At 39.0% G+C, this 70334-nt stretch overlaps 10 protein-coding genes and 3 long non-coding RNA genes across 13 annotated transcripts in view; 3 read left to right on the plus strand and 10 right to left on the minus strand.

Moving 5' to 3' along the window:
* The window catches only part of LOC145219648 (uncharacterized), a 1851-nt gene extending 1793 nt beyond the window's left edge, over positions 1-58 (minus strand). The window contains exon 1 of the mRNA XM_080086980.1: positions 1-58. This exon is cut by the window's left edge and continues 1793 nt beyond it. Within this exon, the coding sequence (XP_079943106.1) occupies positions 1-58 (58 nt within the window).
* Positions 59-3401: 3343 nt separating this feature from the next.
* LOC145219649 (protein FAM200A-like) lies at positions 3402-3875 on the minus strand. The gene has a single exon (XM_080086982.1). It carries the CDS (start codon positions 3873-3875, stop codon positions 3402-3404), a length of 474 nt encoding a protein of 157 aa, XP_079943108.1.
* Positions 3876-4091: 216 nt separating this feature from the next.
* LOC145219651 (protein FAM200C-like) lies at positions 4092-5165 on the minus strand. Its single transcript, XM_080086983.1, has one exon. It carries the CDS (start codon positions 5163-5165, stop codon positions 4092-4094), a length of 1074 nt encoding a protein of 357 aa, XP_079943109.1.
* A 7885-nt stretch (positions 5166-13050) lies between these two features.
* Positions 13051-16428, minus strand: LOC145220343 (uncharacterized). Its single transcript, XM_080087577.1, has one exon. It carries the CDS (start codon positions 16405-16407, stop codon positions 14566-14568), a length of 1842 nt encoding a protein of 613 aa, XP_079943703.1. The 5' UTR covers positions 16408-16428; the 3' UTR covers positions 13051-14565.
* LOC145219652 (uncharacterized) lies at positions 16424-20444 on the minus strand. Its single transcript, XM_080086984.1, has 6 exons — positions 20312-20444; positions 19622-20262; positions 18510-19322; positions 18226-18347; positions 17997-18168; positions 16424-17167 (listed from the first exon to the last, which is right to left on the minus strand). The coding sequence occupies exons 1-6, from the start codon at positions 20442-20444 to the stop codon at positions 16424-16426; spliced, it is 2625 nt and encodes an 874-aa protein (XP_079943110.1).
* A 16-nt stretch (positions 20445-20460) lies between these two features.
* Positions 20461-21645, minus strand: LOC145220351 (uncharacterized). The gene has a single exon (XM_080087587.1). The coding sequence runs from the start codon at positions 21643-21645 to the stop codon at positions 20464-20466; it is 1182 nt and encodes a 393-aa protein (XP_079943713.1). The 3' UTR covers positions 20461-20463.
* A 927-nt stretch (positions 21646-22572) lies between these two features.
* LOC145220443 (uncharacterized) lies at positions 22573-24456 on the plus strand. Its single transcript, XR_013858184.1, has 2 exons — positions 22573-22625; positions 22804-24456. It is a non-coding gene; the product is annotated as an uncharacterized LOC145220443 (long non-coding RNA).
* A 5453-nt stretch (positions 24457-29909) lies between these two features.
* LOC145219653 (zinc finger BED domain-containing protein 5-like) lies at positions 29910-30728 on the minus strand. Its single transcript, XM_080086985.1, has one exon. It carries the CDS (start codon positions 30726-30728, stop codon positions 29910-29912), a length of 819 nt encoding a protein of 272 aa, XP_079943111.1.
* Positions 30729-32347: 1619 nt separating this feature from the next.
* Positions 32348-33943, plus strand: LOC145219654 (general transcription factor II-I repeat domain-containing protein 2A-like). Its single transcript, XM_080086987.1, has one exon. The coding sequence runs from the start codon at positions 32348-32350 to the stop codon at positions 33941-33943; it is 1596 nt and encodes a 531-aa protein (XP_079943113.1).
* Positions 33944-40725: 6782 nt separating this feature from the next.
* LOC145219655 (uncharacterized) lies at positions 40726-41247 on the minus strand. The gene has a single exon (XM_080086988.1). It carries the CDS (start codon positions 41245-41247, stop codon positions 40726-40728), a length of 522 nt encoding a protein of 173 aa, XP_079943114.1.
* A 14964-nt stretch (positions 41248-56211) lies between these two features.
* LOC145220388 (uncharacterized) lies at positions 56212-57408 on the minus strand. The gene is made up of 4 exons (XM_080087624.1): positions 57210-57408; positions 56844-56987; positions 56673-56778; positions 56212-56527 (listed from the first exon to the last, which is right to left on the minus strand). Exons 1-4 carry the CDS (start codon positions 57249-57251, stop codon positions 56409-56411), a joined length of 411 nt encoding a protein of 136 aa, XP_079943750.1. The 5' UTR covers positions 57252-57408; the 3' UTR covers positions 56212-56408.
* A 150-nt stretch (positions 57409-57558) lies between these two features.
* LOC145220403 (uncharacterized) lies at positions 57559-58286 on the minus strand. Its single transcript, XR_013858128.1, has 2 exons — positions 58008-58286; positions 57559-57736 (listed from the first exon to the last, which is right to left on the minus strand). It is a non-coding gene; the product is annotated as an uncharacterized LOC145220403 (long non-coding RNA).
* A 3550-nt stretch (positions 58287-61836) lies between these two features.
* Positions 61837-66170, plus strand: LOC145220437 (uncharacterized). The gene is made up of 2 exons (XR_013858178.1): positions 61837-61919; positions 62487-66170. It is a non-coding gene; the product is annotated as an uncharacterized LOC145220437 (long non-coding RNA).
* The last annotated feature ends 4164 nt before the right edge of the window (positions 66171-70334 follow it).

The following is a 70334-nucleotide window of genomic DNA, read 5'->3' on the forward strand; positions in this document are numbered from 1 at the left end:
TGATCCCTTTAAATTCTTTCTCATAGTCGTCACGAAAAACGTTTTTGCGCTTGCTCATTTTTAATTATGCTAAGTTCAACTTAAATAACCTTATTACAATTTAATAATATGTGCGAGCACTCCTGCTCTCATAAACTCACTCCCTCTCTGAAACAATGATTTACATACAGATCAATGCAGTGGTTTAGACTCTGTTAAACCTTGACCTGTTTGAATTCCTAGCTTATGCTTCAATTGATTTTCGTTTATCACTCTTGAACACAAATGAGTGTGCAAGGGAGCGTCAGACATATACAATCATTGTATTGTGATGTTTTAATTATGTTTATGACATCACAGATTAATCTGTTTGCTTCAGTATTTTGACTGAACGTTATGAGAGATTTTTCTGCGCTTTGGGCTCATATCAACTGTCGATAAAAGTGGTACAGAATGTCCACTATGTGTTCTGTATTCAAAAATAAGACAAAATAAGGACACAAGTCAAAAATAAGGACATTTCTTAGAAATAAGGACAATGCACTTTTCTAAGACACTGCCCTCCAAAATAAGGACAAATCTTAGAAATAAGGACGGTATGGCAACCCTGGCCATAATTGTACTCATAGGCGCCGAGTAGGCGGTGGCGGGGTGGCACCGCCACCTTGGGTTTGTAAAGCACGGTGGCGGCCACCGTGAAAATTTTTGGGTTGTTGGTAGCGGTATCGTACGAAACATCGTATAATCTGAAGAAAATCAGGAACGATTTTGTTTTTAAACAAGTGTGCTGGCGATATAACAACAAATAAAAGCGTCAAAAGTTGTTGTTTATGACGTAAAACACACAATTGTTTGCTAGTGAATAGAATGCTTTGCGATTATACTGTATTAAATGGTCATTTTGGGCAAAGAGATTATAAACCATGAGATGAAACTCGGGCCAGTCACGTGACTTTTTGCATTGTTAAGCTGAATTTAGTTTCGTACGCCGTTCCGCTTCAGTGCATAGAAGTTTTGCAAGTTTTTCGCTGAAATTGTATCTACTTGATAGCAGACTGCAAGTTAATAATAAGTGCAATAATCGGTCGTCAGGAGTTAGGATTTAATTGTTGGCCGAAGAATGATGTTATATTTGTCTTATAATTGTAGAATTTTTATAAAATCTATAAAAACTGCGATATAATGTGAAACGAGAGACAAAGTTTCACTGGGTCGTTTTTCTACAATAAATCATATTATGACAAAGTTTTTCAGTTGAGACATTTATATGGAGTGGTTTATTACGCATATAAAGTGACAAGAATGTGGCAAAATTCACATGTGGTAGTTTCAAATTAGAGAAAATGAGTTGCCTTGCAATGCAATTTGTACATTATGAAAACAAAAAAAGTGACAAGAGTGCATGATAACTGGTTGTTTTTTTTATTTAGCATCTTGTATCAAATTTATACTACGGTAATACTGTGTTATTTTTTATCATTTTACAGATACTTCTGTCTTCTGTTGTTGTCAAATCAGATCTAAATATGAACAGTTGGAACATTGTGTGAAGCCTGTCACACAAATGAAATTAAAAGCCATGAACTGTATGATACATACAATATAAGCAAGGCATGTTTAAAATGTTTATGTAAAACAGAACACTGAACTTTTTACCAGTTTGCATTCATTTCCACACAGAATATCAAGCTTGCACTCAGTGGCTCACTCATGTCGAAAACTGTGCTTCATGGACTAAGTGCCTCATGGTGATATCCCAGGCATGCAACTTCTCAATATGGCTGTCTTTTCCTCTAAACTGCCACTCACTCCAAGTTCAGAATAAACAACAAACAAACAGTTGTTGAACTTGGTCATCTTTCAAGTACAAATTAACTTTGACGTACTGTTATACTCCTTTAAGGCTGTTAAACACTTTTAAAATGCAAGTTTGAATCACTTTATTTTGTGCTGGTTGTTGCCTAAAACTTTCTTAACATTGTTTACTGTTAATGGGTTTCCATTCTTTGGGTTTTGTTGCTGTCTTCCAAGAAATAAAGCAAAAATCTTAAACAATTAAATGGTTAAAAAAACAAATACAAACTTCAGTGTCTGACAGCTGTGAGATTCACGAATCCACTCTTTTGTGAATCTGTTGGTTCAGCCTATATGTACATTATTTTTTTGTTTAGAAACTGAGATAATTTTTTATCTTTTGCAAACATTAAATAGGCTAATTTGACATAATGTGGCATACAACAGAGTTTAGGCACGTTTAATGAAAAATTAAAGTAATTGAACTTTTTCGCCCTGTTAGAGCCCCTCAAACTGCCTGGCAGGCAATGAAAGTTCAAGAATGCTAAAAAACTTACCTTTGCGGGTTGCAGAATTGCAGAAAGATTATGAAATTATTTATGAAAGTCATTTTGCACGAAAGTTATATTTAACACGAAATTTTGCTTTTTTTTCGAAAAAACCTTAAGCATGTAAATACAAAACTTGAGCAAAGACCTAATTCGCTTTATGTTCACAAAGTATTTTTTTCATAGTTTCGTAATACGGATTGAGTCTTTTTGCTTTATTGTATGCAAGCGTGTATGCACTGAAATCAGCAGTGGCTGTCTAAGTGAAATCAAGGTTTTTCGCCACCTCGTCCGTAAAAGAGTGCCAATTAGAAACTAAACTACATTTAGTACCACCATACTGCCATTGGCAATTTTTTTCTGCCTCTCGCACTAAATTCGAAACATGCGATGATAATTACAAACACATATGGCTCGTTTTGCGCACTTAACTATAGCAAACTACAAACAAAATGTTGAACAAACTTCTATGCACTGAACCGCGACGCAGGACGAAGGAAAACCCAAAAAAATCCATTGTTACGTCAGAGGCTCCAATCATGTTTTCTATACTCTTTGTTTTGGGTAATACAAAGCAACAACTTGGCCAAACATCTTTTGAACATTGCAAAACGAATGAACAACGTTACAACAAAGTGTGCTACGTAAATATTATTTCCAAAATTCTCTTTTATTATCATTTTGACGAACTTTGTATTCTATTGGAAGTTTGAGCTCTTGCGCGCATTAATGACGTCATATTTTACGTCCGCCACCTTGCATTTTTATAAAACTCGACGCCTATGATTGTCTATTCGTAATTCTGTTTTTACAGATCAGATGACTTTTGGAAAACCATTGTTCCCATTTACAGATTCCCAATGGATTTCAAATTTTCGGGGCACAAGAGAAACGTTTTATAACATAGTTGATCTAATTAGCAATGAAATGAAACCAGGTATGTTTTATAGACAATTAGATTAAACCAGTGGTTCCCAACCTTTTTTGTTACATTCCTCCCTTTGCCATTTTTCGAACTATTCATTCCTCCCCATCAGACAAAAAACAAATATAACACAAAAAATACAGCAATTTGAAAGATCAATTTATTTCACAATACAACTCAATGCGAAATTTGCTCTTGTTTACGCTCTGAGAGTAGTTGTATTCGCGGGGCAGTTCGTGACAGTGCACAACGCATGTCATCCTCAACATCAAGTTTATTTCTTGTTTTGCTCTTAATCTGCAACAAAGCAGAAAATCCTGACTCGCATAGGTCGACACAAAAGGAATTAAAATGCGAAAAGCTGTTCCTGTTGTTTTGGGGTAAGAATCTTTCATTCCGATCCAGAACTGCTGAAGAAGTTTATCTTGATACACTTGCTTTGCTGAAGAGTCATTCACCAGCTCTAAAAATTCGTCCTGACATTCATCTGAAAGCTTTTCCACTGGAAATGTAAACGGATTTCTCACAAAATCTAAGTCTTCGTCAGATGTCTCTGGGAAATATCTTTCGAATTCCTTCTCAAGTGTTGACAAATGCTTTAAAATTCCTTCTTCAATTAGCTCTGGCATTTTTCCTCTCTGCTATCCAGAAGCGTATCCAGTTTCTCAAACATTGCACAATTTTGAATTTGGATTTTTCTTTTCCAATTTGTCAACTTAGATTTGAAAGCCTTCAGTGCATCAACAAACTTAATGATATTGGTATTTCTACCTTTCATCTGTAGGTTGAGTTTGTTGAGTTGTTCAAATATATCACACAAATAAGCAAGAGAGAGTATCCATTGTTCATCTGTTTTTAAGTTTACAAAATTCCTTCAATTCCCTTCTAAGTTCAAAGACTCTTCGCGTAACGTTTCCTTTGGATAGCCATCGAGTTTGAGTGTGATAGAGAAGCACCTGGTAGTCAGAATCCATATCTTCGCAGAATGTCTTAAAAAGCCGGGAAGTCAAGGCTCCCGCTTTGATGAAATTAACGATTAGAATCATCTGATGCAGAACCTTTCCAAGTGATTCGGGTAATGTTTTGGAAGCTAGGGCTTGCCTATGCAGCATGCAGTGAACAACTTTGATTCTGCGAGCTTGTTTTTTTACAGAAGCCTGAAAGCCCGAATAGCACCCCAACATTGCTGGCGCACCATCAGTACAGCAGCCAGCAAGATTTTTCCATTCCAAATTCTCAGACGCAAAAAAGGTTGAAACTTTCTCCAGAACATCTGCTGCTTTTGTAGTGGTTTCAAGAGGAGAGCAAAAAAGAAACTCTTCCTTAAATGCATCATCGCAAACATATTTTGCAAACACCATCAACTGTGCACATGAAGATATGTCAGTCGATTCATCCAGTTGGAATGCAAAAAGACCAAACGGAGCAGTTTTGATTTGCTGCACTACCTGACTTTTTATATCATCAGATAAATCTTTGATTCGTCTTTGAATCGTGTTATTGGATAGCGAAACTGCCCCTAACTTTTTTTTGCCAAGCACAACATCAGCCATTTCCAGAGCACAAGGCTTGATCAATGTTTCCCCAATAGTGTGTGGCTTTTTCTGCTTTGCTATTTCCAGTGCCACTAAAAACGACGCTTCTACAAGTTTGTTATTTCTTTTGAAAGATTCACCAAAAACATCCAGTCTCATCATTGTCAGAGCTTTATTCCGACGTTCGAAAAAGCTTTTGTCCTTATCTTTGTTTTGCGGATGTACATTTTGTAGGTGTTGCTTAAGTTTCGTTGGTCTCATCGAGTCGTTGGAGAGTACTTTGTTACAAAGTACGCACTGTGGCTTTTCCTCACCGCTTTCAGTGATCACTGTAAACCCATACTGCATATATATCTCATTATATTTTCGTTTTTTACTACTCATGTCTCTCAGATACAGCTAAAATCTGCACAGGACAATGATATGTAACTAAGAATCTAGTTTCATTACACATACTGTTTACTAACTGTTAACTGTTCAGTTTTTAAGCAACTAAGCAACAGATTGTCAAAAAACAATAACGTTAAAACAATGGACTTTGTTACGACAATAATCGAATAATTTAAGCTCCTGAAACGTAGTATGTGGCCGTGTTTACAAGCAGACTTTATAATTAGGTATATACAAACATATTCTGTAACATTTCCAATGTAAAGTTTTTTTACAGTTTTTATGAAATTCCTCCCCTGAAATCATAAAATTCCTCCCTAGGGAGGAATTCCTCCCCGGTTGGGAACCACTGGATTAAACATTTAACTACCTCTCTGTGCTGATAACACTGCTGTTGCAAATAAAATTTTTGTTAAGTATGACCTTCAAAATATAGATGATATACAAAAATTTGCCACAAAATAGCATCACACAAATGTAGCACTATATACAATCTTGTTTTGCAGAAGGAGTATAAAATAAGCAACATAATTTCCATGTTAATGAACATTTGTTTTTATCAGATGAAAGCAGTGTCAGAGAAGCTATACCTACAGACAAAAGGTGTGCCACAGCCATATATAAATTGACATCTGCCTCAAACTTACGCACAGTTGGTAATTCGGGGTCAGTTCAGCAACTGTTCACAAATACATGAAACAGTATAAACCATGAATGTAAAATGGTTAAAATTAAATACACTTTTACAACTTAACTTTGTTTCTTTTTCCAAGATTTTGTCTACTTATGTGCTCGATACTAACAAAATTTATTAAACTCAGAAGCAATTAACCGGACCAATCAGAAGCAATTAAAATTGCAAAAAGAATAAAAACAAGCATCATTTTCCTGAGATATTTTGTGGTTTTAAATTTGTTGACTTTTCTTAAAGCATTCAAGAATTTAGGTATTTGGTTGCATCGATGGCAGTCGTATTGCTGTAACACCACCAAGAATTATTATACTAACCGAAAAGGGTGGGATTCCCTCGTGCTACAAGGAGTGGTGGATGACCAGTTGTAGTAAGATCATTGTATGATAAAAACATTCCAGCAGTTTATGTTAAAAAACATGTGAATAAAAACTTATGATCTCAAGTTTTGTCTGGTGAATTTTCTAGCTTTCGTAATGTCAACATTAAGAAGCCAGGAAGCTGTCATGATGCAACAGTGTTTAAAAATTCTCCACTCTTCCAAAACTCTGACAGGCTTCCTAAAGTTAGTTTTTATAAAACAGCCTGCTTTATAGCAGAAGTCAAATATAGTATGTTACTTAGGCACCATCACAAATAGAAGGTGTTGAAGTACCGTTGATGCTTCTCGGTGACCCAGCCTATCCACTTTTGCCATGGCTGTACAAACCCTTCACAGGAAGTAATTTGCGAGAAAAAGAAATCTTTTAATTTTTAGTTCCGTAAGAATAATGGTAGAAATTGCATTTGGCAGACTAAAAGCTCGCTGGAGAATTTTAGGAAAAAAATAATAATTCTGGAATAGATTTAGCCCACTGATCTCTATAAACACTGGATTGCGCTACTCCGTTGAACGGTTGGGTGATTTTTGAAGCAAATTGAAGCGTAATGGCGGCTGAAAAGGAAGCCCCAAAAATGCATTGCTGGCAATGGGGAGAGAGTAGAAAAATGACGATAATTTTTATTTTAGGCATTTGTGTAGCGATTTTTTAAGATATGATTTGTAGATTAATAGGACGCATGTATTCGAGTGTGTAATAACCAATAAATATGCGTAGATTGATTGTGATGTGTATTAGTGTATGTGTACTGGGAATACATTATTCAGTTAATGTTGAAATAAATCATTATTAAGTGGTAATAAATGTTTTATTGTGCAATATAAGTAGTTTACATGCATTTATTAATATTTAAGACACAAATCCAACAAGGATGGCTATTTTCTTCACACAAGACGATGTGATACTTTATTTAGCATCACCTTGTGCTGATCCAAACTGCTGTTTTTGATTGTCAGCAAAATCTTGTAGCTAAAATATGGCTATTTAAAAGTTTTTTTATAGTAGGTTCAACATTATTTTGCTTTTATGTTACAAACCATAAATCTAGTAAGCTCACAATTAGCTCATTTAATCTAGCCTTTTCAGTTTGCAACCAACATGTGTTGAATAAATTTTTTCTAATGTTGTGAATTCTCAAACAACAAACTCTTAATTCTAATATCTCAAAGGGATACATGTGCATATAAATGCATTTAAGACATCATAGCAGTTAGGGTGGACAAGTTTAACTACCCAAATGAATTGCCTATTTATGTACTATTTCAGTCAGAATCATGAAATATTGTTTTTATTCTTTTTAATAAGCAATTTTCTGCAAAAACCCACCTGTACACCAGTTATCACTTAAATTCTTGCTAAACAGGACTGAAGGCAACAAATACACCAGCCAAGTTCATACAGATATCCTGTATTTTTTGTCAGATGATCACCCTTATAACAGATGGTGCATTCACAAAATAAAAAAAAACCTCAAAGATGTTTAAGTTTAAAATGTGCAGCATATCATGTTACAGGCAGTGTCAGATATGAGATTACAAAACATACACAGTGGAAGTAGAACACAACAAATATTTAATCTGATTTCAATCCCTCTGTAGTGTATTTGTCTTCGAAACAGGCTGGATTGTAATCTTGCAGTGTCATAAAGCTTGAGGGTTTGGGAGGAGACTGAAACATTCCAGTGGAATTTTACCAGAGACAATGAAGGTTGCTTTTTGGAGAAATATAAACCCTATTATGTCTGAAATGTTTGGAAACAAATTTATCATAAATGTAAAATGGAATTGCAAAATTTCATAATATCACCATGGCAAGATAATAAAGACCCAAACTCAATCGAGAAAAAAAAGTCAAATAGCTGAAATATTATTTTAGTTTTTTGTGATTTTAATTAAAACATTATTCCACATGTGGTCAAAATTTCCTGAACTTTGATAACAGTCAAAAACAGCAGTTTGGATTAGCACAAGGTAATGTCACACAAAGAATTACATCATTTTGTGTGAAGGAAGTAGCCATCTTGTTGGATTCATGTCTAAAATACTTTAAAAAGCACGCAAACCACTTATATTGCATAATAAAACATTTATTTCCACTTAGTAATGATTTATTTCAACACTAACTTAATAACGTATATCCAGTACACCCACACTTATACACATCACAGTCAATCTACGCATACTTATTGGTTATTACACACTCGAATACATGCGTCCTATTAATCTACAAATCATATCTGCAAAAATCGCTATACAAATGCCTAAAACAAATATTATCGTCATTTTTCCACTCTCTCCCCATTGCCCGCAATGCATTTTTGGGGCTTCCTTTTCAGCCGCCATTACGCTTCAATTTGCTTCAACCGTGACGACCAGTAGCGCAATCCAGGGTTTATAGAGATCAGTGATTTAGCCCCAAGTATAATTGCCACTTGTTGTGCCCTGTTGTGGAAGAAAGCGTACTTGTAGCTGAGGAATTGGTTGCTAACAACGCTGCAACATCTAGCGAAGGTGCACTATGTCGTCAAGCACTTTTAAATTATTGTTCAAACAACTTGCCTTTACGTCGTTCAAGTTTTTCCTAATAATTTACATTAGCCTACTTTTCAATTCAATTCTTTTATTTGTCACGCATTAGACGAAAGTACACAATAATAATAGGAAAATTTGCAATTGCGTAACGGGATCATTGAAAGGCCAAACGTTGGCCATCGAGTCAGTGACCCGTTATTATCAAACTAGGAACTAAGGAAAAGCTGCAGTATTAAATGTCGATGTTGAAGGAGCAGAACAACAAAACGCGAAAATTACAGTAGCAACAATGAACGTAGATAACACCGGAAACGAGAGAAATAAATTACTGAAAAACTAGAACAATGATTTGCCTGAATCGTTGTCAATAGTGATTGCAAGGCTTGAGGGCAAATTGAAAAGAACACGCATAATTGCCTAATTGCTAGATTGGGGCAACACACGAGATTAATCAGTTCAAAACAACGCGAGGCATTTTTAAGTAAGCACGTGGGTAAGGGCCGTATGTCAACACAAATTTTACATTTCGTATCTGGCAGCAAGAAAGTTTCTGACGTTCTTTTTGAAGGCGTGCAAACCCACATGTTTAATACTATCCGGCAGAGTGTCCCACATTTTAGGTCCTGCATGAAATATGGTATTTTGTGCTCTTGTGGTGGAGACACGGTGGCGGAAATACTGGTCTCTTGATGCCTTTTAGTTAATTATTTTAATTTTCTTGTTGTTTCGACTGTTGCTTTTTGCACAGTTAATTGCTTGTTACAAATATGCTTTATAGTTTTTGTTTAACCATTGTGATTTTCCTATTTATCCAACTTTGTCATTTTTATTTATTTAACTTTACTGTTACATCTTTTTTAAGTTGCAAGAACGTATGTGTTTATTAAAATAAACTAACAAATAAAAATAAACAATTAACAAAAAACTTTAAAACCAGTAAATGTAGCAAACCAGTTTTTTTTTTTTTTTTAAACTTTTTATTATAGCATAATTTTCGACTTAGATCCTGAAACGCAAATGTAGCAAGGCAATTCCTGCAGTTAGAAGGCTACGCTTCGTTGTCACCGAAGTAGTAAATTTCTCACCACACCAAAAACCCCGACTAAAGTACTAAACTTTGCTCTTTACAGTCTAACTGGATTTTTAAATTTTGCTTTAAAACCACATGTTTTTCGACTCTCATAAGCATTTCGTGTGTACAGCGTATCAGGCGACCTACTACTTTGTTTACAACGATACGGGTGTGTAGTTTGAAAAATAAACATTGCATTAGTGTATTTGTTACGTCATAGTGACTAGAAACGATTAGTGTTACATGTTTTTTTCTATTTTAATGTAAGGTATCAATCCGCACGAATACTTTGTTCTTTCCTCGTTACCTTCAGAAATTGTTTCGTTCTTCCCCAATTTTTCAAAATTTACCCACCAAATTTACTCGGGTAAATAAAATTTAGTAATTTACTCCAGTTGCTTTTTTTCTTTTTCTCTTTTCTGATAAATCGGGGTAAATTTACGTCATTTACCCGGGTAAATTTGTGCATGTAAACAGGCTTAGTGTGTTTGGTTGGACATTGTAGTAGTTTTTTAAGACCAAGAGTTGTTGGTTTCGGGCTAAAGGTGTTAAAATTTTAGTTTATTTTAAGAAATAAAATACGGTAATTTTAACAGGTTGTCTTCAACAAACATATTTACACTAAAATGCAATCTGTACTAAAACATTTTGACAAAATCAAAGTTGTATACATTCGAGTATCGTTTTAAAAAAACCTTTCTAGAAGCATGTTCTATATTTGCCAAATTTCAATAAATGATTGATGAAATGGGAGTGTGCCAAAGAAGAATTAGGAAGTTGAGATGCAAGAAGCGACATATAACAGTGGAAGTGATAACGGCAGCGACACGGTAGCCTACTGTTGCGGAGAGAAAGATACCATTATCCCATTACGTGAAGAACCATTGCAGGATGAAGATGCAACAAAAGAGGAAAATTTGTAAGTTGAAATTAGCCGTAAGTTTATAGGTGTTGTTTTTAAAACTTTGTTCGTTATCAGATGGAAGTGGACCGAAAATTTGAATTTTGCTTATCAAAGTGCAATGATGCCTAGTTGCATTTTAGCGTGCAGCTGTTCATCAGAAGGAGCGGTGGAAGGGTCACGAGGGCAAATATTATTGAATAACTGCAGCGTTCAATGATTTCAAGAAGCGGAAAGGTGTTGCTGACACCTTTGTAACAAGTTTAGATGAAGATTAGGACCCATCATGTTCAAACGTTGGTGCAAAAGTGGATTCAATGCAATTCGCTGTTAAAATGCGTAAAAAAAATTGAGAACGCGTCACGGGCAACTGATTTGGATATTTCCAAAGTTTGTTCAACAAGTGTTCAAAAGACAGTGCTGAATCAGCACCACCATTTCAGTAATTCTATAGTTAACTAACCAATTTCATCGGTGTTTAACAAATTTGTCGTATGCAACCTGGTGGCGAAACGCCTGTTCAGTATTTTCAATGATCAGAAAAGATTATAATGAAGCGAGTCTACTAGCGGCCAGAAAGTATGTCAAGGCAATCGGTACCATCGAAAAAGAATATGGCCATATCACGTTGAAGCACGCCTGCAAAGCGGCAGATATTTGACCAAAAGCCTTCGCCTGTGTCCTCCAGACGAATCCAGATCCTCTTCTTTTTATAGTTTGCAAGTGTGGCTGCCACTGCTCAAAAACAGAATAACCATTTCAGATAAAAAAATCGGACAACTCAAACTTCTCTGCAAAGATTTAAATTACAACTTACAAAGGTTTTGGCACCCACCGCAATGTATGGATATGTGGAGCACAGATGGTTTCAATGTAAAGAAGATGCAGAGAAATCAATTCTGCATTTCCAAACTATGTTTGCTTTAAATGGGGTTTTGCCACAAACTATGACATACACGGTAGGCCAGTAATTAAGACATATTTGTTGGCATAAGTCAACAATAGTTCTGTAAATGTTTTATATAATACATACATGTATAAAAATACATTTATGTGTATTGCAGATAAAACAAAAGCAAGTGTGCTGGAACAATGACACTCCGTACATTATATTCACAGTGAATGCTGGAATAATTTCCGGCAGATGAAAGAGGTGGCCTCTCAGCATTCGTACATGATAACCATGTTTGAAGTAATTATGTTTCCAGCCTACAAGTCAACAGAGTGATTCTTTTAAAACTGTTCAAACTATATGATGTTTATAACCCAATAAATTCGTGGATTACAAAATTGTTAGTTTTTTTGTAAATGAAGTTGCTTTATTGACTTACATTCAACAATTTGACCAAGAGCAATTCTTTCTTGATGTAGAGTAATTTACAATTCAGGCGTAAGATAGCAAGCAAACACAAAGTGACTATTCGACTATGTTGTATAGACAACTTCAGCAGCTTTAAAAAAGCTTAGTGAAAATTATGGAATAACAGGAAGTGTAGATGATACGAATAATCAGCTCCACGACCTCATTTAGTTTTCATTTAGGAAGTGTAGATATAATTCCAAAAGTTTATAGAAGCATCAAAACTTGTGCATTGATTTTTGCATTTCTTACAAGCCTTGTTTCATTGTGTCTGATGTAGCTTCACAGGTTTTTTCAGTATTGTATATTATAATTGCAATGTTTGCGTTTTCAAAAAAAAAAGTCAAGTCAAATTTATTTGCATTGTCACTAAATCAATTGTCATTGATGAACAGTTTAATAAAAACAGCAAGGACAACGAAAAAAAACCATTGGTTATCGAGTCAAGTGTCCCGTCATTTGATTGATGCTTGAAGTATTGTGGGTGTGTTCTGCCGTAGGATCAAAGAACAGATAACACGGTCATTTAAGGAATAAATGTGTGTTTGGACCAAACAAGTGTATGCTATGAGTGGAATTCCGAAAACCTTTCAAAAGAAAAAAGGAATACAATGAAAATACCTAGCCTAGCCTTTCAGGTGCCTTTTTATGTGAAACACACATGGATCCAAATCGCAGTTTTAGAAATATTCGAAACAGTACAATATCGATTAATTCAAATGTGTGTGAATAAAAAAAATCTGAGATGACAAAAGACAGGTATATATTTCTTTACACATGTTAATGTTTTTTCGTCGCAAATAATTTAGATATTCTGTTTGTGGGAGGAATATGACCAATTTCATATTCACTTCAAGATTGGCCGCACATGTGCGAAATGATGATATTGCAGCGAATGCAAAGCTGACTCCGGTTAATAACTGAGCATAGCACAGACTTAAGTATCTACTTCACGAGTTTTATTACAAGCAACATAACAAACAGACGAACACAGATAACTTACTTTTACAAGTTCAACGTAACATCAAGTTGACGAGCGATTCGTACATTAAGCGAATAATGACAGAATATAATATTCGCACTTTGACCAGAATTTTAACGGTTGAAAGATAGAATCAGAATTGGAATGAATCTCAATGTTTTTGGCGTGGTATTTATAAGTCCGGTATTTTACTTAATCAAGATTAGAATCGATACGACTTTAGATTGGACAACAGATGATGAAACCCGAGAGATAAGAAATTGGACACACGGGGATTAGAAATCAATGTACCAAAGTCATTACGCTTGATTAACTCAAGGTTAATAAGGTCGTCCAAAAAGGGAAAAATATAAATTACAAAAAGCAATCTCGAGAAAAGAACAGATGTTTGCTGATTAATCCGGAGAGACCACGTGATTTGAACACGTGATTTGAACACGTGATTTGATGCAGAACTTCCCTCGTCGAATAATGTTTTCCGTTAATTTGCCGGATGTGTTTTACGCTGTTTCAATTCCCGGACGAATCTCCGTTGTTCACCTTGTTTTGTCTGAAAAATCTTACAAACCGCTTTGTTGAAGGCCCTAACTAAGCCCTAACAAAAACATCTAACATTTAAGGGATATGATGACATTTAATATAAGCGGGACATAAAAACGTATTGGACATGTTTTTACGACCCTTAATCCCACATGACACAACATCTAGGATTTATATAACAATGATAATTGATTTGCATTTCGTCTCGTGTCTCTAGTTTCGAATTCTGTAAAAGAAAATCAAACGAGTCTTAGTACTTTGCAGATTTAAGGTTTTTTTACGTTTTTTTTAGGCGTGGGCTCTTGTGATTGGCTTGTAAAAATTGGCAAATGGCTTGGCCACTGCTTTGGACACGCGACGCTATTATAAGTGGTTGTGCATGCGTTTCGCGGTCAAGTCGCTTTTTGTGTGTCACCAATGCGAAAAGAACTCGGTAGGTAAACTCTTGACAAGTTTCTTTGGGGATATTTTGCGCCTACCGTTCAAATGCTAGGTGTTTTATTTACAGCCTGCGATAGGACTGTTTTGCATTGAGGCGTTCGTAGCGCCTAGCGACTTATTGTTTGTTGGAACACGAGATGAAAACTCGTCCGCTCAAGGAGCGTGGTTGCGTTATTAGAACGCGTCCGCAATAAAATGCGGTGCCCAAAAGCGTCTGCTATCACCTGTTTTACCGTTTTTTAAACTTCTGCTTTATTTCCGTTCGACACGTTGATTAATTAATCAATAAAAAGTGTATTATCGTTTTGGGACGGTGGACAATAAGCAAATCTACAATCATTTTTATAGTCTGTCCTTAATATTACGACATATAACATCAAAGGTGCATTGCCATGTCCGATAAATTTTCATGTCAATTTTTTAGCCATATCCGTATAATTCAGGACATATCCGATATAATTCATATCAGTTTAGGATATTTCATGTCAGTTATAATTCAAGTCAGTTTAGGGTACAGAGGAGCTATTTGTTCGTTTTCACGAATTCCTTCGTTACCCTTATCCACAACCGGACGTTGTTCTCTGGACTCCTTGAACTCCTTCACCATGTCCCATCCGATGCGACCGTATACCTTTATAACCCATCCGGTTAAGATTATCGCCCATATTCCGGCGAGTACATAAATTACTACAAAGATGAAACATAAGAATGGTGAGGTTATGTTACTAATTAATTGTAGGAGTGCGTTTTTAGATGCAGCCTCTAAAGTTGAAGATAAATATGATACATCAGCCTCAGTCGTAGGATCAGTGTTACTGTCTATAAATTTATACAGTTTATCGTTGGTGAGTCGTGATTGACTTAGAAGTGCTAACATAGAGGTTAAATCTTCGAATCCATTACTAGGTCTAGGTAAATTATCTTCGTATGTTTGAAAATCTAGTGTCTCTGCATGATATTTAACAGGAGCCAAAGTCGGAGTTATAAAATCTACTTTAGAATCTACATGAGTCAAAGTATAATTATCATAAACGTAAAAAGTATCTTTAATCCTAAACGACATCACTCTACCAGGTGCATAATTCTCTACGAATTTTACTGTAGGATAAATAAAGCCATCTCTAAAAAGTTGTCCTATTGACATGTTACCATTAGAATCTATGTATTTAATTAATGGACGTGTAGCAAATAAGTTTTTGTATCGTAAATCTTCTACTATAGAGCCGTTGACGAGTTCACAAGAGATCTCAGTAACGAGGTCTCCAACGGTGATCGCAGCTCGCCTTCCTCCGAGTAGCTTGCTCAATATTTCACCTGGATATTGTCGGGCCAATAAGGAATAAATGGTTGATAAAAGTGACTGGGTCTGACATTCGAGAAAGTGTATGTTGGCTGTCAAATCGCCAATAGAATTCGACACGGTGTCCATCGCTTCGTTGATATAAAGACCTACAACGTCTCGCCTACTTCCAGAACGTGAAAAGTTTGCCCTTGGAACTACTGGAGGCAATTTAAAAGATGCATTGCACGATGATGGTACGATTATCATACCTCCAGTGCAGATGGCGTTTTGACCATAACACGAGCGTGTAGACTTAGAACAAACTGTTTGGTGGTGAATACTAAGCCCCAAATCTTCGATTTCCAAACGGTAAATATTATTATCAGGCCTGTAGTGCATTATTAATTGGTGGACACCAAGTGGAGTGACGTAAGGACAATCGTTCTTAGCCGGTACCTTCCAAGTAAACATACGTGTGCCAACTTTACAACTTCCACGACGGATATTACACTTAGCCATTATGCCTAAAGCCCCTTTCATACTTTTAGAAATAGGGTCATATAAAACGGTAGACTTAGTTAAAACTCCATTATGAATAGTTCCCTTAGAAGATGTTGGCCATTTATAGGTTACTTTTAAATCATTCGAAGAAGACCAAATATTATCAGAGGTTTGCTTTAAGTTCCCTATCAAGGGTGCAATTTTATTTCTTTGCCAATCCTCACACGCACCAACAGACGGTGGTTCTATTGCCATAGATTTCTTAGTATGAAACTTGCCCCCAAAGAAGTAAAAGTGTGACTCATATGTAGACTGAAAAATTTGACAAGTGTATACTTCTATTTTTATGAAATCTGTTGTCGGATTGTAAACAAGACCAGGGCATTTACGAAAGCTTGGCACGGGTTCCTTTCTACAAATGGTCGGTTGTGGTATTGCATACTCGCCCTTGTACAATCCCTCGTGACAAAGCCTAAATGGTTGCAACCCACAGGAAACGGCATTAAAGTAACAAATCGTCATTAAAGTTGTAAAAACAATCTTTAAATTTGCCATTTTATTGGTAATATACCTAATCTCGGAATCGGAGAGGTTTTCTTATCACTCTTCCCCTTCTAGTAATGTGTGTGTCTTGTGTAGTAGCGATAGGTGTTCTGAGTGGTGAAGTGTCTGATGTGTCAGGTGGTGTCGTGGCGTCTGTTGTGTGACCTGTTAACATATGTGTAACATTATAATCAGGTGTACCAGTGTTAAGTGTTGGTGTGTCAGTTATGTCTTGTAACTGTGGTAAATTAGCTACTTTTAATCGATTAACAGTTACTGTGTTCCTACGCCCGTTCATGGCCAAAGTGAAGAACTTGGGCTGTTTATCTAATACCTTATAAGGTCCGTCATATGCTGGATACAATGTCCCCTTTTTTGCATGAACTCTCACAAAGACATGCGTGCAGCTAGCCAAAGCAGGATCAATATAAACACTGTCCTGTCTCTGAGTTTTCCGTTTGGCAAAGTTCAAATGAGACATGAACGTGGTCAACTGCTTCGAGTAATCAGATATAGAAACTTCCGGCACAATTTCTTCAAAAAACTCTCCAGGTAAACGTAAAGTCTGACCATAAACCATTTCAGCGGAACAAGCGTCAATGTCAGGCTTATAAACACTTCGTAAACCCAAAAGAACAAGTCCCAAATTACCATGCCAATTGTTAGTATGACTATGAGCTTTAAGAGCAGACTTCAAATATTTATGCTGGACTTCAATAAAACCATTACTTTCCGGCCGATAAGCGGTGGTTTGTTGCAACTTTATACCAAACTGTACACAAAAATCATTAAATAGTTCAGAGGTGAATTGGGTTCCTCTATCACTTGATACGTAGAGTGGCGCACCAAATCTAGCTATCCAGTGTAACAAAAATGCATTTGTACAAGTGGCAGCTGAGATATTAGGCAGCGGAATGGCCTCAAACCAGCGTGAAAACCGGCAACAAACGGTCAATAGATAGGAATAGCCATCACATACAGCAGGGGCGGGCAACTTCTCCAGTCGGCGGGCCTGATATGGGAAAATGAAGTACTTGGCGGGCCGGATTCCTGAATCGATACATTAATCGCGTGTTTATCCAATGATTTAAAACGGATTTTTGACCACCTAAACCAAATACATTCAAGAACATCACAAATACAATACAGTCCAAACAATCAAAAATGATATAACATAAAATTATCCACCACAGTAAAATTAATGCATACACCACATACTTGCTGAAACACTAACTAGGCTACACGTGTTGAAACAAAGGAAACCGTGAAAGCAGGCCACACACAAGGTTGGCAGTTTTGTCGTAACAATGGACGTATGGTTCAATGGTAACAACGCCGGAAACGTTTTTTACTATTGGGGAGCGTTACTGTCCGTTACAACTATAATTTGACGCAGTAAGGGGGAATTGCGGCAGACTGTGGCCACGGGCCACATTATCATGTAAGACCTGAAACTGTCTGCGGGCCGCTCAAAATCCCGTCGCGGGCCGGATCAGTCCCTGACATACAGGAAGCGGACCAACTATATCAAGGTTAACATGCTGAAATCTAGCAGTAGGTTCAACGTATTTACCCAAAGGTGCTCGAATATGCCTTCTTACCTTGCAACGCTGACATTCCAAGCAAGTTTGACACCAATCATTAATGTCGCGATTCATGCCGTGCCAGACAAAGCGGCTAGATATTAAACGTTGAGTCGCCTTCATTCCAGGATGCGACAAACCATGCAACGTATCAAAAGCGCGCCTTTTTAATGAAAATGGAACAATAGGTCTGAAAGTGCCAGTAGAAATATCACCAATTAACTTAAGTTCACTATTAGGAACTGACCTTTCCGCAAGTTCCAAAGAACAATACAAATCATCCAAATTACTATGGAATTCGGTCGCCTGCTGTTCCTGCGCTAGATCGTTTAACGACAACAAATTATCAATCAAAGAAACAGCATTAACCTAAATTCGGGAAAGACAATCAGCTACCACGTTTTGAAAACCACTTAGAAAGTCTAAGTTACTTGTGTATTGAGCAATATAGTCCATATGACGCTGCTGTCGTGGAGTGAAATTATTAGACCTTGAACGAAAAGCTTTAACCAAAGGCATGTGATCACTCACCACATTAAAATTCCTTCCTTGCAAAATATCCTTGAAATGCTTAATAGACAAATAAATCGCCAACAATTCCCTGTCAAAAGTACTGTAATTCTTTTGAGCATTATTCAAAACCTTAGAGAAAAATGCTATAGGTTCCCAAACACCTTTATTGTATTGATTAAGAGACGCGCCAACAGCATAGTTACTAGCATCACAAACCAATGAAAAGCGACCATTCATCAGCGGATAATGCAACAAAACTTGATCACTAAACTTCGTTTTAATGTCCTCAAAAGCTTTAATAGCTTCAGGACCCCATTCAAGCGTTCTTTTACAACTCTTAGGTTCGTTGCTAAGCATTACATTAAGATGACGAAGAGTGTCAGAAGCATGAGGAATAAACCGACGGTAAAAATTAAAAACTCCCAGAAAAGAACGCAACTGAGTAACAGTCTCCGGTCGAGGGAAATTCCTAATAACCTCCACTCTGCTCTTAAGAGGTTTAAGACCTTCCTGGGTAACATTATGACCCAAGAAATCAATCTCATTATTGCCCAAATGCGTTTTCTTTTCATTAATTACAATTCCATAATCGGATAACCTTTGAAACAACATTTTTAAATGCATTTCATGCTCCTCAGCGTCAACACTAGCAACCAAAAGATCGTCCACATAAGCAAAACAAAATTCTTCAAATCCACTAATCACCTGGTTAATATACCTTTGAAAGGTTTGACTTGCGCACTTTAAACCAAAACTGAGACGCAAAAACTCAAAAGATCCAAATGGTGTAGTGATAGCGGTTTTAGGAACCGAATCAGGGTGAACTGGCACCTGATAATAAGCGCTCAACAAATCGATAGAGCTAAAAATCGTTTTCCCATACAAATTATTAGTGAAATCACGCAAATATGGAAGCGGATATGAATCATTCTCAGTTAATAGGTTTAAATTTCTGTAATCGCCGACATAGCGTAAAGTTTTATCACGTTTAGGCACTACATGTAGAGGTGACTATTAGATGGCCGAACAATACCTTGCTCCTCAAGTTTAGCAAAGTGTTCCCTAGCGAGTTTTAAAGTTTCCGGCGACAACCTTCTAGGCCTACAAGACACGGGCCTGCCTGAAGTTACAATATGATGCACAACGTTATGCTTAACAGGCTTATTAGCAGATAGCGGTTGCGTCAACTCAGGAAACTGCGACAAAACTCGCTGAAATCGATCAACACTCGACTCTTTACCACACTCTAGTGGAGAAACGACCAGATTTACAATCTTTGCGTCGTTATGTGCAGACATTTCTGGAACGTTAATTTCCTGCCTTTGGGCATCGACCGACTTATCAATAGAGCTAACGGGCTTTTGCCCTTGACCCTGACCTTTGGGCCTTTCCTCTGTCACAACATTGCGCAACAAACGCTTGCGGTTAACATCAACCAACAACTTAAAATTGTTCAAGAAATCAGCACCTAGTATACAAGAATCTACATCACAAACGAGAAACTTCCACTTAAAACGACCAACACCAAAATTTACAAACAACTCAACTTCACCATAAGACTGAAATTCATTGCCCAAAGCGCATTTCATTTTCACTGGAACACTGGGACAAAACTCACGAGCTAATTTATGAGGTACAAGACTAACAGCGCTTCCAGTGTCCACAAGAAAGGGCAACTTATGATTCTTATCAAAAACGGTGAAAGTTCTCGAATACACTTCGCCCCCAACATTGCTCACCTTTAATGCAAGGGACGCACCCCGTTTTTTTGCTGACCATATGAACAAGGCTTTTCACATTTATAAGCTTGAGAGCCATACCTGCTATGATAGTAACACAGGTCTGACGGTCGAGCCGTAGAAAATCGATTAGCCTGTCCGCCTTGGAAAGAAGGCTGCCCTGGGCGTGGTCCCGAATTAAAATCCCGGCGAAAAGGAGGTCGATAATTATCATAGCGCCCATTGAAATTACTTCACCTGAAATTTCTGCCATTTTGCCTTCTCGGACCCTGATACCGTGCATTGACCGGAACAACCTTATGAGCAGACTTAATCGCGCTTAATTCCTCTGTCACAGCGCGAAGACGACGTTCCATAGCATCGTTAATTAACATCTGCGTGCTAGTGAAACGATCGTGCGAACCAGAAACCTCTACATTCGTTTTAGAAGGTTTTTCAACCTGAAACTTACTCGGCTCCCCAATCAACATGATGAAATCAGCCTTTTGCGCCAACTCGTCAACAGACAAACCATAATCTGGCGCCAAAATCATGCGAATATGCGCTGGCAATCTATCATAGAAAAGTTTCTTTAACAACTTCTCAGCATCAGCGCTTATTTCCTCATGATTAACCAACAAAACCTTCATGCGATTTAACATTGCGCTGGGTTTACTATCATCGAGCGACAGCTCATGAAACAATTCATGCACCTCAGTGATCGGATTACTGTCGTAGGCCTTTAAAAGCGCTCGCTTCAAACGATCATAAGAATGCGGACCAGCCTTACCCAGAATTATATGACCAACACGTTGCGCCTGTTCCTGATTAAGAGCCGTTATCATAAGATTAAACTTGTCGACATCAGTCGTTATATTATTGTTCTGAAAAATAATGTCGACACTAGCCAACCACAACTTAATCGAATCCTGCCACACCGGCGGCAACACGATCTTATTGCGCACGGAAACAACATGCTGAACACCTCTGGACAATTCACGTATTGGGAGCGTGGCACAGCGAGCCGTGCTAGAATAAACGGTTCCAACGTGCGAATACGTCGGCTCAAAGCTGGAAACAACAGCGGGTTCCGTAGAACGACTTGGACCTGGTTTAGGAGAACAATAAGAATCGCTCCCACTCGAAGCTGTTGTATAGGAATAGGCTCGATCGGGCGACTGCGCAAAAGTTACCGAACAATGAGTCGTTACACCCAATGGATCAGAAAAACCAGTAAATTTAAAAACGTCATCTGGCAATTCGCCGTAATTATCGCCTTCATAAAAGGAAGGGGCTGGAAGACCTGTTTTACGTGCCTTACTCGGTGAAACAAATTCGCCAGGCGTTATTAATAACTGTTCGGACGGTTCTAAACCCTTTTGCTTACCTGCAAATTTCATAAATTTTGGCAAAATGCCGGACACCTTATGAGCCATGGTAAAAGTAAGTTAGAAGATAATGGTTAGTGAACATGCATTAATCTAGTAATGATTAGAGTTAATTTTAGTTTGGCTATGCGCAGTTACTTTTTCAGAAGGTTAAAAGTTGCGTGTTCGTTATTATCACGAGAGGGCGAACCAATTTGCAGCGAATGCAAAGCTGACTCCGGTTAATAACTGAGCATAGCACAGACTTAAGTATCTACTTCACGAGTTTTATTACAAGCAACATAACAAACAGACGAACACAGATAACTTACTTTTACAAGTTCAACGTAACATCAAGTTGACGAGCGATTCGTACATTAAGCGAATAATGACAGAATATAATATTCGCACTTTGACCAGAATTTTAACGGTTGAAAGATAGAATCAGAATTGGAATGAATCTCAATGTTTTTGGCGTGGTATTTATAAGTCCGGTATTTTACTTAATCAAGATTAGAATTGATACGACTTTAGATTGGACAACAGATGATGAAACCCGAGAGATAAGAAATTGGACACACGGGGATTAGAAATCAATGTACCAAAGTCATTACGCTTGATTAACTCAAGGTTAATAAGGTCGTCCAAAAAGGGAAAAATATAAATTACAAAAAGCAATCTCGAGAAAAGAACAGATGTTTGCTGATTAATCCGGAGAGACCACGTGATTTGATGCAATATAAACAGAAAATTTAAAGAAAAAAATGATTAAAAGATTTCAAAATGTGGCATTGACAAATGCATTTTGGTCCCTATTCTAGAATGTATTGTTCACTGTTATGTGACAGAGGATGTTATGTGCAACCCCTCAACCAGCATTATCTGTACAAGTTTATAACTTTCGAAAAATGTCCCTTTGTGGTGATTTCTTAGAAAATGGAAAAGCTATTGCGTGGGCTCGGACCCACGGTATACTTTCCAACCGCAAAGTTTGCAAATATGGAGGTAATATGATCGAGCAACAGCCATGGTGGCGTTGCCCTGATCAGGTAAACTGTGCCCTTATGGAAAAAGCTAGCTATTTGGAAATAATCGATGTTTAACCAGCAACAAACTTATTGTAACGTAACTGTTATAGTTATTTTGGGTTTTAAAGGTAATGTAAAAGTTGCTGCAAACGTCGAATTATCATATATCACAGCTTTTTTACCATAGTATTTTTTGCAGGACTGCAGAAAAAAAAATGCCGCTCTGCAGCTAACCTTGTGTATCATTGGGCAGAAGAGCGAAATCTGCAAGGAAGCAGAAGTACGCAAGGTTGCTTGGGTTTTAAGTTTAGTACAGAAGAACTGCTCCGACGTTTCACCATCATGGGCGGGCCAGAGCATGGTGTGGCCATCCACGAATCGTTGGTGGCCACGAGAAAGTCAAGCGCAAATGCCCACGCGCGACCGATCCGTCGACAGTGGGTTTTTGGTGGAATCGACACCGAAACTAAGTATAATATACACTCAAAAGAAGATCGTAAATGTAATTTCTGAAACAATCGTTTTAGGGAATGCTGTTGTTGGTTCGGTGTTACACGGGACTTCATTCCAACATATTTGGATGAGTACCTAAGACCAAAAAACGGGTATTTTACGGATATCATAAAATCCATCGCAGAAAACCAAAAATACAGTTTTAAAAACACGAAAGCGGCCTTGTGCACACGAGGTACGTCGCACTGTCGGCTCGCTAAACGAAAAGTGCTAACGCGTTTCCGCTGACACCCTCCTGAACCGAATTGGCTGGTTTTTGCAACTCCCCCAGTTGATTGCAAGGTTGCTTGTGCTAGTTTTTGCAACTTCCCCAGTTGAAAAGTAATGTATTTCTGTTGCAGATCCAACGAAGCACGATAAAGCTCATCTAATAATGACACTGGAACTAAAAATCAAAGTCTTGCCATTTCCTTAGCCCTAGCAGTTAATGGCCTATATCTTTCCAAATGTAGTCCTTTCAAAAAAAGACTACATTTAAAATTTTATGTACCTTTGAGATTTAAGGAATATGTGTATTGCCTGGTTGGCAACAAGGCCAATGCAGATAAAAAAAATAATAACCAGAGACGCCGATTTTTCAGATGATTGTGGCAGCTGGGGGAAAAAAACTCGAAACTTTACTACCACGTAAAAGGCATTAAAACATACAATATATTTAATTTCAAAATGAATTCTGTAAACTCAAAACTGGAAGAACACCATACAGAAGAATAATCAGTTGGTTACAAAACTTACTTTCTTTCGTTGCAGTTTATATCAGGGATTATTTTCTGGTCACAGTGCCCATGTAGACAGCACCACAAGAATTCTTCCATTTACATCAGGACCAAACCAGAGGCACTGACAGACAAGAATAACATATTGAGACATCTTCCACCGAAAAATGTTTACACTCATTTTACTTACGGAGCAAAATTCAGGGTTTACTGCAGCAAAATAATATTTCTAAAGCTGTATTTAACCTATTTTAATATCAGTTATGCTTTTCTGCCTGAGAGAATTCCGAATCATGTAGTTTAGTTTTATCAAATGGTGATTACAATCGTTGAAATTTGGCATTGTTTTTGGAAAACGACTTCGCGCCGAAATCAACTTCCTCGATTATTTTTTCTTATCCACTTAAATCATCCATTTGTGACTCCGGACAACGCTGATGCAAAAACGTATATCTTGTTAAACTGATAAGGGGATTTACAACCAAGTGCGAGGTTTTATATCTGTTCGTTCTTAATAATAGTTGTTAACCTGCTAAAATCTTTTCACAGTCAATTAGCGACTTTTTATAATTTGAAAAAAACTTCTGCATGCAAATATAGACACGTTTGATTGTCGAACTGGATTTTTTTGTCAAGATATATCAGTTGATGGGTCATTGTAGTTTGTGTAGAATATTGTGTAGGCGAGAAACAAAAACTGCTTTAGGATTAATTTGAGCGACTGGTGTCAATAAGGCCAATGAAATTTAAAATTCCTGATATAGTTAAAAGTATATGTCGTGTTTACAAATAATAAGATAACAAAGCTTGTGTATTAGCACTTATGGTCTGCCAAACGCAAGAGTTGTCACAGTAACACTAACTAATATAGGTCACTCCTAATCATTCAGAAAATTAGTAAATTTGCTACTCAAAGTAGCTATGTAAGATGCAACTATTTTTGTGTAGCTGCAAATCTATGCATACTGGATGGGTTGCACTAAACGAAAATAAGGACAATCGAAAATTTATATTTCATACAAAACACACGTTTTCGTACAAATCTTTGCATTTATACGAGCCATGACATATAATGCCATATATTTTGCCAGAAACAATCTTTTCCAGTAACTCTTGGTTCGTACAAAATACTTCGTACATCTCACGACAATTCAGGTCTAGGTTTAACGGTCATTTCACTAAGTTGGTTCCTTGTAATTGTAAAAAATCAGACAAAAAAAGAATCTGGTAAAAACAAAGACATTTCTCACAAATAAGAAAAATACATTTTACTGTGAGAATGCTCTTCAAAAATAGGACAAATCTTAAACAATAACTAAGATGGCAACCCTGCATAATAGTCATTATGACAAAGTGAGGAGCCAGCATGGTTTGAAGCAAACTTAAAGACAGCCATTTTCGGTCGCTATTGGACCAAAATATGATCCAGGCCAGTTTATTGTAATCTTAGACTATACACCAGTTCCAGTTGGATGTGGCATTCTATTGGCGTTTGAAAGGTTTTTGCCTCATTTTGGGCTTTTATTGTTCATTATTTTCCCAAATTGACCACATTTTACAACTTTTCGCCCAGATATGAAAGCCAAGGGTGCAGTCCTTTCTTTTAGTGCTGTAATGTAACAAATATGTTGGTGTGTTTATTTGTGCCCAGGAAAATAAACCAGTGAACATATCGTGATGTTTTAAATGTGTATTTTGCTTGAAAGGTGACCAAAATAATAACCAAACACACAGCACCTGTTGTCGTTCAAAAGTTCAAACTAACGAGTGAAGTAAAGACCAAAAACCATGTAAATTTAGTAGTTTATTCACTCAAACCAGTGAGTGAAGTTGTTTCGTTTCACATGTTTCGTCGTTTTTTTTGGGGTGTATTTATTATCTTACCCGCAGTCACCACTCAGTCAGCCGCTTAGTTTCTTAGCCGGTTTTGTAAGGAAACGTGCGTTTGCGTTGCGCCCAACAGAAATAATTTATCTCGAGAAATGAATTTTTAATTTCTAGTTGCAATTAAAAAGGATGGGGAAAACGAGTACAACCAGAGGAAAAGAATTGTCAGTGTGGAAAATCATCCAGTGTCGCTTGCCAACATAACCTTCCACTTTGTTGCCGAAAAGCCCGCTGCAACGTTACAGAAAGCCTAGAGATTTAAGCGGTATGATATTTTAAGGATTTCATTTGGCCAGAAGAACAACTGTCGTCAAGACAGCGGTGTACGAGGCGTTCTTTAAAGTTGGGACTCAAACTTACTTTTAGGGAATTTTTCAATGAGGATGAGAGTGGTCGCATTGAACTTTTGGATCATTGCTGTGCAAGTTTGAATAACTCACATTTTATAACACAAGACCATGTTAAGAAAACATCCAAGAACCGCTGTTTTTGCATAGAATGTCGCATCACCCCAGGTACATTTTCGTTGAATTGTGAAAAACAAAACACGGACCAACCCAGAATAGCCTGGGGTACATCTTTTCCACGTCTCCTAAGATCGTTTACAAAAAAAGCTTTAACCATCGGTGACCCATGGACATATCAAACAAGTTGCCATCGGGTTCTTGCAAAAAGTACGCTTTGTGTGGGAAACATGGTGTACATATGGCGATGGTGCATGAGCACTGTCATTTTGCCACACAGGGCAAAGATATAAAGTTAATACCAGTTAAGGATTGGTCATTTACCTTTATTTCAACGTTTGGTCTTTTTACCTTAGCTGCTATAAACACTTTTTGCCTGAGTGCTACTATCTTTACTGACTTCGGTATCAATCACATCAAACACACACATACAGAGATTTTGCATTGAAATTTGCGTGTTTTATTACTTGTCTGTGGAACTGTGCATTACATAGGAACATAAAACATATAGTAGGCCGGCCAAATACAGTTTGATTGAATGTATTTAAACCACTTGTCAAACCGTAACATACCTGTGTATTTTTGGATTCACCAACCGAAGCATATATATCTAACTCGCAAATCAAGAAAAAGCAAGCAAGAAAATTTCTATTTGAGCAAAAAATGTTGCAGCAGTATAGTGCTGCAATCATTTTGAGCTTGAAATCCTGATTTACTTCCTAACATAGCTGTGGCTCCGTCCGTGCAACACCCACATAAGTTTTACCGCAAAATATCTTCGGATTCAAAGAAAGAAGAAACGTTTTCGTATATGTCAACAGCTTTTGTAGTTGTTTCGAGACAGGAAAAAAGAAGGTCCTCTTTAAATGCGTTTACATGGGCATACTTAACAAATACCATTAACTGGGAACACGGTGCCACATCAGTAGGTTCATCCAGTTGAATCGAAAATACATTCTCCTGTATAGCTTGATCTTTTATATCTAAAGTCATGTCTTCTATCCTTCTCTGGACTGTATTTTTTGATAATGAATCGGCAGCAATTTTTTCCTATCTTCATTTCCAAGCACATGTTCAACTATTTTTAAATCACAAGGTTTTGTAGGAAACTGTATTAAGTGTTCTTCTGCGACTTAAACTTCCTTATTGCGCTAACAGTAATAGTCCAGCCGTTGGTTAGTTTGTTTTGTTATAACACCAACAGTACTGCAAATTAAACGTCGCTTGACGTAGCGTGATTCTACGTTCCACCGAAATCGAACAAAAGAAAATTGTCTTGGCCAGAAGCCGAGTCAAGACCGTCTGACTCCTTGACTTCTGTCCAACGAGAACTGGAAAGATACGGTATATAAACACATACCAAAACAACGTCATTAAACTACGCACGTGGGATCTGTGATTGGCCTGAAGGCACAGAACGTTACCATCCTGTTTCAACACATCAATTAGCAATTATATGGGATTTACCTCTGCGGTCTCACGCCATCAAACATTTGAGGTATATAAATCACATAATGGGAAAACTTACAAGTCACGTCCGCTCTTACTCATGACGTCAGTGCGAACATTAGGTCATTTACGTTACAGTTTTATCAAATCTTCACCAATCGTATGTGTTTTTTATGCTTCGCTATTTCCAAAGCAACATAGTAAGAAGCTTCAACTGCATTGGTGTTTGTTTCATAGTAGGTCCCACTTCAATCTAGTCTCATATTTTTCAAAGCACAAGCGTGACGCTCAAGAAAGCTTCTGATGCATGTGAATCTATGTTCAAGATATGAATTGTTGTATTTTTTAAATGAGAGCCCCATGGGTATGGTTGGAATTCTCATGATAGTTTTTTCACCAAATTTCAGCTACACCACATTGCTTACTTTGCGTTTCGAGATATTTTGTTCTGTCTGTGAAATATATATAAGACATTAATAAGACATTGCATTGAAATGATTGTGCACATTTCACTTACTGGGGTAGAGCGTGAAATTGTCGGTAAGGCATGAACCTGTAGAAATAAACATATATATAGCAAATAACTAAATGTTTTTAGAAATTTGAATTAATTTGTGTTAAATCATCTGGCAAACAGATTTCCTAATTAACAATCAACGTTATTACCTTTTGTCCGATTTTCTTTCGTTAGCATCTTGCTAAATTTTTTAACGACTACTTTACGATTTAAAACAACTCACTTTGCTGCACCTTTATTTCTTTAACGTTGCATTTAATAAACTTTTCAAGTTTATTGTCCACTTAATAAACAAATACAACAAAATTAAAATACAAACCACACACCACGACCAATCAAACTAAGTACACTTTTAAAAATGCGTCCTATGGCGCGGAATGCTCTATCGTGGCACCTACCGGAAATTAGGTTCAGATTTTTGTTATGATGTTAGTAGCTCTACCATGTGGCCCAGGGGAGGGGCCGGCCTTTTTATCCGACCCGCGACCGAATGTCATGATTTGCCAAATCGTACTGATAACTTTGGAACATTCAAAACTAGTCTTTGTGAAGTTTGGTGACCCCTGGCTTAAACCAAGTGGTAACTACAACACAATGCCGGCGAAAGAAAGTTTTTGCATGTACCAGCGAATCCGTTACGATGAAATTCAGCAAACATAACTACGAATCGCACAGTAAAGTTCTGTTGTTGTTGTTGTTGTTTGTTGAAGCCAACTGAACAGGTTATCTGGTGGAAATTATGTTTTTTGTTGTTTTTGTACCGAGTGAAGTCACGTCTTTTCACAAGTCTTTGAAAATAGGGACTTATACTGCAATAAATGTTACTATGACATTGCTAATCCTTACTAAACAATGGACACAACTGTGGCACAAAAAATATGAACATCGAAAAGAGGTCTCGCCAAAGTTCGCACATGTACCGACGTAACAATTATTAAACTGGTTGCATCGGATCATTAAGGGCCCCTGTGCGGTGCACCTTGTGAGGCCTGGATATAATGGACATGTAACTGTCTAAACAGTAGCTGCTAAATTGCTTCACAGGAAGTGTTTCTTAAGAATGAACAGTCTACAGACAAGATAGTAGTAACCACCAAGCACATCCTATTGTTGACAAAAAAATCTAGTTACTGAAATGAAAATGTTTCTGTAGATCTGATGTTCATGATTACTTATCTATATGATGTTTTGACAAGTGAAATTACTACGAAGAAAAATCCTTTTTGCTGTTTCCATCAGTCCTTTAAAGGCAAAACAGTTCCAGCACCAATGTTTTCCCAGTCAAAAAAATATGTTTTAATTTTAATCGATCGCTGTGTTGAACGCCACGACACTAATCTTTTTTATTTGATTTTTTCACAAAATGCTTTATATATAGATTTTTCTGTTGCAAACTGACAACACATTACCAAAAAATGGCATCAAATATGAGAAACAACGATATGACACAAAAAATAAATAAACGTGCGTGCAATTTAACTGTAAAAAACAAACAAAATGTTATGCAATACAAGATCTAAAACATTTCCATATTGATTATGTCTATCGCCTAAGTCAGTGGTTCTCAACTCGTTTCAAGTCATGGACCACTTGCCCAATTAAAATAAACTCATGGACCACTTTACTTTTGAGAAAGAATATACAGTATATATACACAAGCATTTCGGCTTTACACACAAGAACAGAATTTCGAGTATACGATACAAAAAATTAGCGACTTACATTTCGCTGTAACATGATTGTTTTTTGCACGAAAACTTTACTTGAAAACAGACTTTTGGATTCTCTTCTCACCAACAAGTTTCTCAATGTTAGGAGCGGTGCTTGATAATGCACAACAAATATCACTTTCCACTGCTAGCCGATTCCTCTGTTTCGACTTGGAGTGCAATAAACATGAAAATCCACTCTCACACATGTATGTTGATGCAAAAGGCAAAAGACATTTGGCTGCATGTGAAGACAAGTTTGGATAACTCTCGATCATACTTGCCCACAACTTTTCCATAGTAGACCGCTGGTACACGTCTTGTGCCGCCAAATCATTCTTGAGCTTCAAGAACTCCTCCTGCAGATCTTCTGGTACACCCTTAACATCTGCTGTAAATGGAATTCTCATGAAAGATAAATCGTCCCTTATCATGTCTATCTCTGGAAAGTATCGCTGAAATTCGTCCTGTAGCTTTCGTAGATGAATTACAATTTGCATTTGAATGTGTTTCTTTTCTCCTCGTATCGCATCCACAGCTGGAAATTGAACTAGGTTGTTAACTTGAACTTGCATAATCCATATTTCCAATTTTTCAACAAAAGCCTTGATAATGCCTTGGTGTGAAAACAGATTTGCACCTTTACACTGCAACTGAAGATTCAATTTGTTTAAGATTCCAAAAATATCAACGAGGTATGCAAGTTCTAATTCTGACTGTGCCAGCACATTTCGTAAATCGCCTTTTCCTCGATCCTGGAGAAATAAAGTTAATTCTTCTCGGAGATCAAATATTCTTTTCAGCATGTTTCCTGCTGACAACCACCTTACAGAAGTGTAAAACAGAAATAACTCAAAGTCGGAACCCATGTCCTGACACAGTTTTTTTTGAACAGCCTAGTGTTCATTGCTGATGATTTGATATAATTAACCACTTTTTAAAGAGAACCACTGCAGTGACAACGGAGCCAAAGGAGGACAAACAAGCTGCCGCTGATACAAAACCGTTGTTTAGTTTCAGTACATCTGTCCTTTTATCACCTCGTTGTTGATAAATCGAAGAACATGAACAAATATGGAGATGCGAGTAGCAGAGGTAGAATCATGATTCTCTCGTAAAGACGGTGGCCAAACTTATTAGAAGTGATGTTAACCTCGTCTGTGGAAAGGACATTGACATATGTGATAAAGTTGTCATCCATCCTAAGAACGCTTAAAGCGTTTTCAGAACACTTGTTTTTTTTACAGGCTATAACCTAAGAATATTCGACTCATTGTCGAATAACTTAAGTAAACCCGGAACAGACAACACTGAACTACAGGCCGGTTCACACGCTGCGTGATTGGTGGAGCTGCGCGAGCCGCAGCACCCTGTCGCCTATTTCGCCCGGCTTGTAGCTTTTCCAACTGCGCATGCGCACAAGTGCAAAACGTCACGATTAGTCATGAAACTGGAGCTGCAGTTCCACCATAGATAACATATTAATGCCATAATTTATTTACATGAAAAAAATGCCGATCACGGCGGAAATTATACTTATAAAAATTAAACTTTGGAATAAAGAAATAAGTATCATGAAAGTTATCTGTATTGTTGTGGTAGGAATACTAGGTATAATATCTAGGGGGTGTGCCGCCCCTGCATTTAAGTAGTTGGTATCGTAGGAATGTTCTGGGTCGCCCTTTTTTTAACAAACTGAACAAGATTGTTTCTTGGAAAAAAGGGTATTGCAGTATGTGCCTATTTTTTAACTGTGCACATAATCATTATTTACTTAAGTTCTAACGAATTTGGGTTTCTGTTTTGTGTGACAATTTGATATGACAAAAGTGCAATGGAAATGGTGGGAAGCACTATACCAGGGGTGTGCAACCCGCAGCCCGCGGGCCACAATCCGGCCCGCCAAGCCATTTAGTGTGGCCCGCAACAACATTCTAAATTCAGAGCAAGTAAAAATGCACATTTTAGCAAAAAATCCTGGCTAGTTTTCGGTAAATCTCCTAAGTTGCTATACGTAACAAGAATAAGCTAAACCAGCGCATTGAACTTAATTCACCCAGACCTTTAGTCTTCTATTTGCATTAGTTGCTTGTTGCGTATCTAAACCGAATGTGACGTAATATTCCTCTTTGTGTAGTAAACAATTACTTTGTTGTGAAAGGCAGTGTTGGGACGAAACTTACTTGCACCTCACATTTTAAAGTTGACTTGGCAAGCTTGGTGCGGAATGTTTTCTTAAGTTATATATCTGCGACAGCAGACTGAAAGGGTATTTTAGGAGTGTCAGGGCTTGCGAAATGTTAACAGCTAGGAAACGAAAAATTGATGGCGAAGGAAGGTTATTCAACAGCGAATGGTGCACAAAATATCTTGTTGAGCCACTTAACGAAGGTGTTGTCTGTGTCGTCTGCCAAAATACAATTGCTGTCATGAAAGAGTATAATATTAAACGACATTATTAAGTAAGCACTCTTCCCAGTATGATGGAATGGTTGGTCAGGTACGAGTGGACAAAATAGAACATTTGAAAAATTCTTTGAAACAACAACAACATGTTTTCACCACTTACAAGAAAGACACAGAACTGGTGACAAAACTCAGTTTTAAGATTTGTGAAAGTATGGCCGAAAAAGGAAAGCCTTTCAGTGACGGAGAATTTATTAAACATTGTTTGACAATATTCGCAGAATATGCATGTCCAGAGAAAACCCAGTTGGTAAAACAAACTAGCCTTTCTCGCTTTACTGTCTCGCGCAGAACAAATTGTCTTTCAAATGATATTAAAGAGACTTTAAAAGAGAGACTAAAATCATGTGAAGCTTTCAGTCTGGCTTTAGATGAGAGCACTGACATTAGTGACACAGCCCAACTCGTCATTTTCATCAGAGCTGTTACTGCTGACTTTGATATTGTCGAAGAATTTTTAGATATGGGAAGTCTATATTCGACAACCACAGGACAGGATATCTGTGAACAGGTGCTTAAGGTAGTGAAAAAGTTCGAACTGGATCCTGCTAACTTGTGTGGTATTACAACAGATGGTGCTCCTTCCATGAAAGGTAAAACAAATGGATTCACCACAAAATTTCTCAATGCAGTTGAAGCACAGGACGTAGTTGTGAGCCACTGCATTATTCACCAAGAGAACTTGTGTACCAAAGTTCTTGATTTTGTAGACGTCATGAAAAGTGTTGTCCAGTGTGTAAATTACGTTCGAGCACGAGGTTTAAACCATCGGCAATTTAAAGCTTTTCTGCATGACATGGACAGTGAGTATGCTGATGTTGTGTACTTCTCTGCAATACGTTGGCTTAGTAGAGCTGCCACTCTAAAGAGGTTCTGGAATCTACGAGAGGAGATTAAGTTTTTCATGGAAAGCAAACATCAGAATGTGGCGTTTTTGAGTGATGACAACTGGTTGAATGATTTAGCCTTCCTCACAGATCTAACACAGCATCTCTCTGACCTGAACTTGAAATTACAAGGAAAAAGTCAGCTTGTGAATAAGCTGTTTGAGCATATCAGTGCTTTTGAGAAGAAATTAAAACTTGTCCAATTTCAGTTGAGTAGAGCTACGTTGATCCATTTCACGTGTCTTGCAACCAGGAAACGAGAATTTCCTGATCTGGATTGCGCTAACTATGTAGCAAGTGTACAGAAGCTGCGTGATGAGTTTGGAAACAGATTTCCAGATTTTAGACAAAATGAAATGAAATTGTTTGCTCAACCTTTTGATTTCCTAGTGGAAGACAGTCCTGACGATTACCAAATGGAACTCATTGAACTGCAGGCTGACATGGACACAAAGAGAAAATATTCTGAAAAAAGTTTGGTAGACTTTTACAAACTATACATGTGTGAAAAGTTTCCCAATTTGTCCCGACATGCAAGACGAATGACTTCCCTTTTTGGTAGCACCTATTGCTGTGAGCAATTTTTCTCTAAAATGAAGCTCACCAAAACAAGATGTAGAAGTCAGCTGACTGATGAAAATTTAGTTAGTCAGTTAAGGGTAGCTACCACTTCTGTCAAAGCCCGCATTGACAAGCTGTGTAAGGACTCTCAACTTCAAGTGTCCCACTAAAATTGTGTGTCATAAGAATATTCAAATTTATTGCGTATCGTACTTACACGATTGCAAGCCCTATACAACAATGTTAGATACTGTTGTATAATAAAACTTCGTTTTTTTGCTACAGAGTGCACCTATTTGTCAACAGCTGTTTAGTCACACAAATAGCTCTACGCGATGGAGTGTTTGTTGACGTGTAAAAGCCAACATGAAAGAAAATTAAAACGCAAAATAAAACAAAGCGCAGGCGTGGGGAAATAATATCAACATGATATTACAATGCAAGCCGCACCAATAGTGGGGTAAAAAACGTGTAAATACGATATAGGAAAAAAGAGTGGCCCGCGCTTGATGTCCGAAATTGTTTATATGGCCCACCGACGAAAAAGGTTGCACACCCCTGCACTATACTGTAGTGACGACACGCATTACGTTTGCAAGAAACGCCTTTTTTCTCGTTTTGCCTTTTTCCTGCGTTTTGTTTTCGTCTCTCGTTTTGGCGTGTCCAGGCTCATTCTTAACAGGACACACTCAATAAAAGCAACTTCGCTACATATTGGTGACCGCCGACTACAAGATACGTTTTATCTTGCTTCAAAGATGACAAATGAAGAAAACGCTGTGTAAACTGCCTACTTTTTGGGCAGAACAGCCAAGGATTTGGTTTCAACAAACCGAAGCACAATTCGCCCTAAAGAAAATTACCTGCGACCAAACCAAGTACTATTATGTGGTCGCATCACTTGATCAACAAACAGCAAGTAGGTTGATTGACTTATTAGAAGAACCACCAGAAGAAGAAAAATACACCACGATTAAGCAGCGACTTCTGAGTGTATTCAGTCTTTCCGAATATGAAAGAGCCGCAAACTTATTCCGTATAAACGATCTCGGAGATAAGAAGCCGTCGCAACTTATGGATGAGATGCTGTCTCTGATGTGTGGTCATGTTAACTGCTTTTTGTTTCGATTTATATTCTTGCTTTGCCAGAAGATATACGTTTGATTCTGGCAAAAGAAAGCTTAGATGATCCTCGGAAACTTGCTCTACGAGCTGATATGCTTTGGCAGGCGAAAGGGCATGAGTTGCAAATATCAAAAATCAACGAACGGGATGTAGAAGTGCCCAGAAACTACACGTTCCGGTCTAAAAAGCAGTCTGGACTATGCTTTTATCACGAGCGTTTTGGTGAAAAAGCTATAAAGTGTCAGAAACCTTGCAGTTGGCAGGGAAACTTACCAGCCGGTCGCTCCTAACATCTTCAGCGACCGGCCAAATCAACAATTTGTTTTATGTGTGGGATAAAAATACCTGTCAACGCTTTTTAGTTGACACAGGGGCGGAGATTAGTGTTTATCCTGCGTCTGCGTTTCAGCCCAGGAATTGCCCTCGTGGTAAAGAATTTCAAGCTGCCAATGGCACCCGCATCTTAACATACGGCAAGAAGCAACTTCAGTTGGATTTAACAATTGGAAGGTTTTCCTGGAATTTCACGTTGGCGCAAGTTTCTAGACCACTCCTTGGTGCTGATTTTTTGCTCGCGCATTCCTTGATTGTCGACCTCAAGCACAATTGCCTGTTGAATGCTAAATTGTTCTCGAGCATTCCTTTGCATGCCGCCAAGCAAGCTGCCCCCAAGCTGAACAACATTGCTTTAAACACAGACGCATACGCGAAGCTTCTTTCTAAATTTCCGGTGATTACAGCACCCACTTTACCATCCACGCCGCCCAAACACAACGTCAAACATTACATCGTGACAACAGGACCACCGGTGCATTCAAGGGCTCGCCGATTGTCTCCTGAAAAACTGGCTATAGCCAAGCAAGAATTCAAAAAAATGCTTGACATGGGAATAATTCGAAGATCAGCTAGTCCCTGGGCTTCGCCCCTACATCTGGTTCCCAAAGATGGTACAGGCTTATCGCAGGTTAAATGCAATAACAGAACCAGACCGATACACACTGCCACACATTCAAGAATTTTCAGCAGGTCTGGCTGGCGCAAAGATATTTTTAAAAATAGACTTGGTCAAGGGTTACCACCAAGATCCAGTAGCACAAAAAGATATTCCAAAGACGGCAGTTATAACGCCTTTTGGTTTGTTCGAGTTTCTGCGAATGTCATTCGGTATGAAGAATTCCGCGCAGGTTTTTCAACGATTAATGGACAGCATTTGCCAGTCGCTCAATTTTGCATTTGTTTACTGAGACGACATTCTGATAGCAAGTAAATCCAAGAAGCAACATCTTTCTCATCTTGAGGAGATTTTTCAGCATTTATCTGCAAATGGACTGGTAGTCAATTTAAATAAATGCTTATTTGGGAAAACTCACATTGAGTTTCTTGGTCATCACATTGATGCAAACGGAGCTAAACCTCTGACAAGCAAGGTAGCAGCTATTCAACGCTTTCAACGCCCACACACAATTAAAGGTCTGCAGCAATTTGCAGGAATGGTAAATTTCTACCACCGCTTTTTTCCTTCGGCCGCAAGCATTATGCTACCAATTTATAAAGCTCTATCAAAAAAGGCTAAACAGTTGGTTTGGACAAAATAACTGCAGTCCAGTTTTGATGAGGCGAAAACTGCTTTAGCTAAAGCAGTTACACTTGTTCACCCGCAGCCACAAGCACCTGTATCATTAACCATGGACGCATCGGATCATGCTATAGGCGGGGTTCTAGAACAAAGGGTTAATGGCACCTGGGAGCCTCTTGCGTTTTTCAGTCGTCAATTAAGACAAGCTGAGAAGAAATACAGCACGTTTGACCGAGAACTACTCGCTTTGCATCTAGCAATTCGACACTTTCGCTATTTTCTGGAAGGAAGAGCATTTACTGCATACACCGACCACAAACCACTAACTTTTGCTTTTAAAAAGGTCGCAGAACCTTGGTCAGCTCGACAGCAAAGGCATTTGACTAATATTTCTGAATATACAACTGATGTGCAGCACATAAAAGGCAAGAACAATGTTGTAGCAGATGCTCTTTCTCGGTCATACATGGCATCAGTCCGACAACAAACACAGAAGATTATGTCCGACAAACTTGCATGGCATGGAATTAATAAGGAAGTTCGCTTATGGGCGCAGCAATGCATCGAATGTCAGAGGGCGAAAATTCATCGTCACGTGAAGGCGCCACTGGAAGAGTTTGCTGTTCCAAACATACGATTCAGTCACATACACGTGGACATTGTCGGACCTTTGCCTGAATCAAGAGGTGCAAAGTATCTTTTTACAATAATAGATCGTTATACCCGATGGCCGGAGGCAATTCCGATAGCAGAAGCCACAACCGTTAGTTGTGCAAGGGCAATAGCTTTTCACTGGATAGCAAGATTTGGAGTTCCGAGTCTTATCACATCAGACAGAGGACCACAATTTACGTCCAATCTGTGGAAGGAAGTCTGCCAAATGTTGGGCACCAAACATCAATGCACTACCGCATTTCACCCACAGTCGAATGGCCTGGTTGAACGCTTCCACAGGCACCTCAAGACTGCATTAGTTGCACGACTTACAGACGTAAATTGGTGCGACGAGTTACCGTGGGTGCTTTTGGGTATACGCACTTTACCCAAAGAAGATCTGAAGACCTCCAGTGCAGAATTGGTGTACGGCTCAACCATACCAATTCCAGGAGATTTCATTCCACCTACACAGCAAGAACCCCTGCCCAACGAATATGTGCGAACGTTGCGCAAGGCACTGTCGAGATTGCTACCGGTGCCAACATCACGCCATTGTAACCCTAAACATTCTGTACCGCAATTGTTATTACGTTGTCAATTTGTTTTCGTTCGTAGGGATTCTTACAAACCCCCACTTAATCCTCCTTACGAAGGCCCTTTTAAGGTTCAACAGCGCCATGAAAAATATTTTGTTTTAGATGTCGGGGGTAAGCAACAAACTGTGTCTATTGATCGTTTGAAGCCAGCAATAGTTGATGTTTCGCAGCCGTTGCCAACCCCAAATATAAAAAAACGGGGACGTCCTCGCAAAATTTAAAAGTAGTTTCTGGGGGGAGCTGTGTAGTGACGACACGCATTACGTTTGCAAGAAACGCCTTTTTTCTCGTTTTGCCTTTTTCCAGCGTTTTGTTTTCGTCTCTCGTTTTGGCGTGTCCAGGCTCATTCTTAACAGAACACGCTCAATAAAAGCAACTTCGCTACAATACAAAACTTTCCGAACTTTGTGCCAAAGCTGTTTAAAGATACTCAAGATATCAATACAATTCGTGCAGATTTAACTAGTTTTCCTGGGTTTGTAATGTCATAAAATTGATCCTAAACTCTTTAAATGGCTTTCAGCCTTCGCCACAGCTCTTGGATTATTACAGTGGTACTTAACCCGGGTTCGTTTGAAATATGGGTAATAATCGTCTTTCTTGTAAGCAAAATGTTTCATTTTTTGCAAGATAAAACTAATTATGGGGCCCCTTCCCTGAAGGGTTTGTATAATATGCCATTTGACAGTTTGTAATATAATTTTGACAGTTGTATAATATGCCACGTTGAGATGTTTTGATTTCATGCTCTTTAGGCACACAAACTTATAACAATGTCTCAATTGCATGAAATTTGGACACTTAGTACTTTACATAACTTGTTTTTACATAACTTGTGTCCCAATATAAATAAATATAGAGAATATATTACAGTTTGCAGAATAGGTTGTAGTGTATATGCTATAGTAAAATGTGCTAAGCCACCTTTCTAGTTCTTTTAATTATAAAACTACAATTCTGCATAGTCTAATTGCGAAACAAGGAAAACCGCACACGATGGACGATAGACTTAAAGCCAGCTGCAATCAAAACAACCAACACCGTTTTGGTAAAGACAAACTTTCTTTGGTACCACTATCAAATGACGCTGTATGCAGCCAGATTCAAAACACGAGTGACGACATTCTCAAACAAGTTTAGGAGGATTTGGAAGAGAGTCCAACAAAGTTTTGGTTGTGTCAACATGTTGGTGGATTTGAAGCGACTCTAAAATTAATAAACTAATCTGATCAGATGTTGCCTCCTATTAGTCGGGTTCAGCAAAGTTGACCCTGCTCATAGGGTTAGTTTGAAGATGCCTGCACACTTTTATTCTTGTGACTAAATTTTGTTGCGTCTCGTCAATATAGGAGGACCCACACGAACACGTAAGCCTGTGAAGAACACTGCAGCGAAGGTTATTACAAGGGCGGTCCTTGACAGGAAAAACACTGCAAATTTTTGTTATACATCGAGTATCGTGCGTTCCACAAATCCCTTCAGATCTCGCGGTACATCGTTCTGATTGTTTAGGTGAAGATCCGAACTGCAGTGCACCCGTCATGAAAGGTGACAGGTTATCCAAAATGGGACTTCATTGGAGACAAGCATGGAGTTTACTGTTCCAAACTCTAGGTCTATAATTTTATAAGAACATGAGATGTTGGATGCTGTTTTAGGTGGCAGTTAACGAGGTGGCGTTTATGGTATATGCCGTTTATTAACGAAGTGACGTTAATGTGGTACAAAACTGTCGCACTTGCTGTAGAGTCCTCTGTTGGTAGGCTTGCGGTAGGTGGTAGTAACAGTGACTATGCAATCGGGTGTATTAGTTACCACCAATAATAGAGTCTTGAAAAATTCTTGCAGCAATGTTCGACGTTTTTGACTTAAATCGTCAAGTTTTTCATGTTCTTTATTGTTGGCTACCACAAATGCAGAAGGCGTCGCTTTCAAAAGACCAGATAAAACGTTTAATTGATGTTGCGAGATTTGGCGATATAAGTTCTTCAGCAATCGGTGCTCTCTTTCATCGTGTAGATCAACCAGTTTCTTAATGCTTTCCGAATATGCTTTTTCAAGACAGCGAGACGCGAACTAGAGACAAGTCACAATTGTGTTTATTTGGTGTTTTATACTTTTAGTTGTTGTTTTGTAACTTTTTGTACAACAAACGAAGACTACCATTTCCCGCGATGCCATAGATTTTGAATCAAATAACTCAGTCAGTTTCGAAAGCAATACTCGTAATTGAAACTTAAAGCTCGAATCACCCAGTCCGTTGCTTGGTGAGTGAAGACTAAAAATCCTAATAGCAATAGATGTAAGTTCCGACAAATCACTTAGTCGTTCACCCTTTGGTTTTAAAGATATATATATTTCGCTATTACAGCATCGTCAGTATCTTATTCAAATAGATTCTATTTAGTGATTTGTATTCTATTTGGTGATTTGATTTCTATTTGGTGATTTGTTGAACTTACATAAGTTTCGAAAGCTGCGACTTAAATACGTTGGGCGATACCACTCCAAGTTGTTTTAAGAAAATATTTAAACCTTCATAGGAAGGATGGATGTGATCGTACCACAGATCACTACATTTTGGAACAGTTAAGTTCATGAACTCGACTCCTCTTCGGGTCGAAACCTTTTGAATCGGCGAGTTTATTTCTCCAACGAAGTGACCTTCGCAACTGTGTAATCGCAAAATAAACTTTAATAAACATCGAAAAGTGTTTGGCATCATAACCAAAAATGTGACAAATTGCTTGCAACGAGGATACAGGATTTTGGTCTTCTCAACCAGGCGACCAATATCAGGTGACACTCCGAATCAGTCCTCCTAAAGCGGATGCTTTATTTCAATGCAGTTCAATGATAGAAGAACGCAACAATAAAAACCGCGCTTATAAGGCGACAACGACAGAGCGAGAAAAAGGCAAATGCACGCTTCGATACACTCGAATGTAAACACGTAAGAGAGGTCGCCACAGGACCCCCCTCCAGAAGCGGGCATGCGTCACGCTTGGTAGCGTTCCGGGGGATGCACGTTGCGTCTCGGTCGTCCTCTGGCCGGAGGAAGAGCGACTGGAACAGGTGCGGTCAAATCTACATGGGCAGGCTTCAATCGGTCAATGGAAATCGTCTGCGGACGACCGCCCATGTCTAGAGTAAACGTTTTGTCCGACGACTTAAGGACCTTATACGGACCATCGTACGGTGGGGTCAGAGGAGGTCGGTGAGTGTCACGACGGACAAACACATAAGGACTGCCCTTCAGCGTTGAAGGGATGGACACGCGAGGGTTGCAGTGACGTGACATCGGTTGGGGCGAAAGGTTTTGCAGAGTATCCCGCAACGTTGGCAAAAAATTTGCGACGGAAGTGGCTTCAGTGGTAAGAAAATCGCCAGGTACCGTTAAAGCAGTGCCGTAAAGCAATTCGGCAGACGAAACATTCAAATCTTCTTTGGGAGCGGTTCGTATCCCAAGCAACACCCAAGGCAACTCGTCCAGCCAATTGGATCCGGTTAATCGAGACATTAAAGCACTCTTTAGATGGCGGTGGAAACGTTCCACAAGACCATTCGCTTGAGGGTGGAAAGCCGTCGTTAGATGAAGATTTATGCCTAAACGTTGTCCAAGAGAAGTCTATAGATCTGACGTAAATTGAGGGCCACGGTCTGAAGATACATGGCAGGGAATGCCAAACCTGGAAAGCCAATGAAAAGTAAAAGCACGTGCGCAAGTGGCGGTTGTAGCATCTTCCATAGGTATAGCTTCGGGCCAGCGGGTAAAACGATCGACGACGGTCAATAAATACCTGTGACCGCGACAAGGTGGAAGTGGACCTACAATGTCTATGTTCAGATGCTGAAAACGAGAAGTGGGAGGGCTGTACTCGTGAAGTGGGGAACGAACATGCGTTTGAATCTTGGCACGTTGGCAAGCGAGGCACTGTTTAGCCCACAACGCAACATTCTTTTTTAATCCATGCCAAACAAACTTAGAGGATATGAGCTTCTTCGTGGTACGGATGGAAGGATGCGACAACCCATGGATGACGTCGAAAACTTTTCTTTGCCAAGAGGAGGGAACAATAGGACGTGGTCTTCCCTGAGAAACATCACAAAGAATAGTAGTCGGCGAACCTTCGATCGGAACATCCCTAAGAAGCAACCCAGTCAACGCAGTGCGGTAAGACTGAACTTCGTCTGTTTGTTGTGCGTCAGCAAGAGCCTTGTGATCAAAATCAGTCAAAGAACTCTGTAGAGCATTTACAAACGATCTAGAGAGTGCATCTGCGACGGTGTTTGACTTGCCACTAATGTGTCTGACATCTGTTGTGTACTCCGAAATACACGACAGATGACGTTGTTGTCGAGAAGACCATGGCTCTGTAACCTTTTTGAAAGCAAAAGTGAGCGGTTTATGATCGGTAAATGCTGTAAACTTGCGCCCTTCAAGAAAATAACGAAAGTGCCTAATGGCCAGGTGAAGTGCTAAAAGTTCGCGATCAAAGGCGCTGTACTTGGTTTCGGGTTTTCGCAGCTGACGGCTGAAAAACGCAAGAGGGGCCCAGTGACCTTCTGTAAACTGTTCGAGTACTGCGCCGACAGCTGTTTGAGAAGCATCGACTGTAAGCGCTATGCTGGCTTGCCACTGTGGGTGGTGCAACATAGTTGCACGAGCAAGAGCATTTTTTGCTTGGCAGAAGGCTTCTTTCATCTCAAGAGTCCATATGAGTTCCTTTGGTTTACCAGATAAGGAACTATACAGTGGCTTCATGATGGTTGCAATGTTGGGCAGGAATCTATGATAAAAGTTCAGCATACCCGAAAACTCCTGTAAGCCCTTGACCGTTCGTGGCACAGCAAAATTTCGGATGGCATCAACTTTTGCAGGAAGAGGTTTAATGCCGTGTTGGTCGACCAAGTGGCCGAGAAACTGCATGCTGCTTTTGCCAAACTCACACTTCTGGGGATTAACAACAAGTCCGTGATTGGAAAGGCGTTGGAAAACTTGCTTTAAGTGTTTCATGTGAGCTGTCTGGTCTGGACTTGCAACCAGAATGTCATCAAGATATACATATAGAAACTGCAAACCTTGAAAAATGGAATCCATTAGCCTTTGAAATGTTTGTGCGGCATTCTTTAACCCAAACGGGGTTCGAAGAAATTCAAAGAGACCAAACGGCGTGATGACAGCAGTCTTTGCGATATCTGCCTCAGCTACCGGAATCTGGTGATAGCCGCGTATTAGATCTATCTTCGAAAACACAGTACAACCGGCAAGGCGGGCGGTAAAGTCGTGGATATGTGGTATAGAGTAACGATCAGCCTGCGTGGCCTCATTGAGACGACGGTAATCGCCACAAGGGCGCCAACCACCGGCAGATTTTTCTACCATGTGAAGAGGGGAAGACCATGGGCTTGATGACCGACGAACTATACCTAAATCGAGCATCTTCTGAAATTCTGCTTTCGCCAATAACAACTTCTCAGGCGAGAGGCGCCTGACGCGGCAATGCACAGGTTGGCCTGTGGTCACAATGTGATGTTGTACACCGTGTTTAGGCAAGGCATCAGAAAACCTGGGGATTTTTACCTGAGGAAACATTTCCAGCAACTTGGCATATGGAGAAAGCACAGAATTAAGAGTGCTGAGCTGAGGCGGTGGACATAGAGACCTTTTCATGGGAAAGCTCGTGAACGCTTCGGAGTTCACAAGACGTTTTTTGTCAATGTCGACCAACAAACGATTAGCACGGAGAAAGTCTGCACCAAGCAGTGGACGCGAAACATCAGCCAACACAAAACTCCAGCTGAAAAATGAAGTGTAACAGATTTGTAGCCGTAAGTAGCTATGGAACTTCCATTAGCGGCCTTAAGAAAGAAACTCTTAGTGTTGGCACGTCGCTCAGCACCAGTAGGCGGAATTACACTAACCTCAGCACCCGTGTCAACCAAGAAATTGCGCCCAGAGACTTTGTCCCAGAGAAAGAAAAGGCTGAAAGAATTGCCGGTTGCCCCAGCCATTAAAGGCAACCGGCCTTGCTGTTTCCCTGGAAAGAACATGGTGGACGGCATTGGTTTGCATCGGATCCAAAACGCCAGTGGAAGTAGCACATGCCTGAAGGCTTCTTGCTGTCACTGCGAGTAGGTTTACCTTGACGTACCTTGCTTAGAGCAAACTCCGCATTGCGTTCGCGAGAAAGCCATAATACGTCGGCCTTCTGGGCTAATTGGCGAAGATCTTGTGTGTCTTCGTGCGCCAATACCAATCGGATATCCTCGGGCATGTGCTGGAGAAACAAGTGCTCAAAAAGTAAACACGAATTGTGATTTCCAAGAAGAGAAAGCATCTCATCCATTAAGACTGATGGTTTTTTGTCGCCCAAAGGAGGCATGTTCAAAAGACGCGCTGCACGTTCCTGTCTGGAAAGGGCAAACGACTGAAGCAGTCTTTCCTTAATTGCTGTATATTTACCTTCTGCCGGTGGGCGTTCAAGCAGGTCAATTAAGCGAGCTGCTGTAGCTTGGTCCAGTGCTGACACAACATAATAGAACTTCGTTTCGTCAGCAACAATCTTCTTTAAAGCGAATTGAGCTTCCACTTGCTGTAGCCAAACACGTGGTTGCGTCGGCCAGAACGTTGGAAGCTTAAGAGACACGGCGTGTTCTGATTCCATGACCTTCAAAATTCGTTTGGAAGCCGCGGAGGGTCACCAGTAAAGCGGATGCTTTATTTCAATGCAGTTCAACGATAGAAGAACGCAACAATAAAAACCGCGCTTATAAGGCGACAACGACAGAGCGAGAAAAAGGCAAATGCACGCTTCGATACACTCGAATGTAAACACGTGTTTGTTATGATTTTACCGGGATTTCGCAGAGCGTTGTTTGTTACAAGGACCAACTCCACAATATCGATATGTGTCGATCACGCAGCTCAATAATTCCATGATCGAGATGGTTACTCCAGGAATGCTTAGCGCTGCAAAAACAAAATTAAGTTGAGCTTATTTTGCCGTTGATACAAATCGTAGCAGCACAATTGCGCTAAAATACTAACCAATTCGGAAATAGCTGTACAACGTTCATTCAGACGTTAAAAAGCGCGACGAAGTTGAGGGTACAATTGGTGGAGGGATGATAAACGCGCCCGGGTTACTAAAAGCGTTATATGGCAGAAACTCATAAAACGTTTGTCCGAAAACCTAACAGGGCCTAAAAGCTCACCACCCGTGTTAAGGAAATGGGGTCGAGTTCAACAGGAGACGAAGGTTTAACCGTGCAAGGGACCAGATTCCTTGTGTTGCTGTCCGACACAATTAACACCCTTTTCAGCTTCCGTGGTTCGGACACGATCCCTTTCAACCTGCAAACAGCACTGTTTTGCAGTTAAACAACACTTTGTGTTTGTTCAAATGTAATCTAACCCAGTAAGAAAATATTTATTTCTGTCCATGAATATATGTTTTCCAATCATATCTAAAGCTCCATTTTTATTTTAATGAACGACATACACAACGAAACAAATTAGATGACAAGACGAAAGAAATTGGTAAGTCAACTATAGTTTTACTTAGACGATGCTGATTCAGCACTGTCTATTGAACACGAAACCTTTCAAACGTTCTCAACCTCAAGTTTACCGGTTTTAACAGCGAATTGCGTTGAATCTACTTTTGCACTGTCGTTTGAGCGTGACGGTGCTTGATCTTCATCGAAACCGGTTGCAATAGTGTCAGCAACACGTTTCCGCTTGTTGAGAGCATTGAATTCGGCAGTTGTACCACGTTTAGTTGTTTACCATACCTCTTCAATAACTGTTTGCCTTTGTGACACAATCCTGTTGCAATAGTGTCAGCAACACGATTCCGCTTGTTGATAACATTGAATTCGGCAGTTGTACCACGTTTACTTGTGTACCATGCCTCTTCAATAATTGTTTGCGCTCGTGACACTTCTTTAAACGGCAGGTCCTTCCGCCGCTCCTTCTCATAAAGAGCTGCACGCAGAATTGTAACTTCGGCATGTTTGCACTTTGACGAGGAAATTTAAATTTTCGGTCCACTTCCATCTAATAACAAACAAAGTTTTAAAAACAAGATCTTAAAACTCGATGCCAATTTCAACTTACCGTTTTTGTACAAAACAAATTTTCCTCTCTTCTTGCATCTGCATCACACAACGGTTGCTTACAGTAGGCCACGGTGTCGATGACGTCATCATTTTCACTTTGTTATATGTCGCCTCTTACTTCTTAACTTTAGCGCCAATCCTCTCTCTTCTTTGACACACATCGATTTCATCGATCATTTTTTTTAAATGTGACAAACATACGACTTACGCTTCTGGTGTATATCCAACACCAACAATTTTGACTTGAGGTCTTTTAAAACCTCGTCGAAATGTTTTTGTACAGATTGCATTTTGATTGTAAATCATTTCAGCTTTATGATGATATCTGTAAAAATTGAAATATTTTTGATCGCAACAACCGGTCAAAATCAAAAAAAAGACCGTACTTTAATTCTTAAACCTATCTCAATTACTAACACCTCAAGCACGAAACCAACAAAACCCTTGGCCTTAAAAAAACTACTACAAGTCCAACTAAACACTGTTGAATTTGCCGAACTTTTCAACGTGGAACTTGCAGTAAATACGATTCCATCCTCGGTCACTAAACCGCACTTTTTTAAAATTTCACAGAGGTTATCCAGTCTCAATTAGAAAAGCGCGAAAAAAACGTGGTAGCTGGAATATACCACCGTTTGATTATGTGGATATATATACTTGCATGCGTAGAAACTAATCACGGGTAACACAATAATGAGGTATACGACAACATCACGCGGATATAAAAGAGCTTTTTAGTCTTGGTTTTTATGTTCGGACTAAAACTACACATTTTGGATGTCAAACTTCTTACATCTTGGCAGCTATTCCTATTACAACTTTAAAACACCATGATAAGTTTCATTTACATTGCGTAACGCAAAATTTAGCAATACGTGACTGAACGCAAGAAAAAAATGCTAGTTAAATTGGTTGTAAGGATAACGTCAAACAATTGTCACAAACAATCGTTTGTTCATTGAAATACCACAAATTGAGCGATAAAAGGACACAAAATTGTTTATGCGTAAAAAAATAGAAGAACAATGCCATAGATGGCCTTTACTTTCCACTAAAGTTCTTAAGCTTTGTTACATCGATACAATACAAAAAACAATCTGTTACATCGATACAACGCTCATAATCGGTCTCAGAAATAGTGGAAGACTTCATGGAACTGAAAAAGGCAAAACTTGGGAGAAAATGTTTTTCTTTTGAGTTATCAAGACTGGACATTTACTCATCGGGGAGAAACAACTTTAACCACCTCACACTCAAAGGCATGTAAAAAGGAGCGTGGGAGGGGTTTGGTGAAAGAAAGTTACGCATACATAGAAACTTAAATTTCCCTCTTTAAACACATATAGTTGTTCTTGTTTTCAATAGAAGTGATGTGATCAACTGCCATTTGCCGGTAAAAAAGACCTTTTCGTTAAATTAATGCCATACTTGCCACCGTTGAATGAGATCACTTGCAGGACGGTTAGGAGGTGTTGAACCATAGCCCGCCGCAGGCGACTGAAAGGATGTGTGGAAACATTCTAACAAACCACCAAACGGCAAGGCTCCTTGAGCGCGTCCTCTATTTGTTGAAAGACACGAATGAATTGCTCCATCAAAATTACAACAAAGGCCTCTTGCACGCGCCTGAGGTAACCGACCACCCTGGACGTGAGCTTACCTGCGTCACGAAACACTGTGGAATTTCACAATTTGAAATATTGGAACACACAGATACGCTCGAGGGTAAATTTTCGGCCTTCTATGGCGCAAAATGGAAAGAACCTTAAAGCAGTGGGTACGTTAATACTCAACTTAACTGTTTCCTTAAGGCTTAGAGGATGGAGCAAGCACGGCAAAATTAAGCAGCAGCAAACTTGTCCACGTCCCTGATGTAACTAACGCGTCGCTTGTGTAGGTGTAGGTTCAACAAACTAACCGTTTTTCCGAACTTGAGCCTAACACTCTCGTAAACATCCTCGTCGCCGACTGACGTAAACACGTGTTAATGTTCACCCAAACAACTCCTCAAGAGACACTGACCCCGACGGTGTTCGCGTACCGTTCACAGCATTTAGCTGCGTCCTTTTCCACGTCATGAAACTGGGGGATATGTAGCGCCAAACGGAAAAAGCATAAATTGTCAGTAAAAAGACCTCTGTTGCCGGTCACAAATCGCGGCAGGTCGCAAGGGGCCCCTATCAGTGGTACATGCAGAACGTAAATGAAAATTGTTATGTTTGTGAGTTGAACCACAACCCAACACAGTCGGCCTTGTGGACCAACTCGAGGCAGTCCATGGCCGCAAATTCCGCCAGCAACTCTTCAAACTCCTTCAGGCTTTGAGGTATTCTGGGCACGGGCAACAGCGTGAAGTTGTTGGCTGAGGCATAAAAATACCTTTGTCCCCGCTGGCCGTGTTACGGAGTACGAACTCGAAACTGGATTTGACCTTAAAGGCCATCGTCCGATGGTTGAAAATGTCCCTCCGCAACGGTGGTCGCACTCCAATCCAGCGGCAGGTGATAATTGTATTCATGCCTAAAGCGCCCGAGTTTGTGCTGGGGCCGGATGTTCTCACAGTCCTTGACCGCGATTTCACTTTGGGGCTCAGGGGCGCTCTCCGTCACCACCCCCAGTCTCGCACGACAAAAAATGGTTAGAAAAATAAGTAAATAGTTCTGCGGGGCACTTTATTTTCGGACTTAATTGAGCATTGGCGGGGTTCTTTATTTTCGGATTTATTAGCCGTCCGTCTAAGAAAAGCATTCACGGATAGGTGACTCCGTCGCTGCTGTTAGTGGAAAGCTACACCGCGGCTGCGCCACTTTCGTACTCGTCCTTACCTGAGGTGTTATCACGACGTTGGCTTTAAAAAAAATTGCACGTGGTTAAAGCCATCCCGACGATTGTGAAACAAAGCGTTATTATTCCCTTTGGGAGGACGTCATGTAGCACCTGATGTGGCGGCAGGGTTAGTTTTTGAACGTTGTAATGTGATGAGGCAGAATTTGTTTGTCTTCGTGTTTTATGCGGTTTCCGGCTTTCCAGATGCGGTCCCTGGTGAGTGTAAATATGTATACTAGGTGGCTTGTAAATATTTCAAGGTTGGGTTGAATCAAAGAACTCTATAACCAGGAAGGTCAACTAGTGTTTGTTCTTTTATGACGTTTTACATTGTCACGCTTGAATGACACGGGATAAAACTTACCTGGCCTTCATTTAACTGTACAGTTACGTCGCCAAAATAGAAGATTTTCTTTGAATTACGTTTGAATATCGTTAGTAAATCATGGAAGACCAATTAAATTTGCCTGAGGAGGTTATTAGGGATCTTTTGTTTGAAACTATGGACGATGACTTGCCTGAACAACCGCCCAGTCGTAATTTTGAAGCAGTCTCGTTGCCTACCGACGGCCACGAAAACCTAAGTGCAATCGCAGACGCCCTTTCTTTAAGTTTAAATCAATGTGGAACTGAGCTTGCAATAAATTTGTTGAGAACCTTTTCAATGAATAAAAGAGAAGAGGAAATCGTTGCCAAATTTCCGTTGCTGTGCAATGATGCACAGAAGTATTTTTTAGAAGCCGTTTCGAACCCAGTGGCTGCAGAATGTTTGTTGACTCTTATACAACAAATTATCAATAAGAAAGAACTTCCAAGAGCATCCTCTTATGGCCAGATTAAAACATTCGAAAACGACACTTTAGAATATATTGGAGGCTTTTTAATCAGAAAAACTACTGTAAAATTTCCAGAAATGCCAGAAATTCTTGAGTGCATGTGTACTTCATCTCCACATGGCTCTTTAATAAAGATAATGGAAAAAGCTTCAGGCTGTTTAAAATACCCTTCAGATGATTTTTTATATTTTTTGCAATATATGTATTTAAAGCAGGTTATTAGCCGATAAAGGGAACGGATGGAACCACCGACGAGTTGGTCAAATTTGGTGAATGAGAGAAAGGGTTGTAGAAGGGTGATGGACTACTGGCATGGGGGTGGTTGTTGCGCAAGCGCAGATAAAACCGATGGGAGAGCTGTAGTCCGAAGTTATACTCGACCATGGCCATACCGGGGAAGGTTGGGGTGTCGTTTAAATCTATGTCTACAGTAGGAAAATATAGGCTGCATAAAGAAAAGGCCGCGGTAAAGCGGACAGTTCGCCACGTTGTAACCTCCTCTGTCGAACGGGAGTGCCAGAGTGTCTCGGTAGGCATAATCGGTTTCGTGTTGTTCGTTATGAACACCTCGCACGAGGGAGAGTGGGATAGGATATATCGAGGCCTGGTAAGTGAGTAGGGGTAAGGATTTAGAGATTAATGACTTGGTATTCCAGGTGAGCATGAACCTAGAGTGGTAAGTAATAGAGGAGCGGAAGTTGCGATAATAGTGGGTACCCACCCCAGTTCTTGGTTACGCTAACGGATTTACTGATAACGGTCCCCAGGAGACTGAGGTATAATGCGGTCCACTCAAGAGGTGGCAACTGGTAAAGAAGCCAATGGGTGATTTGGCTTGATAAAGAAGCCTTTGGATTTCGACACATTAAGTGCTAGCCCAGAGGCCAAGTAAAGAAGTTCGAGTAGCTGGAATGCACGTGTTACAGGGTAAGGGAGCGTCTGGGCGAGGGTTGTGTCATCGGCTTGATCACATGTCTCCCAGGCACGTCGATGTCACGGACGCTTGTGTCTGCCAAAAGGGCAAGTGAGAAGGGGGTTGCGGCGACTCGGGGGGGTCCCCCTTGCCTCACTCCTCTGACCACAGTGAACAGCGGGCTCTCATGTCCGTTGACTAAAACATTCGACTGAGCGTTTGTGTTAAGTGACTGCACTAGTTTTACAAAGTGTTCAGGGAAACACATTTTACTCATAACCGAATAAAGCCAACAAATAGAGGACGCGTCTTCTCGAAGTCGAGCGAAATAATGAAAGCATCTGTGCCCTGCTCTATCACATCACAATAGAGATCTCTCAGCAAAACAGTGGCGTCGGCAATTCGACGGGCGGGCACAGCAAATTGGTGGGGGTGCAGAACCTTATCCAGTGGTCAGTGTTAAGCAACAAGATAGTTCTTCAGCAGTGTTGTGTCATTTTTCTTGTGAATTAAGATAACTGTGCCACACCTTTCATCTCGTCCGGGACGGTTTCCGACGAGTGTATCGTGTTATTGACGTCAGTTAAATTCTGGCCAATGACGCGCCAGCACGGTCGGTAAAACTCGACGCTAACGCCATCGGGTCTAGGGGATTTGCATAATGTGTTCAGCACTTCCTCAGCCGTTATGGGCTTTCTGCTGTACCCTCAAGCTGTTTTGACTTTCGTGTCTGCCTGTTGTTAGTTCTGTTGTGCTATGTTCAAATGTGGTGTTTCATGTTGAGCCACCAAGAGAATTTATCCTTAAAGCAGGGGACCTGTAGCGTTCGCCACAAGGCCACACCTGCGTTCAAGTTCCTCCTGTAAAGCGTCAGTTGTGTAGGTGCTAATGTTATGTCCCTTCCCCCTAGGGGGCTGAGGCTCCGTCCGAATCTGAAGTGTTATGATGTCATGGTGGTCTGAAAGTGAATTTTGTGTGCCAAATTCCGAAATGCAGTGTACATGAGGTAAAATCTGTCTAGACGTGATTGAGTGTTGTGTTGTCTACGTGCTTAAAAAACGGTTACCGAACAGCTTCCGGAAATAATCCGATAAGGTTCTCAACAAGGGTGATAAGACCTGACACCTTAAGGGGGGAAAACGCTAGTATTGGACCCTACATGCCGTTGAAATCACCGGCCAAGATAGTGGGATGCCTCGAGTGGGTGTAAGTTTAAAGAGAGTCAAAGAAAGCATTCCTTAAGGGAGTGCTTTCGGTACGGTTAAAGGCATACACGTTTACGACGTGTATGGTTGAATGGTAAAGTCTAATGTCGGCAGCCAAAATTCTACCGTTCCCATCTCCAGAGTGAGAGAAAGAGAAGACCAAAAAATCGCCTTATTCGGCTCCCATTTGACGCACCACTCACCCTCCGTCACAGGAGAGCTATGCGTCTCCTGGAGGAGAATGATGTGTGCGTCTAACGAACGGAGGGATGACAATATTTTGGAAAAGGGTTTTTGAGCGAAATTTTGGGATAGTATTACTTTCACATCTTCATTGTAATTTGTAACCAAGGTTTGTGTTTAATATGAGAGATGAAAACAAACCAGAAAAGTCAAATACAATGAAAGATTGCACTTGTGGAATAAACAAAAGTACTTCTAAACTAATTTGTACATACTTTTGCATTTATGTTTTTGAGACCTGCAGGCAACAACCAGCACATTGCCAAATTATAAGAAGCCACCTACTGATGCTAGGATTGCCCTTTATCTCACCAAAATAAGAAAAAACTTAAGGCAATCGAAAGAGGGAACAGGAGGGTTTGTAAAAGCAAATGAAATTCTTTGGAAGTATGAAGCATTCTGTATAAATACACGAAAAATCCTTTCAGTGTTTGTTCATCCCTGGTTTTACCATATAAACATATTGCTCATGTGCACTGTGTTTTTAAACTTTTTTATTTTGTCTGCTTCAAAAAGGCATTTTAGAAAAAAATGCAAAATTTTGTGACATATGTTTTCCACTAGCGATGTTATTGTACTGCTATCTTATTTGAGCAAGGTTTGACTCCAGCAAATGCGAAGGTTAGGTTGGATAATGTCGATTGCAAACATTTTAAATTGCATTTTTTGGTCGGTGTGTTCGAGTTGAGCAATATTAAAATCCCACCACCACGGTGTTAAGCCAAATGCAAGAAATTAGCGTTGTTACTGCTTCGAACAGCCAAACAACAGATTTGGAGTAGGACGCATTCAAGCGAAACATCGCATTGTTCGAATCCTGTGTATACTACCAAACGCAGCCACATTCGGAACGTAAATTCGGCCCGTTTACGCACGTCAGATTACGGACCGTTTTTCGCATGCGTTTACGCACGTTGACGGAATACGCAGTCTGTGTACAGCCACCTTAAGTTCCATTATTATTGAGCTATAACCTGAAAGCTTTTCTAATTCGGCAAGACGGAACATAGTTTTGGGACATTATGTCATCTTCAACGGGTGTTTTTAAGTTTCAAAGATATAAAATTCAACAATTAAATATGGTGTTACCCTAAACATTTATTTCATCTCCTGATAGTAAAAAACGCGCGGACAAAGAAAAACAAAGGAAAAATGGAATATTTGGAGATATGGAATCTGTTTGAAATTCATTGCACAAGCTTTATGTCGAAACCCAGGGCATGTACAACCAAAAAATCCAGACTTGGGAGCCCGAGCCGTTTCATTAAATGTAAAATAAAGGATGCTTTAGTAGGATTGTTTTTATTTCCTAAATTGGGCGTATGACGTTACCGTAAAATTGATTTCTGATCCAAGCTTACAATATGCAATGCAATCAAATCACAACAACGAGAAAATCAGGATACAACCGTTGCATATTTACAGCAAGCCGTAAGCTCTGTTGACTGGCAGCAAATTGTATTGTTACACGATTATATGTTGGTGCATACGTGCTGTTAATATGCCACACATAGCTTTACAACCTGCCCTCAGCTAAAATTTAAAATTGTTTGCCAACCTCACAATTTGGTCATTATTGCTAGGCAAATCTTTTTTGTTGCAATGCTTTATCTCTTTATACTAGATTATAAAACATTCAAAATTTGAAAAATCACTGAAGGTGGCAAACCTGTAAAAGCTTTGTTGTTGAATCCCCAAAATGTTTCAAAGGCTGTAACAAAGAACTGTAACAAAGTTGGTTTAAACCAGGGGTTCCCAACCGGTGGTACGCGTACCACTAGTGGTACGCGAGTAGCTTCTGTTTTGTTCAAAAACCTCAATTTGCAACTTTATATTTTGTTTGTCTGGTTTTGTTTACAAAAAAACAGTCCCCAGGCCTATTGTCATTGTTACGTAACTATTCCTGTTGTTTCGTATCATTACGATCTTCAAAATACAGGCCATGTCAATTCTCAACAAAAAGCATAGTTGCTACTTGCTATGAAAAGCCGAACAACGCTGCGGCACAGTGGGCGTTAATTATGTCAAACGATTGCTCTTAAAAGATATCATCTACTGTTTTGGTGCTTAAGATAGCGTTGAATGAAATATGATTCAAACAAATTAGTTGTTATGCAAGAAGTGGTACCATAGAGCCGTGGTCCGCAAATACTTTTTGGCGCGACCCTAAAAAACTTTCTCTAAATTCTCGCGACCCAAGCATAACGTCTGTGGAAAATACTAATCAAATATCAATATTAAGACTTCTATTATGCTATTGTCAGTTGCTATTTTCACATAAAACAGTAAGTAAACGAACGTATTTATTCTAACAAATGAGAACTGTAAATAAGTTGTTGCTGCCAGGCATAGTATCAAGTCTATAGAGCTCTTCTGGCAAAACTATTTTTATTCCGACGTTTCGACGTCCTATACAGGTCGTCTTCATCAGGGTAAATAACACTGAATGCGACTAGAACAGTGCACGATAAACAAAGGAAAAAAAAGAATGAAACGCAAGCACGTCACAACGCAACGAAAACACCGCGCGATAACGAATGATTGGGCCTCTAATCTTTGACCAGGTGCCTGTAGCACGCTGAAAGCATCACGTCTGTTTTGATGTTCATTGTGTTGCCCCGTTGGTGAATATTCCATGACTCAAGAAATAGTCTTTTCCTGTAGTCAGGCTCCCGGGCCACAACAGACGCCGCATTGAAATCAATACAGTGGCCTTGTGATACTGCGTGATTGGAAAGGGCCGACTTCTTCGGGTCGTTGTTGGCAACATCCCGTTGATGTTCTTTTCGTCGGGTGTTGAGTGACCTTCCAGTTTCCCCGATGTATATTAACGGACAATCGGCGCAGGGAATGGAATATACAACACCTCGTTGTTCAAAGGGGTTGATTGGATCTTTTGGGTGACTCAATAGCTTGCGGAGAGTATTGGCAGGTTGGACGCCAACCGCTATGCCGAAGTCACGCAACATACGCCGTAAAATATCCGTCAGTTTCGGTATGTACGGAAGTGTCACAAAACCCTCTGTTCTTTGATGGGTCACCTGTTCTGGGCAAGTTGCCCGTCGATCGCGGAGAATCCAGTTAGGGTAGCCATTAAATTTCAAGGCTTTGCGAACCTTTGCCAGTTCCGCCTCGCAGTCGTCGCTATGAGTGCACAAGCGTCGTGCCTGATCTTTCAAGGAACGAACCACACCCCTTTTTTGGTATGTGGGGTGATGAGATCGAAAATTGAGATACCTGCTGGTACTCGTTGGCTTGTGGTACACTCTCGAGTACAAGACACCGTCATTGGTTCTTGTGACTTGAACATCTAAAAATGGAAGACAGTTTACCGATTGGAGTTCCATGGTAAACCGAATGTCTGGTTGCGCCTCGTTGAGATGCCGTAAAAATGCCTCAACCTGGTTCTTAGTAATGACACAAAAAATGTCGTCAACATATCGCCGCCAGAATCTTGGTGGGTTGGCAAATGTTGATAAGGCTTTTTCCTCAAGCGCTTCCATTGTCGTTATCGCGCGGTGTTTTCGTTGCGTTGTGACGTGCTTGCGTTTCATTCTTTTTTTTTCCTTTGTTTATCGTGCACTGTTCTAGTCGCATTCAGTGTTATTTACCCTGATGAAGACGACCTGTATAGGACGTCGAAACGTCGGAATAAAATACTTTTGCCAGAAGAGCTCTATAGACTAAATGAGAACTGTGGGCTCTGTTTTGAGAATACAGCTAATCAGAAAACGCATGCTTGCATAGGTGCGCTTAACTTTTTGCATTGTTACATAGACTGTATGTCACAGTTACGCAGTCATGCGTAACAATGCAATAATGATTAAAAGGTTAAAAAAGCTGAAATTCATTAATACAGTAGATGTGATGCTTATATTTGGGAAATTTAAAATATTTCGCGACCCAGACTGGAACGTCTCGCGACCCACTATTTGCGGACCCCTGCCATAGAGCACTGTAAACTGTAGAGCACATTAGTGCTCTATGGTGGTACGCGTGGCAGTGCAGAGCGTCCAGGTGGTACGGGATCGTAAAAAGGTTGGGAACCCCTGGTTTAAACTGACAAAGCTCCAAACGTTTTACCTTTCGTTCTAAAAACTACCACCTAAGAGTTATGTGTAAACTTGATGTTTATATACAGCGCCAAATTTGTAAAACATTCTTCACGGTTGAGTGATTCTTTGACTAGGTTTGATTTTTATGACGAAAAAATTCCCAGGAACCTATTTCTGTTTCCCAAATGTGCAAAATTGGATTATACCATGTTTGATGTTAGTGTTTTTCCGAATACTTCGTTTTCTTGAAACAGCATATTTACATTTATTACAGCAGTAAAGGTGCCGGTAACCCTAAATTATATTCCCAGACATGTTCTTAAAACAAACCAATTCAAGTGGGTTATTTTTGTATTGAAACAACCGCACGAAATTAAGTGCATTCTGCTTAAATACAAACTATAATGAGAAGTTTGTTTTTCAAGTGGTTTATCATCTCTTTTTCATTCTTCCACTCTTCATTATATTTCCCATTTCTTTTAAATCCCAATCTTCTTCATCACCATCACAACAGCCAGAATGAGAATAATCAACATCATCAGGCAAAGACTCGAGATAAGAGAGAACTCCATCAATAACTTAAAGCCTTGATTGACCTCTTACAATAAGGTGTAAGAGTAAAAACTTTAGATGTTTACAATGACTCAAAGATTGGACTGGAATTTTAACTATAACGAACTAATACAAATATGTATTAAAAAGAAATTAATTTTGATCCGTTATAAGCAAAGCTTATATCTTACCAAGGCAAGTCTTCCCATTTTTCGTCAGGAAATATCCTTGAGGACAATAGCAGTAAGCTACACCTGTCGTGTCGATGCCACACATGTAAGAGCAGCCCAATTCCTCCTACAAAGCAATTTAAATCAGTTAGACCTAACCAATTTCTATTTGAAGTAGAAATACAAGTTTACCCTGTTACAAACAAGTTGGTCATCACCATAACGTTCAGGTGTAAGGCTAAAGGGTCCCAGAGAAATTTTCTTAGTTGCATCATCAGTTTCATCTGGGATTGATGTTTTGACTGGAATATGAGGTATCGGATCCGAAGGACAGTCCTGATAAAATCAAGTTTAAATGTGAGATTAAAAAATAAACAAACAATATACAGGTGGCAGGTAACGACAAACGCATTAAATAGATGAAAGAAGAATCTGATTCTTGGTAAGTTACCACTAAGTCTGTGTAGTAATGTGAATCAAATAGCAAGCCAGGATATAGTCAGGTTAACAAAAATCTGATTACAGAGAGATTTAAAAAATGATCCGAAAAAATCATACCATTTTGCAGTCGTTGTCTTCCGTTTTCTTGCAGATATTCATTCTGCACGAAAGCCATATCTCCTGGTCCGAGTCTTGGACACCAAACCAGCTGAATCCCAAGAAAGAGAAATCAAACTTGCGGGAGTCGGTCACATTGTAGATCAAGAAGGTCAGGCGCGGCACAACTGTGAAAAGGAATTGAGTTGAAGTGAAACTTTTGTCACCCTGAATTACAAGCGCTCACCCTCCGATAATAACAAGATAAATAGATTCAGTTAAATTCTTAGAGTCCGTCAGAATACAGTCGATTCCCTAAATATATAGAGTAATAAAACTGGGTGGGTATATAAAGCGTATTTATGTGACATTATACCTGCAAAACCAAGTTGTTTTCAGCTTCCACATCGATGTTAACACCAATGTAAACAGGGGATCCAATTGTTATCATTTGTTCAGTTTTAATCGTAGTAAAACTGTCCGATGTGTACCGAGCCATTTCCATGATGAACGATGACGATAGTTTACCGAAATCCACCTCAACGTGACTGCAGAAGAGGATTTAACCGCTTAATATTTGTCAGTACGACAAGCAGTCGTACAAATAGTTTTGCACCAAACCAGAAACAACATTACTGTTTTCGGAAAGAAAGAAATCGCATTCTGGGAAGTTTGTTATTGATAAATAATATAGAAACACATTATGCTCACATACAATAACTGATCAATTACTTACAAAACACGGTAGGTAGTACAAGTCCGTCAGCCAATTACAAGTCTCATAAATACTATACAAAAAGAGATACACAAACTTCAAACCTGATCATTGCCAACAGAGGTTGATCCATTGTAGCTATTCCTGATCGGTTGTAAGCGCATTGAAACACCACGACTGCCGATTCACCGTTGCGAGTTATTATTTGTGACGACGAGCCAGCAGCGACACCAAGCGAGACTTTGTATGTTATCACAATTTCAGTGTCGCTCTCCTAGAATTAAAAACACAATGCGTAGATTGACATGGATTGGCGGATTCAATATCACCAACTGCTTGCAATGATTTGGAATTACAACCCACTTTTAGCAATAGTAACAATCTTACGTCTACATGTAAAAGTAAACCTTAAAGGCCTGTAGTTTCGATATATCCTAGCTCGTACAAATGTGAAGATGTGTTCAAAAACGTTCGGTTGTCCTTATTTTGGCGTTCATGTCGATGGCAACAAGGATTATAAGCAACAAACTTGGTTCTTACGTTAATGTTTGCAGAACATTGTCCAATTTCAGCCAGAAAATCCATGTTATACTTGTCAGCTTGGTTGTCCTTCACTGCAAAGCAATCGTCCAGTGGTGTCGAATTGTCACCGATCATTTCCAGCTGTTCGCCGGTTCAGGGGAGCAAAGATCGGGCGTAACTTCCTGGCAGGCTGCGGAAAGAAACGAAAGTGGAATAGAAATAGGAATCACAAAAAAAAACATTTGTACATTATCTAAATTTGTTTAAAGACAAATATTTATTTTAAGTTTAAAACATAACTGGCCGAAACTCCGGATTTTGTACAGTTGGTCGTGATCACTAAAGGAGCAAACAAAATGTTTTTAAAAAAAACTGCAAGATTGATGTTTGGTATGCCACACGGGCTCTGTAGATGACTCAGTGGTTAGTGCAACCGCCATGCAATCGTATGTTTCGTGATTTTAATTACAGCTCTTTCTATCTGGTAGAATCTTTAGAGCAACTTTCACGCGAAACGTTTGTGATTCTAAAGCTGGTTGATGACTTATTTAAAGTGTCAAACAGGGGCGGCTCGTGCTAGGGTGCTGCGAGGCTGCAGCAAAAAAATACGAAATTAATAGGTTATCTATGCTGGAGCTGCAGTTCCAGTTTCCTGACGTTTTGCAGTTGTGCGCATGCGCACTTGGAAAAGCTACATGCCGGGCGAAATTGGCGACTGGGTGCCTCGGTTCGCGCAGCTCCACGAATCACGTAGCGTGTGAACCGGCAATCCAGCATGTAATCGTCTGTTCCGGGTCTATCGTGTGCCACAGCACCCCGTGTACTATATTCTTTAGTTAGGCGGTGAGTATAGTACAACTATTTTGCCATCTATCAATTTATTTGTTTGGAGGTTAGTCGTGACTTTTAAGATGACGTTTAGTGGGCTTCAGTTTTGCAGTTGTCATTGAATTAAAAAGTTTATCTAACACCTTGAAAAGTCACGATTCACCTTTATAATAAATAACTGAATGAAAAAGTTTTAAGACAGAATGGGATAAAACATCTGCTATTCCAAATATGTCATGCAGGAATAGGCAACAACAAGAAATACTCAGTTTTAGTTCTAAAAGGTACCAAAAAAATAGCTCTGTGACTGTGAAGTTAAATGCCCCACTGAAACTCAGGCAATAAAAAATGCAGAACAAACAATTGCAGAAGCAACAGGAATTTTGAAATAACTTAGTGATGACCATTTCAAGTTTTGGTTTCTTAACACACCATGTGGACAGTATTTGCAACCAAGTGCAATCATGTGTATTGACATAATGGACATGTACTGTTTCTCCAAACAGTAGCTGCTAAATTGCTTCACAGGAAGTGTTTCTTAAGAATGAACATTCTACAGGGGAGATAGTAGTGGCCACCAAGCATATCCTATTGTTAACAAAGAAAAGCTAGTTACTGAAATAAAAATGTTTCTGTAGATCTGATGTTCATGATTACTTTGAATATAATCTAGATCAGGGGTCTTCAACCTTCTTGGCGCATTTGCCCCCTTTCCAAGGCACTGGCTCAAAATCGCCTCCAATCAGAATATTATTTGTATAAAAATTATCGTGCAGATGTGGGCGGTTAGATTCCCCTAGCAACATAAAAGCTTCCGTTGACAAATAATTTAATTGCTACTACAACACGCCAACTCCAATTCACGCAATTCTAACGCATTTGAGAAAAATCTGTACAGAATATTACAGACAAAACAATATTACGATTATGCGCAAACAATCGCCTTCTCTTGTTGAAAACAATGGGGCATTACTCAGTAAAGTAGAATCCTAAATGATACAAATACTTCGCAGTTTGGGAAGCACTTGTGCATACATATCGGAAGCCTGAAAGCGGAACAAGTGTGAGGTAAAGCTCGTCCCCGTTATATTTATCCCCGTTGGCCTGTCACCATACTTAGCCTCAATAATGTCCTCTGTGGCTAATTAAATGCCCAACCTTGCTTTCGAGATCAAAACCCCATTAAACACAATGTATTCAGTTAACAGCATGTTAAGCTGATGCGTCCTTTGTCACTGGTGTTTGTAAGACGAACTATATTTGCTTGTACGTTAAAGTTAGCGGAGTCTCACAGTTCTTGTACATACTGATACAATCAGTAATGTTGAAATCGCCCCTCTTTGAAGTCATATCGCCCCCCAACTTCAAAAATTGTCACCATCGCCCCCTCGGTAGGCGATATCGCCTCCGTTGAATAACCCTGATTTAGATGATGTTTTGACAAGTTAAATTACTAAGATGAAAATCCTTTTTGCAATTTCCATGAGTCCTTAAGCCAAAACGGTTCTTTTCAACACTGAAAAGGATGCAAACTTGCAGGGATTATTTCCAAAAGACTTGCATTTGCAGTGCTAGCACTAAACAGAAACAAACAGTTATCATTTGGATGTTTCTTAGTTGTCATTTGGATATCAAGGAAGAAGCTATCAACTGTTTTGCCGAAACTATAACTTTATGATTCATTTTGGTTGTAAAAAGGAAGCACAAGGTTTAATCATATGGGTTAAATTTAAGTGACAGTGTTGTAAATTTAAAAGCTTGGAGGAGTACTTCACTTTAAAAAACGAATTATAAGCTGAAAGACAATTATTAGTCTGTACACAAAAAATTAAAGAAAAGATGTTTAAATACCCAGGTTCTGACACAAATGTAATGTGGTTGTTAAATTTGTCGGTTATGATACCAATAAAAAGCTTTACGGCTAGTTTTTTGTGTGGCAATAATCTGTGAAGCGTCATGAGATATGTTGAAACTATGACTGTGACTATAAGTTACTCAAATGAAACATAACCATATTAATCACTGAATAGCAAGTGTGTTAGTTAGTGGTGATTGTTATAACCAGTTATTCTTAAATGTTGTGCAACTGAAATACTTTTTGACTCATTTATTACTATTTTGTTCAATATATTGTTATTGTGTTTTACCGTATTAACATTCGTTTCGAGTCTGTGTCAAGTGTGTTTTTGTGCCACATTTTTACCGCATGTTATTGAGTTTAGCCCGTTGCCTTGCAAGTAAATAAAATTCCCCAATGATACTGTCTGCATGATTTCACCTGTGTACATTAATGCGTAACGAAAAAAAATACTAATTAAGATTTGTATTACTTGTTTTTCTATTCAAATCAATGGCTGGAAATCTAGAACGTTGGCTATTCTACATATTGCCGAGTTATATATGTTGAATAAAGCCTAAAATTTGAAGCAGCACCCCCAGAAATTTTAGGCACGAGCCGCCACTGGTATCAAGTGTATCCAAATTGAGGTAAAATATGTGATACTTTATTGAAGCAAACCTGGTGCTGGAGCAGTACAATTAGCTTCGTCATCGTCAAAATCAAAACAATCGTGATAACCATCGCATACATATTGTTGTGGAAGACAGTAACCAGATCGGCATTGATACTCTTCAGGTCCACATTCTCCTGTGATGATGAAAAAAAGGTAATAATTAAGCAAACTATGCTCAAATTGTGTTATTTAAACAATTGCCAGTCAAACTTTAAAAAGGTAAGAAACTTAAGAATAGATTACTATACCACTAACAAAACTAAAACGGTCCCCGACATATGCAAATTGTTCAACATGCATACTGTTTTTAAAAAGACAATATTGCTGAAGGCTTGTTACCGAAACAGTCGTCAGCAAAATTAACGTGGCATGCAAGCTCTGAGCAGGCAGCTCCAATTAAAGAACAAGTGCCCCGGCAGTCGAACTCATGTGCAGTGCAGTTATTCATATCTGCATAGAAAAACAATTACAAAGTTGCTGAACTTTACAAGATTAAATTCGTTTACAAAAGAGTGTTGTGCAGTAAACCATTCAGCTTGTCACATGCACGACTTTGCAAGATTAAAGCGGGTTTTCTAATGAGCTTTAAGCAGTCAACTCCAGTGCTGGTGACATGCACGACTTTGTAAACTTAAGCATGGTTTCATAGAAAGTTTTATGCAATTAACTACTGTGCTTGTTCCATGCACAAATGTACATGTCAGATTTTCGGACTTTTAGGGCTGAAACTTGCCTGTGACATATTCGTGTGGAAGACAACCAGTCTCATCATCTCCCTTCGCACAATCCCATACTCGGTCACAGCGGTAAAATTGTGGGATACAGGCTCCAGATGCGCATCGGAATTCGTTAGCTGCACAGTTTCCTGCAAAAAGAAACCAAACTGTTGGAATTGTTGTGATATTACGGTTCTACATATGTTGTACCTAGTCGTGCACATGGAGCTATGTGTTCCCTTCCGGATCAATATGGCCTGGGACAACAATGTCTTTATAACAGTGGTCCATCTTTTTGTAGTCACAGCCCCCCATTTATAAATTTTACACGCCAGCGGAACCCCAACGTAATTTTTCGTATGCCTCTCTATGTTATTCGTTTTTCGCATTATACGCAATATACTTTTTGGACAGCATTTTATTCAACCTTAAAAGTCCCAAATCTTAATTAAGTTCTATACTGCAGCAAGAAATAAATAAATGTTATAGTGTGCAAGGGTTGAAACAAAGTACTATAAATTCCATTGTTCATGTGTGTTGTGATGCCCAGGTTTCACTTGTATTATGCACAATCGTAAACACGCTTCGAAAACTTAACAAAATATTTTACTGTTGGTAAATGGTACTAAAATATTTGCCTCCACGTCCCCCCTGAAACATTTCACGGACAGAAAATATCAAGCATTTCTTCTGTTAGGTGAAAATGTGAAACTGAACCAAGCAGTTACCACTACATGAGCGGATCTACTAACACAGGAACTATCAACACGCCAGTTTGGGCATTTCTTATAGGTGACGCAACAGAGCATACGCGTAACTTTTCGCACTATCTAGCGTTTCCCATAAGAATCTTACCTTTGCATACGGGATTGACATCACCAGCTGGGCAAATGTGCGGCTGGCACATTATTAAATTTGGTCCACATACCATAGAAGGAAGACACTGGAACTCATGGTATCGGCAACCCTCAGTAACTATAAGTGCAGAATATCGAAAACGTGTAAGGCAACGAAAACAATGGTTTAAATTTTTTTGTTAAGTTTTAAAATACTGAAAGTAAACTGCATTAAATCACTTAAATTTTGCCACGTTTCAATTTTTGGTTGGCCTCACCAGTGTTTTTTAAGGTGTTTTGGGGGACCGAAAGCGGTTTCCCAAAATTTGGACTTTAGACCATTTTGGAAAATTTTGGATTTTTAGGTATTTAAATGAAACACTCGCGGTCTCTTAAAACTACTTAGCGGTCACCCAAACCAAACCTTAAAAAAACCTGGGCCTTACCTTATACCAAAGAAACAGTTAAAGATTTACAGTCCCTTCTTTTGCATGCTTTGGCTACATAATATTGGAAAAGGTCTGACTTAAGTGATTGAGCATTGGGTTGGGGAGTTGAGGTTAAGTGCAGAGTCAAGTTGGTCCGAAAAAAATATTGCGAAACACTACCGCTCAAGTCCGGCCAGTCCGCCAATTTAGGTCATTAGTCAAACCCTGAAATTAATTTAATTACTCGTGCAGTGGATTTCGTCATCCCCATCAACACAATCAGGTCTTCTGTTACATTTCATGTAAAGAGGAATACAGGATCTCCAGATTGGCATTCGAATTCGTCGGCTGCACAGTTTCCTATATATACGTATGAAATTCACATTGAAGCAAAAACAAGCAAACTTAAACTAGAAGAGTTGCCCGGCACAATTTTGTATACGAAATAATCTCAAACTTGCGGACACCTCTCTGTTTTACTTACACGTTCCTATTACTAGTCGGATATGACGCTGCAGCTCAATAAAGCTTTGACCACTTCACTGGTGACACCTGCGACTGTCAAACGTTTTTATGAAGGTTATGGAATACGCTTTTTGTCTTAATCTTTTCACCTGTTGGCTAACTCAGCCACATGTATTGCTTCAAGTCGGAACTCTGTCCCAGATAGTGGCAAAGTTTTTTCACGTCGAGTTACTGCTACTACTATGTCTTCACACTCTGGAATAAGCTACAGTAGTGCTACTAGTTTACTTGTTAAAACTGTTGTCCTGCGACAGATGCTCATTAGGCACAAGGTCGACTTCAGGCATTGCGAATTCCTGGTACGAACACGCAGAGTGACTCCAGCACGTCCCACATTTAGTCCAGCGACCCAACTATCGTGCTCATCAGAACGTGCTTACTAGCACTACACTGTAGCTGAAGTTAGCTTACCCGTCAAACTTACCATAGAAATTGATGGTTTGGACACAATAGACCGTCTCTTGTAAACAAACAAACTTGTGTAATGCATCATTTGGCCGAGTGGATAACTATGTTCAAAAGGTTGTGGGTTCAAATCTTGACACAACATGTTTTCATCAAAAAACTTTTTTGAATATCGATAGTCTGCTGTAATTAATTGTTGTGTCAACGGCGGGTTTCAAAAACACGCCATGTTCACTGCTGCGCACCTTTTACACTTAACGTTTTTACGAGACGCTTACTTGACATCTTTTTTATTGATTCTGATTATTTTATTTTATTGTAACTGGTTTGACCCTGCATAGTATTATGATGGCATGAGCATCGGCGGAAACGTTTGAACAATCAAACATGCCTCTTTTTACGTCTATTCGGGCCGTTATTTTCATCACATTGCGACGCATAACTGCTGAATATCAGTGTGTTCCACAACATTGTGTTCTAAAGTTGTACTAGACTTGAAATGTATAAGCTTTGTCACCGGGATCTATAAACAAGATGACAAAGATTGTCAAATGCTTGAGGAAGAACAATGCCATGGTTGTATAATGTGTAAACCGTTATATTCCTGAATAAAAAATGTGAAGTACTTTAACAAAATTTATACATATTGCTTAATAATCAAAACGTGTGTGCGTTCAGAAACACGAAAATCTATGCTGGTTATAAACTGGTGTTTGGGAATTACGTGTACATTTAATATTGCTCACATTGTTTCTCAGTGTACTCAGGATGTTAAGTGTGACGGACAATACTGCAGTTTGGACAGTGCTTCACACTGCACTTTTGACATGGTCATTTATAGCTAATTTAACTTATAGTTGTGTAAATTATTTGGACGAAATCTAAATGTAGACTTTGGCATTCATTGACGTGTAACTTCCGGATTTTATTTGAAGTCAGACTTGTGAAAGGAAGGTATTTTTTTTTAGAAATCCGCCCCGTGTTTTGTGATCATCTAATTGTTACAGCGAGAATTTGTTTGTATGTGTTTTTCGTTTTCTGTTGCTAGTTTTTGCCAGTGATATGATTTTATTTACCGTGACGTAACAAAGCGCCTACCATAATTGGTGTAGAAATCTTAAGCGTAACAATGCGTATTATGTCATTAGTGGTGCACCAGCACGTTTTACAGTTTCTTTCTGTGCTGTAAACAGCCTTTTCACTTGTTACAGGCTTTGGCTTATCTAATTTAGTTTTGGAAATATATATGTTATAACATGTACTGGGTTCCGCTATAAATCATGAGTCACAAAAAGTAAAGTGAAAAAAGTTCTTAAGGGTTCAGAAAAATCCCCCAGCGGCTTCTCGAATTGATTTTTATTTACTTGGTAATGATGTAGTACAAAATGTCGACATTGTTCCGGACACCATGTCCGACCACTACGTGCTCTCTTACCACGTGAAAAGGGTTACTAGAAACTAAACACAAGTTTCCTGACCGATATATAGAAACTATTCAATTCGTCATTGACTGGTAAAAAACGGATAATCAAGATTCCGCCACCAATCTGCATGTCCGATGGGACGCTTTAAAAGCTATAATTCGAGGGAAAATAAATCGGTACGCATCTGTAAAAAAGAATAACAGCGCCAAACAACACTGTAAACCAATTTGGGTAAAAATTACCCAAAAACGTTGGGTATCTTGGTGGGAAAACTCAATTTATTTTTTTATTTTTTTACCCAATTCTGGTTGGGTGAAACACAGTTTGTACCCTACTGACCTACCTAATATTTTTTGGGCTTAATTTAAAAATACCCGCTTTTCAGTGGTTTATAATTTGGGTTCAGATACACAATACCCAAAATTGTGTACCCAGTTTTTACACATAATCATTCATAGTTAATGATTTATTTTTAGAAGAAAATAATGAAAATCATAACGAATAAACGGTAAAAGAGTGTTACATCGAATCACATACAAACAAGGGTGTGATGCCATTAGTAGTAATATTGTCTACACTCAATACAGGATTTTGCTCGGAAAATAAGGTTATTTTTTGAGGTGAAGATATATCTCCATATACAACCAAAATTGGTTCAAACGTTGTGTTGGCTTAAAAAGTAAAATATTTTCAATAAAAAAACGAACAGTTACATAATGCAATATACAGTGAGACACATTCATTATTTGTTTTTACAAAAACTGTTCCCAGTAAAAAAGAAACTTACCAACAAACAAATATCGTTTGATGTTTGACTTCAACAGAGTACACAAAAGCAGTATGCCAACCATGAAATGTACATTTATGAAACAGATATTTTGTTGTTCAATTTGATTTGTAAAAATGGCATTTTGTTTACTTACCGGTAAAACACCCACTGTCATCAAAAGGCAAGTAGTCCAATATTTTTTTTAATGCTGGTGTTTTATTTTTCTTTGTAGTTGAAAATGTAATAAGTTTTGTAAAAATGTCTTTGGCAATACCTCTCAATGCTGACTCATAGGTAAACTTTTGAATTCTTTCAAATTCGCGATTGAGCTGAATAGGAAAAACAGGCATTTAATTAGTTGTAGTAAATGTAGGAAACAATTTGATAATAACAGCAGTATCACTGAACATAAAACTACCACTGTGGTATGTTAAAAAAACTAAATTGGCCCAATTACAATATATTTTGCTTGCTATGAACAAGAACAAACAAACAAGTGTAACCTACCTCATCATACATGGATAATGCTGGTCATAATTTCACCAGATCTTTGCAAGATGGGCTGTTTTCCAAAACAGATTTTCTTCGTAAAGAAAATGTTATTTCCATTTTGTCAGCAATAAGCTTTTTATTACGTAGAAAGTGTTTTTTTTAACTCATTCAGCAAAATCTGTAAAAAAAAAACAATTATTTGATACAAACCAAAATGTGTTCAAAATAGTTACTACACATACTTCTTTTGCTTCATCAAACAAGCTTTCATCTTGCAAATCTGATTCATTTGTTTCAAAAGAAATCTTTCTTCGTTTTAAAAAAAGGTCTGCAGTTCCACCAATGTTGTTATAAGCTCGCTTTGATTTTGGAATGCCCATATCTCTTTTTTGTTTCTTCGCTTGTGCATTAATCTTATCGGATATTTTTTTGTACCAAAAGGCCTGTGATGTAAAAAATATATCTCAATTTAGCTTTGCATACACTGTATTTGTATTGGTATTACCTTGGCATCTGTAGCACTCAGTCCAAGACAAGCTGTTTTGTAGTGTTGTAAAAATGAGTCAATTGCAGAATGTTTAAGGTATCGACTTGGTCTGCTAAATTTGTACAAAAAAATGATGAGTTATTATTGTGCACATTGACCTATGTAAAACAGACATATATATTTGCTTACCTTAGCATTGTATCACGCGCACCAACCCCGCTACGATTTCCCTTTTTCCACTGGATGTTATCGTGCTAGTCCGGAGCATTTCCTTGCCACTATACCCAAATTGCAATGGGAAAGTTTTGGGCAAAGGTCTTGATAAACAGTGAACATTTTGGCTTGGACTTTGCGAACTAACAGATGTTGAACAACTAGATGTGGACTGGTCAATTGATTCACTTTCAATCGGTTTTGTGTCATCTGAGCCAGAGGCATCATCTCTTTCAGTCTCAAAATTTGTGTGAAAAGCTTCAAATAACCTAAAGAGATAACCATTTCGTTTCCCTGGAAATGTGCATTTGAACATGTTGAAATTATTTTTGGTGCATAATAACGCTTTTCCATCAATCTTGTTTCCTAAAAATACAAACTTATTATTACTGCAAATTTTAAGTGCTAATAAAATTAAAACATGTCTCAAATTATGCTATTGTAAATAACCGTAAACAAGCCTATCACAACATGGAACAATTTCAACCAAAAAAAGTACAAATAAAAACTTACTTTTCATTTCCGAATTATTTTGTTCAAGCTCTTCTTCTGGTATGTCTTTTAGAACAGTACTAACAAAATCAGTCAAACCCTCAATGCTTAAATCCATACTTAACTTTTTTGCAACGTTAATTCGCCTATAATGTTAACTCACCTACAGGGACATACGGAACAGTTTACAAAACACATGTAAACGTTTAATTAACGAAAAAGGCGCGCCGCCCCATAAAACACCAGCCACGTTCACGCAGGTACAGGCAAAAGACCAAAGCGAGATAGATTCCCGCACTTTTTGATTGACAGTTGGGCGGTGGTTTTTTGAACTTTTTTTCAAATTATTTGTTCCAAAATGAGTATTTCCACATTTCTTTTACTTTAATAAGTATAGTAATTTTCAGATTTTTTATAATAAATGCTATGTTCAAATTAACGTTGTTAGGAAGCTTAAAATAACATTTAAATGGGTCAGTTTGTGTGGTTTTGTTAAAATGAAATAAAAAGCAAGTATTTTAGAGCATATCAAAAATTATTTTTACTTGTATCGCAATAACTCCCCTTATTGTTTTCATCAGACGTATAACTATCATCAACCAGCGTCAAAACATTAATCGGTAGCGGGTGGTCGTAAAAAATTAATATTTTGGTCGTGAAAATTAATAATATTTGATGAAGTGCGCTGTGTGCTGTTTTTAGCACGATCATGCCGTATAAATGCAGCTTCTGTTATAACTCTCTGAAAAATTGTCTAGCTTTTAAACGACATGTATACGCAAAGCATGTAGAAGATAAACGGTTCAGTCTTATATTGACAATTGCTCCGAAGCTGAACAAGTTTTCTTTACGGAAAGACGTAAGAAGGTGGCACTTTGGCAAACAGTTGCAAATTCCAAAAACGTGGTATACAGTGTCCCAAGAACATGCAACAGAAAGTTTGTCTATTCAGAAAGATTTAACGTCAGATTCAGATAACGTTGAATCTCAGAATCCTGAAGAGCCTGTTTTTTTTAATGGATTTTCATCCTACTTCTGAAGATGAGGCCACAGACTGTGTTTTTACTATGGACGCTTCTGTACGATCCTACACGGACCCAGAAGAGGTAGCAAACAGGCAAACTAATATGGCGTTGTCATTAACAAAACTTAACGGTGACTGCAATATGACTGAGTGTGCAGAGGACCTGCTTGAGTTCCAAATGAAGTGGTATGTTACAGAGGGTTTAAAAGCTTGTAGCAGTTTTTCAGCAACAGAAGAAGTACAACAAGTTTTTGAAATTGGAATGGGTCTAGCAAATCCTTTTCATGGAGTTGTAAATGAGCGCCGTAGAAATAGATTGTTGCCATGCTTAGTGGTAAGTTTGCAAGAATTTTTTTATTTTGCAGGCTCCAAAAACAGTTGTTTTGCATGAAGAGTTTTGGAATCAGAAATCAGTCTTGTTCTTTTTTTTTAATCAGTCTTTTTTGGATCACGAACCCCTAAAACATACTTTAAAGGGCTATGGACCCCCTTGCAAGAAACACATTGCAAATGTCGAAATTCGGTTTTAATCAACATAGTGATGGGCGAAACACTAGCACGTACACCAGTTAAACCCAGAGCTAAACTGCTTTTAATGAGAAGGTTGTTGTTGCTTGTCTTCAACGAGAGCACGAAATTGTGGAGTGGTCTTTGACAAAGCAACATGCATGTCATCCTTGGCGTCCAACCTATTTCGCTGTTTCGTTTTGATGGTAAGAAGAGCTGAAAATCCCGCCTCACAGAGATAGGTTGTAGC

Source organism: Phallusia mammillata, chromosome 3 (assembly GCF_965637545.1).
Source record: "Phallusia mammillata chromosome 3, kaPhaMamm4.hap1.1, whole genome shotgun sequence".
NCBI lineage: Eukaryota > Metazoa > Chordata > Ascidiacea > Phlebobranchia > Ascidiidae > Phallusia > Phallusia mammillata.

What these genes read in the sequence shown, in the direction of transcription:
- LOC145219654 (XM_080086987.1), top strand. Translation starts at nt 32,348, where the DNA reads ATGGTTGGTCAGGTACGAGTGGACAAAATAGAACATTTGAAAAATTCT.
- LOC145219651 (XM_080086983.1), bottom strand. Translation starts at nt 5,165, where the DNA reads ATGAGTAGTAAAAAACGAAAATATAATGAGATATATATGCAGTATGGG.
- LOC145219655 (XM_080086988.1), bottom strand. Translation starts at nt 41,247, where the DNA reads ATGTCTCGATTAACCGGATCCAATTGGCTGGACGAGTTGCCTTGGGTG.
- LOC145219649 (XM_080086982.1), bottom strand. Translation starts at nt 3,875, where the DNA reads ATGCCAGAGCTAATTGAAGAAGGAATTTTAAAGCATTTGTCAACACTT.
- LOC145219653 (XM_080086985.1), bottom strand. Translation starts at nt 30,728, where the DNA reads ATGGGTTCCGACTTTGAGTTATTTCTGTTTTACACTTCTGTAAGGTGG.
- LOC145219652 (XM_080086984.1), bottom strand. Translation starts at nt 20,444, where the DNA reads ATGATAATTATCGACCTCCTTTTCGCCGGGATTTTAATTCGGGACCAC. An exon ending in CTGTGTTACTATCATAGCAG is followed by an intron (nt 20,263 to 20,311) that starts GTATGGCTCTCA and finishes TCATATGGTCAG; the next exon opens with CAAAAAAACGGGGTGCGTCC. An exon ending in TCTTTGGAACTTGCGGAAAG is followed by an intron (nt 18,169 to 18,225) that starts GTCAGTTCCTAA and finishes TGGCACTTTCAG; the next exon opens with ACCTATTGTTCCATTTTCAT.
- LOC145220343 (XM_080087577.1), bottom strand. Translation starts at nt 16,407, where the DNA reads ATGGCAAATTTAAAGATTGTTTTTACAACTTTAATGACGATTTGTTAC.
- LOC145220351 (XM_080087587.1), bottom strand. Translation starts at nt 21,645, where the DNA reads ATGGCTCATAAGGTGTCCGGCATTTTGCCAAAATTTATGAAATTTGCA.
- LOC145220388 (XM_080087624.1), bottom strand. Translation starts at nt 57,251, where the DNA reads ATGAATATCTGCAAGAAAACGGAAGACAACGACTGCAAAATG. An exon ending in ACCAACTTGTTTGTAACAGG is followed by an intron (nt 56,779 to 56,843) that starts GTAAACTTGTAT and finishes ATTGCTTTGTAG; the next exon opens with GAGGAATTGGGCTGCTCTTA. An exon ending in AAATGGGAAGACTTGCCTTG is followed by an intron (nt 56,528 to 56,672) that starts GTAAGATATAAG and finishes CCTTATTGTAAG; the next exon opens with AGGTCAATCAAGGCTTTAAG.